The 72,089-nt window shown below is 34.8% G+C and overlaps 1 protein-coding gene and 1 pseudogene across 2 annotated transcripts; both read right to left on the reverse strand.

The window, feature by feature from the left end:
• Window positions 1–3,190: 3,190 nt before the first annotated feature.
• Window positions 3,191–5,464, reverse strand: LOC145581105 (pectinesterase pseudogene; annotated as a pseudogene).
• Window positions 5,465–12,507: 7,043 nt separating this feature from the next.
• Window positions 12,508–38,130, reverse strand: LOC145582176 (putative acyl-CoA dehydrogenase IBR3). 2 transcript variants are annotated; one of them, XM_081639180.1, is made up of 17 exons: window positions 37,919–38,130; window positions 34,406–34,540; window positions 34,140–34,280; window positions 33,887–34,018; window positions 32,564–32,749; window positions 32,244–32,321; window positions 30,883–31,002; window positions 29,666–29,764; window positions 29,460–29,577; window positions 27,407–27,657; window positions 25,437–25,622; window positions 24,387–24,529; window positions 18,046–18,130; window positions 17,735–17,944; window positions 17,445–17,597; window positions 17,254–17,358; window positions 12,508–13,024 (listed from the first exon to the last, which is right to left on the reverse strand). In XM_081639180.1, exons 1-17 carry the CDS (start codon window positions 38,072–38,074, stop codon window positions 12,833–12,835), a joined length of 2,490 nt encoding a protein of 829 aa, XP_081495306.1. In that variant the 5' UTR covers window positions 38,075–38,130; the 3' UTR covers window positions 12,508–12,832. The 2 variants fall into 2 exon arrangements, with proteins under 2 accessions (XP_081495306.1, XP_081495305.1); XM_081639179.1 differs by having other exon boundaries at window positions 27,407–27,672; window positions 37,919–38,129.
• Window positions 38,131–72,089: the final 33,959 nt, after the last annotated feature.

Here is a 72,089-nt window from a genome sequence, read left to right on the forward strand (position 1 = left end):
AATAGTGATTAGAATAGAATTACTATTTAGAATTATTCTTAATATAATCATTATTCAATAATAAGTAATAATTATTAAGTGGAAAAAGAGTAAATGGTGGATCCAATATTAGATTAAATGTAAATGCGATAGTAGATTTACTCGCAAATCTGATTTTTTTTTTTTTTTAAACACAACAAAGAGGAAATATATAGATCAAACAATAATCCGTACATTATAAATATTACAAGAAAATTTGATGAAGGTAATCACTAACCACCAAAAGAAGACTAGCAGACTGAATTTCAAACTAAAAACGAAGGGATAATTATACAAATTAAACAAGGAAAGCAACCCCAAGACACATATAGGATAGGAGGCCTTAAGCATCAAGTCACAGGAAGACCCAAGTCCCTTTCATAAAGAATCTCTGATCAATGTAGACATGATGAAAATATATTTGATCTTCAATCTCAATTTTTTTAGGTTTGAAGTTTTAGTGTTGTGTGTTAGAGTATTTAATTTGTTTTTTTTCCCTTTTGTGGTTGTTGTCGTAATGAGATTAAGAATATGTTTCAAAAAAAAAAAAAGATTAGGAATATAGGGATGTCAGTAAATATCAATTCCGACCATCGACTTTATTTCATCCACTAAAAATCACTCACCACTTTACTAAATTTTGATTTTAACTGGGTTGGGTATTGAACAAAGTTTTGCTGCAAATACTACTTTTAATTCTTAACCGTATAGAGTAGTCATAAACCTCATGGAAAAACTAAATGAAATAAGCATAATATTTTATCTGTATTTTTTCTATTTTGTTTTATATTTTACTAGTTGAGCTCGGCTCGGTTAAAATTTGATCCAAGCTCGGCTCGTTGAAGCTCGACCAGAAATCGAGTTCGGCTCGAGACTTATATTAAGCTCATCTTGTGAATTGGCTCGATTAATATTTTTAATATATAAATAATATATTATGTTGTATACATAAATATATTTGTTCAAATAATTACATAATAATAAGTTAATGGTCTTATTTTTAAAATATTAAGGGTAATGTTATAGTAGTCCTTAGCGCTATGTTTAAGACATTATTATAATTCCTAATATGGAAATAATTTGTGAATTCATGACAAAATTACTCGCAAATTAATATAATAAATGCTTGATTTTATCATATTTACCACTTTTGGCTCTTTATTCATAGCCCTTAAGGATATGTTTATTATTTTCCAAATATTAATTACAAAAACTAGCATATTAAAAAAAATATTGAAGACAGATAAACCAAGGATAATTAAAGGTGAAGTTGTTCGTGAGCAGTTCGATAAGGACTCGGTCAACGCTTGGTCAAAACTCAACTCGGTCACAACACGGCTCGTCAAAGTTCGAGCTCAGCTTGGGTTCAAATAAATGTAAATGAACACGAGCCGAGTTAAGCAAAGTTTGGGCTCGACTCACTTGAAAAGCACCCTTACCCTTGACTACCTTATTTCTGTCTCCTCACCATTTCTTCACCACCCCCATCCTCTATCTCCTCTCCGTCCAAAACCCACATTCTCCCCTTCTAAGCTGTCGTTAGCCACCACGACCAACCTTCGACAACTACCACTAAATCTATCTATCTCTCTTCCATCTTGTACAACCTCATATCCTACCAGCTAACTCGACTTAACTGCATACCTTCTTTCTCTCCTCTTTCTATCTCCCTTCTTATAGGGTTGTGGGTTTGGGTTTGTGGTTTTGGGTTTGGTGGTGGGTGTGGTTGTGCAATTTATTATGGGTTTGGTGGTTGTTGTAGACGATGTTGGACAATAAAGAGCAAATGCTGATGCTGAAGTGTAAATTTTGGATGATGATGATGTTGATGTTTCTTATGAAGTATGATGTTTGTGTTGAATTTTTCTTTTCAAAAGTGCTCATGTATTTATAAGGTGGAGCTTTGATATGTAAATGATGGAGCTAGAGTTTAAATTTGGTTGAAATTTCAAATTTTCTAAATTTGGGAGGGAAATTATACCCTAAAAACATTTGGTAGAAAATTTGGCTACTTTATTAACTAACTATTTGGTCCCCACTTTCTCTCTCATCCACTTAATCACATGCCCCTTACTATACTTACTAATCTTTCAAGAATTTTTTTTTGGAGTGTATGCAAGACCCTTTGTCGCACTTAACTTCACGAACACTATGCATGTTTGGATAGAAAGAAATAAAGGGAAAGAAAGAGATAAGAAAAGGAGGGATAGATGCATCATCCTTTGTTTGGATATCTGATATAAGGAAGGAAAGGGAGGGAATTGAAAGGATCCATTTTCCTTTCCCTTTTAATAAACCAAGCAAATCCCTCCATTGTTGGAGATATTTGGATGCAAAATGGAAGGTGACCTTCTCCCTCACTTCCCCTCCCTCTTTTTCCTTCTCATCCTTTTCTCTTCACTATTGTTATCCAAACATAGTGGAAGGTAGAATACACTTTTAGACTATATTTGGATATCAAAATTAAAGGGAAAGGGAGGGGAAGGAAAAAGATGGAAGGGAAGGTGAGGTGAGGTGAGGGAGAAGATGAACTTTCATTATCCTTCCAAATCTCTCCAACAATGGAGAGATTTGGTTTATTAAAAGGGGTTCGGAAGGAAAATGAATCCTTCTAATGCCTTTCCTTTTTCTCCTTGCATTAGATATCCAAACAAAGGATGATCCATCCTTCATTTTCTCTTCTCTTCCTTTCCCTCTATTTATCTCTATTCAAACATAGTGTTAATTAACTAAATTTCACCATCTTTTTTCTATATTCACTTTTAGTCAATCAAACTCCATTAGCTTTTTTTATTTTTTATTAACCTTCTTAAAAACTTGTGTCGTATGTTAAAGAAAAATGAAAGTTTTATTTGCATAAAATGAAGAATAGAGTAACAACAAAATAATACACCATACTAATGTCTCCCTAATGTCAGGAGTACAATTGCTTTTTTCAATATATTTTAGAGAATATCTAACAAGCTCTATTTGTTTCAAAGTGCACTTTTTTTTTTTACCGCGTTAGAAAAATATCAAAACAGGGGAAATACATACATTCGGAAGAAGAAGAAGAAAAAAAAAACAAGAAAAAAAAAACTCTGAAATAATCATGTAATTAACACCAGCTACTCGAAGTATAACTTTGCACAGAAATTGTCACTCCTAAAAAAAAATTAAAAAAATAAAACCCTTAAATATTAAGCATGGTGGAGTAGTGTGGCACTCCAGTGGTATTAAGCCAAGAGCTAGCATTTACATAAAATTTGCTAATAGTGAAATCTTCAACTTGGGCTGAACTTAACTGCTTGACACCATTCCATTTCACTCTCTTTTCTTTAGCAGCGCCAGGCCCTCTATTTTCGAATTCGACGTAAAACAAAGTATCTAGCCCAAAATCACCAGACCATGGAGTCCAACCTTCGTAATGAATTGCTTCGTCGATGAAAGATTGCATGATAATAGTTCGAGAATAATTCTTCCATGGTCGACCCAAGAATGCCCTATTTTTATCCTTAACCGGGTAATAATCAGGGTCCGCGGTAATAGTGCGATTTTGAAGAATAAATGCACCCGGCCCATCGGATTGTAGTCGGCCTTGGGCTGTTACAATACATTGTTGATTTTCTAATGGTTTTCTAATAGCCATTTTGCAATTTTGAAAAATAGCCATTGCATCTCCAAAGATGAAGTTTATTGTTCCAGTAATGGTGCAATGGCGGTAAAATTGACGTGATCTTACCGCGTAAAGAGTGTCTTGGTATCCATCAAAACGACAGTTGTAGAAGGTAGAGAAATCGGATACTACGCGTATTGCCACTGCTTGATGCTTTGTTGGTCCAGCTGAGTTCTCAAAGCCTATGTCCTTGGCCATGAAACCATCTCCTATGATATCTGCATTAATTATTTAATTTTTTTTTCCAACATTAACATCAAGATCATCTTATACGAAGTACTAGTATAAGGAATTTAAACCAAATTGTTAAAATAATAGAAAAGATAAGAAAAAGATTATTTTATATTACATTTTCGTTTTTTTGTCTTTTTTTCTTAGAATATGCCCAATTGCCCATAAACACACGTTAGACAAACCTTATTAACCATTATTACTAATAGGATTTACTTGAACATGTTACTACTAATAGGATGAACAATACATTATATAATAGTTAAAGAGACTAATTTTATTTTTTTTAGTTTTTGTTGAAACAGACTAATTTAAAACAAATAAAACACACAATTATATTTTTTAGAAACTAGAAACGTTTGTGGTTTTACAAAGAACATTGTGTATTTGTGTACACCTGGTAAAAAAAAAAAAAAAAAAAAAAAAAAAAAGAAGATTGTGTACAATAATAAAATTATAAAACATTTTGAAGGTAAATGTATTTATTGTAACAAAATATAATAAATTCTTACCAACAGTTGAAGTTTTGAACGTTTGATAACCATCAACAAAGTTCTTATTTCCGGTGATCTTGGTTTTGCTAGGTCCATCACCAATAAATATAACATTAGTCTTACTCTTATCAACAATAACATGCTCCTTATATACTCCTTCCTTAATATAGATCACAAAAGCCTCCACATTATTATTAGGAACTCGATTTATCGCTTCCGTAATAGTCTTATATTGTCCACTCCCATCCATAGCCACGGTCACATTAGGATGAATTTTCGTCGTTGGAAGTTTCATGATATGGCGTCTTTGATCATTAATCCAAGCAGGGAGTTTTTGCGATTCAGATGCAACCTTAGCTTTCGAGTCTTCCATTAATCGACGATGATGAAATGCACGCTTAACATCAAAGGAACTTTTCAATGAGCTTAGCTTAGAAACAATGCTCAAAGTATCACTAATAAGCTCCTTTGAAGTCTTTAATAAATTCTTCATCATTTGTCCTACATTGCTAGTCGAATTTTCAAATGCATTAAAACAAGTTTCTTGGTACGTTAAAGCCCCACTAATCCATACCTTAAGATTCTCCATTAATTGGTCTAATTCTTTCAATTCAATACCATTTACAGAATTCATTGATCTCTCTAAATCATTCACGGAGTTTTCGACTAACTCTTTGCAAATTTCAAGCCCTTGGATTGCTCTTGGATCATATTTTGGTACATGTAAATTGGAGAACTTGTTAATGGTATCCAAAAGTTCTTTGTTTGTTGCATTGAAAGCTAACTTCAATAGATTCATAGGGTCACTTGTGTTGCTAGCAGCCGAATTAAGGGTTCCAATACATGTTTTTTTGTAATATGTTGGATTACAAAGAGATTGGATGGCTTTATTTGATGTGGCTAGCTCTTCATTATTGTTAGAAGGTTCGGTATCGGTATCGGGCTCATGGTGGTGGTGGTAGGTTTGCATACCAACCACCAATGCCGCTACCGTTCCGATCAACAACAAGAAAAAGGCAAAATATTGAGCAACCTTTTCCTTTTTTGCATTCTTATTTGGTATCATTTTTAAGACTTGTGTGGTTAGGGTTAGTTTTGAAATATTTAAGAATGGTTTTGGAGTGAGAGAATTAAAGTAGTAAAATACAAAGTAGTCAAGTTTAAGAGTTATATATACTTAAAATAAAAGATAAAGATAAAATGGGTGGTTTAAAATTGAACAACAAAGGTGATAATTGTAATTGAATTCAATAAGGTTACACTAACGTAAGAATAGTTGTTCATGATATATGTATCCATTCATTGTTTCAAGTATTACACTAATTTTGTTGATGTGGTGTGATGTTTATCTAAAATTATTCTTTATTTACATCTAAGTTTTGGTGTTACTCCAAAGTTAGCAAACAAATTAATTTCAACTATATGAGAAGACATAAAGACATTTTTTATGTATAGTCAAACTTGATACACTTACATTGACTTTAATTATCATCTCCAAACTGTTGTTTTTAGTTTTCTTCTTCAATTTAGGACCTAAATTTAGAAGTAAAGTTTAAGTTTAATGAAAAATCTCCGAATTCTTCTTCTTCTTTTTTTTTTTAAATAATAGTAGAAATTATGTTGAAAACCCAAACTATATCCTATCCATTTAGAGCATCTCCAATGGTTTAATTGTAAGGACTTACTTGCAATATAAATTAAGTTCTTTGATACATGCTTAATATTGGAGAACAAAAAATTGAGCAACATGCAGCTACTGTAGCCCAAACAAGCTATATGCTTGATTGAAAGAAAAAAAAAAAAACAAATAAACTCCACTCATATTGTAACATGTGTATAATTATTATTATTTTTTTTTTTTTTTGCATACTAAAAGATGTTGTAGCTTACTGTTAGAATACTTTGTTGCTAAAAAGTGTTGTAACTTAAAAAATGATGTGGAAAGCAATGTAGCTTGCTATTGGAGAAGCTTATCATTAATGTTAAATTCGTAGCAAATGTCCCAAAAAAATTAATGTTTACTCAGTATATTTCTTGTTTAATTAATTTGCTAAATCTATTTTTTTTTTATTACTATCTAAATATAGTAGGTTAATTTTGTGATTAAAAGTCACCGGAAAAAAAAATGATATATGAGAATCATGATTAAAAAGACATTCTCTAATAAGATGACTACCTTACCAGATTAAAAAATAAAAAAAAATAAATAAAAAATAAAAAAAGTTGTCACATTCACTAAATTCCTAAGGGAATACTCCGCTAGATTAATAGAATAGAAGGTATCATATTTACTACTTCCCAACGAAATCTTCGCTTAATTAATAGAATAGAAGGTATCATATTCACTAAAAGCATACTTCCTCCGTTCTTTTTTACTTGACCCGTTTTGACTTTTACACTATTCATAACCCCTCTTTTGATCATCTTTTGTGAATAATATGTAAGGAAAAATATATTCATGTTGGATATTTTTAAATTCGTCTTAATAAATACTATCATAATATGTAAGTTTTATAATTTTTACTTGTGGAAAATTAAAGTTATTGATCGTTAAATTTTTGCATTGACAAGCGTGATAAAAGAAACGGGTCAAGTAAAAAATAACAGATGAAGTATTTGGTAAGAGTCTTTCTTGGTTTGGAAATGAATTCAATTAAACCATTACTGTTATTTGGTTATAAGGCGTGGGTCACAATTACCATCACCTAAGGGTAATAGTTTCTGCCCATTTGTTATCTCTGTAAAACCTAAGGTAACAGTTACCCTTACTGTCCACAAACATAATGAAAGGAGATAGGTTTAAGTGATTCATTTCCTCCGTTCAAAAAAAAAGTGATTCATTTTCAAGGTTAAACCAAACAAATAAAAAGGAAACAATTAAATGATTCATTTTCTCTCTTATTTGTTTCTTTTCCACTCAATTTTCAATATTAATACCAAGCACCCCCACAAATAGGGCTGTGCATCGGTCTAGGACCGGACCGACCCGGACCGGACCGATCTAGACCGAAACCCGAACTTTAGAAAAACTAAGACCGAAGACCGGGCCTATTACATTCGGTCCGAGACCGGACCAATCCGATCGGTCCGGTCTAAACCCCGGACCGGACCGATTTTCTGATGATGATAAAGAGTTTATATCCTGCACCTTGTTTTTCAGGGATTTAGCTCTTTCACTCTTTGTACATTGTAAAATATATATTTATACTATTGTATTGACTTTTTAATGTAATTTTGATTACATAATTTTTATCCTAATTTTTAAAATTAATCTATGTTAATTAATATACGTTTTATATGCTACTTATATGCATGTAGCATGTTCATGCTACTGACGTCCGTGGCCTCTTTTGCTACATGATAAGCAAAATTATGTAAAAGAAAAGAAACAATAATAAGAAAAAAAAATCTAATCAAGTCACTTAGTCACATACTCACATAGTACAAATTTATAACTCAAAACCACATGTCCAAAAGTAGTATGATTAAATTTACAACTCTTATTAAAGCAAAAGTCATCAATGGCAATGATATTATATTGCCCAATTGCTCTGATTCTGAAGGTCTTGATACTCTTGAAGTCTTGATGAAAAGTGAAAGTCATCAATCTACAAAAGAAATAAAATACATATATTAAATAAAAATGGCAACATTACAATAATAAAAAAAAATGAAGAGTATTTATATTGGGTTATTAGTATTACCTTTTCCATTCATCAAACAAAAACAACTTCGGATACACCATCATTTAAAGAAGAGTTCTCCAAATCTATATATAAATATATACAAAAAAAAAAACAAAAAACAAAAAAAAAAAAACTCAATCCGATTGTTAAAGAAGAGAATGAAAAATAAATGTGTAAGAAAAATACCTTTCTCAAGTTGCTCCATTTCTTCCAATTTTTCCTCTTCAAGACCTTTTTCTTTATCTTTCCTAGGACGGAGCCAATCTTGTGAAGATATAAGAGCTTGCACCATCTTTTTAAATGACATACAATTATTTAAAAAAACAATAAAATTATTGATGAACATAAACAAAAAATGATAACAAAGAAAAATAAAAGTGAAGACATTACCTTAGGAGTCAAGGAGCTTCTAAATGGATCAAGATGACGACCCCCGGTACTAAATGCCGACTCGGATGCAACGGTGGATATTGGCATTGCTAGTACATCACGAGCTAAGTATGCCAATATAGGATATCTATGAGCATTCATCTTCCACCAAGTTAGTATGTCCATCTCCAACTCATGTTCACCTATTTGATCATTCAAGTATCTATCAAATTCCGAACTTGAATATCTTCCATTTGTTGCTAAACTCCTCACTTGATTTTCAATATCTTTCTTTAAGTCGCAAATAGTGGAATGTGAAGGAGTACAAAATGAGTCATCATTATGCGGTGTAAAAGGAGTATACATCTTCCTATAGTCCTCAAACAATGAAGTCGCTCTACGATACACAATTTGACTTAACTCTTCATCTTTAGGTGATGCATACATACGAGCAAAAGCAAGTTTCAAGCCTACAAATTTCATCTTGGGATCAAGTATGGTGCCCATGTAGATCAATACATTCATTTTTTCAATATCTCCCCAATATTTGTCAAACTTTTGTTGCATTGATATAGCCATAAGTCTAAAATCTCCATCATCACTATTCATCCACCTTTTCAATTGATCAAGAGCACGAGCAATGTGAAAGAAAGTGTTGTTACTTGTTACATACAATGAACCAGAAACGACATCAGTCAAAACCTTAAACTCTCTTAGGAAAACAACTAACCCTTCAACCACCTTCCAATCACTCTCAAGGGGGGCTCCGGAATTTCTCATTTCATCTTCTCCTGTACTACCATGTCCACTACTCTGGTTATCATCATATCCATCTTGGGTTTCAAGAATAGTATCTTGATCTAATTGAGGATTAGTTGGAATATCCATTCTCCAAAAAATATCTCGAAACTTCAATGCTTTTTCTAGCATATCAAAAGTGGAGTTCCACCTAGTTGGAACATCTAGAGACAATGACGAATGGTTTGGAGCATACCTTGCAGCTATGTCTTTAAAAAGTTTTAATCTAGATGGAGAACTCTTTACAAACCTCACAGCATATCTAACCTTATTGATGGACTTTTTATTATTTTTCAACCCATCCCACACAATAAGGTTGATAATGTGTGCAACACACCTCATATGCATATAATCACCATTACCAATACAAGACAATTTACTTTGCATCATTTTTCTTAATTCAGAACATGCAACATCATTAGAACTTGCATTATCAACCGTAACAGTGAATAACTTTTCATCCAAACCCCAAGAAGTCAAACATTATTCCACCCCTTTAGCAATGGCTTTACCCTTGTGGTTATAAATAGGACAAAAGTTCAAAATATTTTTATGCAACTTTCACTCAGTGTCAATGAAATGAGCAGTAAGACACATGTAATTGATTCTTTGAATACTTGTCCATGTATCAGTAGTGATAGAAACTCGTTGACATTTCATTCTTAGTAGTTCTTTTAATTGTGTCCTTTCTTTTGTATAGAGCTGTAAACAATCACGTGCAATAGTAGTACGTGATGGTACATGGAACCTAGGACAAACTACTGACATAAAATGCCTAAAACCAGGTTTCTCTACATGACGAAAGGGTAATTCATCCACAATAATCATGTAAGCAAGAGCATCTCTAGCATCATCAACATTTAAAACCCAAGCTTTCATTTTATCTTGTCCAACATCAACATCATGGTCAAAAGCTATCTCTGTTTGTTTCCCTTTAGATTTGTTATTAGGATTAGCCGGACAACTAAGCCAATGATTCCTCACATTTTTTGAACCATTGAATTTAGAATCACAAGCAAAGGTTTTATTCTCACAATACATACACTCAGCTTTATGCTTACCATTTTCCTTGTACTCCCAAAAATGCTCCCAATAATCTGCTCTCCTTCCTTGTGCCTTTGACACATAATTTCTTCCCTCCGTCTTTTTCCTAGGTGGTAGTATTGTTGTGACTATTTGCTCCTCCGTATCAGAATTATGATGAACATCATCCTCGTTGAAAGTTGCATCTACATTATCTTGTGAATCTTCAAACTCAGAAAGCGACCTCGTATTTGTTGATCTAGAGCTTGACATCTACAAACAAAATGTAATACACCTAGTAAGCTAGCAGCATACATATAATATAGTAGGTTTTTTTTTTTTAATGTTATTATAATATTTATAATCTACCTTTAAATATTTGTGAATACAGAATACATGAAATCTAGGATGTCAAACTTATAAAGTTATAATGTATAGTATGTTATTAAATATGAAAGATTAGTATATACATATTTGATATTGATATATAGTAGTTTTGTTACTTTTTATGCCACGTTTTTCCCTATTAGATTTAGTTAGACAATTGGCAATATAAGTATATGACTATGAACAATCCAATATTTAATTTTTGAAAACTAGAAATATCTAACATAGTAATAAGTATCAATACTATCTAATGCTCAATTATAGGGTTTGTAGCCTTTGTAGGGAGGCAACTGCCACTTAAGTGCATATTCCATGCAAAATAAATACGAATACATAGTTGCAAACTCGCAAATTACACCAATATAAAATTTTCACTCCTTGTCAGTTGAAAATATACAATCATATTCATATCATTCATATGAATAATAAATTAAATATGAAAAAGGATTTGAAATATAAAGTACAAATAATTGAATAAATTGATAAAATTATTAATAATTTACCTTTGCCAGCAGCAAAAGTCTCCCCTAAATTGATGAATGATGATAATTGATAATGTATGTAAACTAAGAAAAGCACTGATTGCGTGTGAATTTGTGAAATTTGCTAGAGAAGAAGGGATTGTTGGAGAATCTACGTAGGTCAAACTCGAAGGCAAAAGGGCGGTTATGTGACGTTCAATTTCAAGGGTTTTTCTTATCAAATAATGAAGCCCATAATTATTTCCAACTTCTAAGGCTCTAAGCATTAAATTTCGGATTCGGTCCGGTCTGGGGTTTTTCCAGGATTAGACCGGACCGGACCAAAACCCGAAAAAATAAATTTTGAAACCCGAAGACCAGACCGAATACCTTCGGGTCGGTCTTGATCGGTCCGGGTCGGTCTGGTCCAAAATTTCGGTCCAGCCCGATTTTTGCACAGCCCTACCGACAAATCCTAAGGGAATCCTTCGCTTGATTAAATCTGTATTCTATTGAGCTGAAATGAAATGAACTAAATTAGAATATTAAGTTGGGTTAAATTGAATTGACCTGAACTAAAAATAAGTGAAAAGGAACAAGACCTAATAGCCTCTGCACGGGAGTAAAAGGACTTCATTTACGTTCTTGGTTTGGCTAGAGCAAGGGACAAGAAACGAAAGGGCTTTGAAGAGAGGAAAGAAAGCCAAAAGAGAGATATAGAAGGTAATTAATTTAAAATAAATAGTATTGCTTTACAAAGGAAAATTACCCCCTCTAAAGCACCTTCGGGGGAAGGAACAAAGGTAATGGCTGCCTCCTAATCTCTTTCCCTATCTTCTTAGTTCGGGAATGGAGCATGGCAAAGCTCAATTGGGGGAAAGGGGGGATTGATATAAAATTAGGAAATGAAACAGAATGGAAGCAAATTAGACAGCAAAAGGGTGATATTAAGTTTTACCATTATTAGTTGTTTGGAATGACTAAGGAAACAAATGAGAAAGAAAAGGATTTTGTTATCTTTGAATCAAGAAAGGTAACAAATGAAGGGTAATGGTTACACATAGGAAAGGGAGCTTCCACTCGTAACAAACAATAGGTACGGAAACAATTCATGATTCGATTAATACCAAACTGCTGTATGTGTGTATGCTGTTGCTGCTCCAAGCTGCTGCACCAATATGGTTCTACACATGCTCAAGTAATAGTGGATTGTTGTGCACAAAGGTGCGGCAAGAAGAGATGTTTTTCAGATTTAATTTTGTGTATTTGTGGTGCTACTACATAATAATATCATAGTCTCTATTTAAAGGGACAAAAGGCTGATTTGTAAGGGCAAGCAAAATTGAATGAAAAGAAGTAAAGAACTCTGAATTGCTGGAAATTCCTCAGCACAAATTCATATTGTTCTGATTTTAATATATAGCAAAGCTTATGTTTGTTTTCACAAAGTATAATGAAATCCATCTCAGTTTACAATACAAGCCTCGAACACACGTAATTTGCTTTTCCTTATTAGATTTGTTAAACAACGATTAAAAATTTACAACATTTATAAAATGTTCTGTATTAAATTTCCGTGCAGTTAAAAATGTGATCTTTTACATAGTTTCACAACATTTATTTTGAGCAATAGTTATATTTGAGGGACTTATCCCTCTTTTCTGCGGCTGGCTTGCAAGTAAACTTTTGTTTTTGCATATTTTAGAAGCTTTACATCTTGGATCTTCGCAGCTCCAATTTGGCAATAGTACCCAAGTGAACCTCATCTGGACCATCAGCAATTCTCAGGGTCCTTGCCGTTGCCCACAGATGTGCCAAAACACTGTCATTGGACAATCCCAGGGCACCATGCACCTGCATGGCCATGTCAAGCACCTGCAGCGCCATGGTTGGAGCAGCTACCTGAGGTGTATCGTAAAAATGACAACATAACTTTATTAGAGTTTATAGGCAAGGGTGAGCATAGAGTGAGTAGCAGCTCATTATCTGATTAACATATTGTTAAAAAAAAAAAAAAAATAAAAAAAAATAAAAAATAAAAAAAAAATAAATAAATAAATAAAAAATCTGATTATCAAACCCAAGCACAAACAAATAAGGTTTTATTACAATTTTGGGTACCAGAATTTTAAGTTCGGATATCGAATACCCAATACCCAATATGAAAATTTAGGCTTGAAAAACCCCGGATAGTACAATGTACTCCCTCCGTCCCATAATTACAGGCAAATATAAAAAATACGGTTTTTAAGGAGGATGAAAAAAGTAGAGGAATATTGTAGGATAAAGATAAAAAGTGAAGAATGTTGTATGGGGATAAAAAAAGTACATTAGAGAATATTGTATGGAAAAGTTAAAATGTAAGTAATTATATTTTAGGTGTGTATGTATTTTGTATGAAAAAAGAGAAAAAGTAAGTATTGATTTTTTAGGTATGTGTAATTTGTATGAAAAAGCTAAAAAGTAAGTAATGATTGGGTATACTATACAGACTCTCTACTACACTACTAATAACATTTACTGTTTTAACCTTGTGATATTCTTTCCTCCTTTTATTATTACTCCCAACCTTTCAATAGTATCTACTATTCACATATTCAAGTTAGATTGAATTTTGTAATTTATAGTTGATGAAAAATATAATCACATGGGATCTTTTTAGATTCGTTTTAATGTTTACTTTATTAAAATGGAAAAATTGAAAAGAATAATCCCACCTTGCGCCCGCTCAAAATAATCCCACATTTTTGAATTCTAGAAATAATCTTACCTTGTAACCCCATCTTCCAAAATGAACCTTTTTACCTTCAACCTATAAAACAAGTTAGATTTTTTTTTTTTAAATTTTTTTTCCTCTAATCCCTCTTCTCTCACCTCACCCCTTCCATAGCTGCATCCATGTCAACCACCTCCACACCACTACCTGACCTCCACCCACACCACCACCACCCAAACAACTTCACTGCACCAACAAAAAATCAATCTCGGTTCCTACCCTACAACCCACAACCGTGCAGCCACCAGCCCTCACCTCGCAACCAACCGCCCTCCTCCATCCCCGTCGGACCAGCAGCCCGCCACCGAGTCGAACCCTGCCACCCACCAGCCCACAAACCCTATGCCTCTCCGCCGTATAACACCCACTACCTCAACCAGACGCCAACAATCACCAAAACCGACGGCGCACCAGCGGCGTCGCGCCACCAATCAGCCAAACAGCAATCCTGATAGCCTCCAATTTGAACAAAAATAGCGCCAGAATTTGCAACTCAACCCACAAATCAGCTTAAATCGGGGATGGAGGTGGTTTTCGTGAGTTGGGTGAGGACCCAAACGCCGGCCGACTTCCATTTCCTTCCAGTTGAAGTGGGGCTTCGGTTCAGGGTTAGGTGGGGGTTTTAGGTTATGATGGTGATGATGGTGGTAAGGGGTGGCAGCAAGGGTTGTGATGGTGGTGGGCTGGTGGTGATAAAGGGGTGGCGGCAGGGGGTTGTGATGGTGGTGATGGTGGCAATGAAGGGGGTGGTCGGGGCTGGGAGTTTTTTTTTTTTTTTAATTGTTTTGTTTTGTTTTTTTAAATTATTTAAAATTAGGACCAATTAGAAGGTGACAAGTGTCAAGTCACCTTCTAAAACAAGTTACTAATTTCATAAACCGGTAAAAGGTTCATTTTTGGAAGATGGGGTTACAAGGTGGGATTATTTCAGGGATTCGAAAAAGTGGGATTATTCTGAACAGTGGGCGAAAGGTGGGATTATTCTTTTCAATTTTTCCTATTAAAATCTAGTAATTTTTATAATTTATAAAGATGTAAAATTAAAGATGGAAACGATTAAAGTTATGCATTGGCACATGTGAAAACAAGAAACATTGCAAGTAAAAAAAATAAAAAATTTAAAAAAAAAATAAAAAATAAAAAATAAACCAAAGTAGTCTTTAATGATCGAGGCTAAAAGGCAAAGAATTCCCAAATTTCCCTCCCCTTCATTACATTACTTCATTTAATTTATCCCCCATTATATACAAATCTACAGCTCTACAAATTTTAGAGAGGAATAATCCTAACTTTTGAACTCCGTTGTTGGCTATTGAAGATAGCTTGCTGACACCACACAATTTGTTTTAATTTTGTTTTTCATATAATAATTAAATCCTCCCATAGTCCTATTCGCAACATTTTATTAAGAAGTATTGTGTCTCATTAATTTTTGTGTTCTTTGTGTACCGGTGAAAGCCATGACCATCAAGGATATTTGCCTGAGAATGAGGTATTTGATCGTAAGGAATGGAGGAGGAAGATTTTTGATGATGACTACACGGATAATCACTTTTGGTTTATATAGCCGACTCCACTTATGGGATAGGCTTTGATTGATTGATTGAATAAATATGACAAACGAAGGTTAAAACTTGTTGCAGTGTTATGTTAGCTGCTGCTTGCTGTAGCTCTTTGATGATGCTTGGGTTTAACTTTTATTGATTTTTCTTTTAAGCTTTCTAGTGCTTTGATTAAAGACCCTTTTAATGGGAAGACCTACGATTTAACTTAGTTTTGAGAATCGGTTGAACAAAGGATTATACCCTGTTTATAGTTGCTCCCTTATAGTTTAGGAAAATTTATCAGAAAAAACCATTAAAACAACTTTTTTGTCAGAAAAAACCTTATAAAATTTTTTTGGTAACTTAGAACCAGATCGTAAAATTTTTATGTTGAAGACAGCCAAGACCACTAATTCACTCAATTAACCTCTAATTTTCCATTATTTCTTCTAATTGCTCATAATTCTCACTTAACTGTTTAATAATTAAATTAATTTATAAATTAAAAACAAAAACTTCCACCCCCACCACCAGCCAGCTACCCCTTCCCGTGGCAGCAGCCCCCCTCCCCCATCCGAGCCGCCGCCTAGAACCCTTCCACCATTGGCGACCGACATCCACCGCCGAGCCGACCTCACTCCTTTTCCCCTTTACCTCACTGTGACCACCCACCCGTCTCTGAACCCTAACACCGACAGCCCTACTAAAACCAGTAGCAGTTTTCCATAAAACAAAGTACCCAGGAACAAAAACAACACCCAAAAAAGCCAAAAACTAGGAAAATTAAAGAGAGAAAAGCTGTAAAAGTGATGATTCTCATCTCCAGTTCTTCCTCTTTAGATGCAACTACAAATTACATTTCATAATTTCAATACCTTCCATTTTTATTCTAATCTTTCTGATTATAATTGGTTTTGGAGTTTCCTTTTTATCCTCATTGAAATTAAAAATACTCCTTGAGCCGCTTTCTCTTTCCGCCATTGTTCCCACCTTTATTATTTGGAATTAGGTCTCCTTCCGCCGTAACACCTCGCTTCAGTTATTTTTGGGTTCGATTGTTTTAAATTTCTGGGTTTGTAATTTTGAATTGGGGGTGGGTGGTCACAGCGGGAGTAAGGGGGAAAGCAAAAGGGGCCGGCCGGTGGAGGAATAGCAGCTCGGAAGGGGAAGGGGGTCTGCTGCCACGGGAGAGGGAAAGGGAGGAGGTGGCTAGCTGGTGGTGGTTTTTATTATTATTTTTTATTTAATTTATAAATTAATTTAATTATTAAATAGTTAAGTGAGAGTTATAGGGTAATAAGAAGAAATAAGAGATTAATTAAGTAAATTAGAGGTCCTGGTTGTCTTCAACAAAAAAATTTACAATCAGGTTTTCAGTTGCCAAAAAAATTTTATAAGGTTTTTCCTCACAAAAAGTTGCTTTAAAGGGTTTTTTCTAACAAATTTTCCTATAGTTTATAATTTTATAGGTATGAACATATTGTCCTTGCTTATTGGAAAAACCATTACCCAAACTGAACCTACCGAATTTTCCGTGTAACCGGTTAACCAGTTAATCAAATTAACCATTTTAACAGATACGAATTAGGGTCAGAACTCAGAGGAATGGTGACCCAAAATTAGCGATTAACCAAAACCACAGTCAATTAACCAGCCCGATTTTGCACAACCCTACCTAATAATAGGAAGATATAAAAGGTGTGTCATGTATGCAAGATTTCTTATGATAATAGCCCCTTTTTCACCAAGGCTAGATGGACAACACAGGGAATGCAAACATAATAAAAACAAGAGTAACAACAGCAAAGTACCTTAGCCATCGCTATGGTCCCACGTGCCTTTTTGTTTCCAAGCCGATCAAGTTGGTCAGCAGCTTCCAGAACCAGAAGTCTAGTTTTCTCTAGCTCTACACGACACTGCATACATTTCAGCAGATTAATAAAGATTTAACAATTCCCCAAAAGGTTACATGAAAAATGCAATTTAGAAGAGCAAGTGTTACCTTGGCAATATCTGAAAGGAATGAGCCTTGCTGAGCAATTAGTTTACCAAACACTCTACGTTGAAGGGCTCTTTCAGCCATCATCTGCATACCACGCTCAGCAGCACCAATAAGCCTCATGCAATGATGAAGTCTTCCAGGTCCTAACCTTCCCTGCAAGAATATGAATGTTATAATCTCATGGAATAGAATGCTTCACCGTTCTACTGTGTTTTATAAAACATTTCTTTAAAAAAAAAAAAATTAACACATGCTAATTAAAAAAAAAAAAAAAAAAAAAACAATCAAACCTGTGCGATTTCAAATCCACGTCCTTCTCCAAGTAGAATGTTCTTGGCTGGCACACGCACATTTTGAAAGGATACTTCAGCATGACCATGAGGGGCATCATCGAAGCCGAACACCATCAGTGGTCTCTTGATATGTACTCCAGGTGTTTTAGTGTCAACAAGGATCATGGACTGTTGCTTGTGCTTTGTGGCATCAAAATTTGTTTTACCCTACATCCCATACCATCAAATTAATGAATGCACCGAGTTTTCAATATAACCAAAGGTTATCAAGGTTATCATTTCACCTACACCTCAGAAAAGGAACTAACCATAACAATGAGAAGTTTGCACCTTGGATCCATGGCCCCACTCGTCCACCACTTGGTTCCATTTATGACATAAGAATCACCATCTCTACACAAACATTTACATCATGTCATTATTATCGTTTTACCAAAAAAAAAAGAGGGATACATCATATCATTAATAAAGATAAATAACCAAAAATATTTAAAAGAAACATCTATCACATGATAGAGGAAGTAATAACGTGTTGAATATCAAGTCCCATTTCCTTCCTTTGCAAGGAGTACATGTGTATCAAGTGTTGGCAATATCCAAGCTGATCAAGTTGGTCACCATGTTCTCAGCCTAGTGAGCTTGTATTAAGAGTGATTGTTTATGATGTTGCTTGTAGAAAAACAAGCGAGATGAAAAAAGTACTTTGTTAATTGTTACTAAATATTGTGCTTAGGAAGAGTATCTTTCCTCAACTCCTCCTAGAAGATGGGGAGTTTGATATGCTAAGCTGTTGGGTAATTAAAATTTGATGAGGCATTCCAGCTAGTGTTCTAGCATCTGAACTACCAACTATTAATTGGTAATGAAAAGAATAAACCCTTCATTCGGAAGGCAAACATGTCTACAATGGTTAAAGATTTTGAGTGGATAACAATTTAGAAAGTGATTTAACACCATAGAAATCCTAATATAGGCATTATCAGTTTTAAAACGAGTTCCAGCAGTCTTGTAATTTTAAAATTATGAAAAGAAAAATAAAAGAAAAAAAAAACTCTTAAAAAAAGGCACAACACTACTGCTAAAGAGGCAAGATTAGCCACTGCGGGTAGCAGACATTGCCCAAATACAAGCACATATACCTTTACCAACCAAGAGGGCTACTGTAATACCCAAAGTCCAACATGAGCCCACTAGTAGATATTGTCCTCTCTAGGATAGGATTTGCTTTGGTGCAGGACATAATTCCTACCCAAAAGGCCTCTTTGTAATCAATACACAGCCTCAAACTCCCATCCTTTTTCACGGTGCTCCGCAAGGTGAGATATTAGGTCTAATAAACCTCTTGCCTAGCAACTCTTGCAATTGGATCTTTAACTCCCCCCTTTCAGGAAGTGCCATCCTATAGGGTGCTTTTGAAAATTGGTGCAGTTCCCGAAACTAGGTCTATGGTGAACTCAACCTCCCTCTTAGGTGGCATCCCCGAGATTTTTTATGGGAAGACATCTCGCTCACAACAGGAACATCCTCAATTCTTTTTCTTTCCACCATACTCTTGGACACAACAAGAGTATAGTAGGTACCCCATAGGCACTAGCTTCCTGATCTTCATTGCAGAAATAAGCCCATACCCCTTAAGTTTTCCAAAACGTCTATAAGACAATGTTTTTCCCAAAGGATCCCTTAAGTGCACTTTTAAACCTCACAATCTATCTGGGCCTTGTACGAACTTAGTCAATCCATATAACATCTAAGTCCCCCAAGTCAAACTCAATAAGGTTAGATGGGTAAATACTTAATCTATCTTTAAAGGCAAGTCACTATAGAGTTTATTACATGGAATAATTTTACTATTAAGTAAGCAAACAAAAATCTCAACAGGACTTGATTCACATAAGTTCAGGTTACAACAGATGAAAGAAATAAAGAATAGGTTGCTCCCGAATTAGACAAGGAATAAAGAAGGTACTAGTGACTACATCGCAGGATCTCTCAACCTCCCTCAGCCCATCATGGCGCCGGGAGTATTGTTTCTTATCTTATTAGCATTGTTGTTGTAGCTAGTGTTGTTGTTGCTTCCATTATTGTTGCAAAGTCTCCTATTCAAGTTATTCTGTTTATTGTTCCGGTTCCCCTAATTGTAGAAAGTGTTAGACCTTTGCTAACTATTCCCATCGTTTTCTTCCGTTCTTTTCTTTGCAAAACAGTCATATTCCCTTTGCCCCTTCTTGTGGCAATACCTACAAGACACCAAGTTTCCTTCGCAGTCTCTCCCTGGATGGTTCTTTTTAAACATCCTATTCGAGAATTACCTCGGTTCCTCCCATTTTTGGGGTTCTTAAAGTTGCCTTGATTGTTCCCAAAATTACAAAAGTCCTCTCTATTCCCCAACATTACTATTCTCTGTGGAATCCCTACCTAGAACTCAGCGCATATAAGTGGACAACCCTAGCTAAGTCCTTTTACAACTGCTTAGTTAACCCCTGCTTAAATCCTATGAGCTTTTAGTTCCTTAGCTGGACCACGTCAGGTGCAAACCTAGCTAGGGTCATGAACTTGTTGTAATACTCGGAAATTGACATGCTACCCATATGCAGGAATTCCTGAGCTTTTAGCTTTCTCAAGAATGGTGGGTAATACTTCTTTTTCAATGCAATCTTAAAGGCTTTCCATCCAAAGTTAGGTTAAGCTCCATCCTAAATGAGATGCCTTCAAGACACCACGATGTCCTTCTTGTCCTTGTAAACATCAATGTCAAAGTCTGGTGTATCTCATCCTCGGAATTTTCAATAGTTAATAGCATAGTAGAGTGGGTTTGGATTTCTAATAACCCTTTTTCCTACATTTAGGTCTACAAGTTCTCCCAGCATCCATTCAAGATAATCATCTTCGTCATCCGAGGGTACAAGTAGAGTCATCTCATGGAAGATCTTCTTGTACGTTTTAATCTTATGCTTTTTGTTTTTAGCGGTCTTAAACTCATACAAATCTTGATAGCCTTTCTCAAATTGGTCTAACTTTGGAATTAAAATCCTTACTCTAGGAGCCATGGAAAGGATTTTAACTCCAAAGTTGGACTAATCTAAGGAGGCTATCAAGATTTGCATGAGTTTAAAACAGCTAAAAAACAAAAGGTATAAGATTAAAACCTACAAGTGGATCTTCCATGAGATGACTCTACTCTACCCTCGGACGACGAAGATGATTATCTTCAACAGAAAATGGGAGAACTTGTAGACCCAAATGGAGGAAAAAGGGTTACTAGAAATCCAAACCCCCTCTACAAGGCTATAACTATTAAAGATTCTGAGACAGACCCAAACTTTGACATAGAAGTTTTCAATGACAAGAAGGATAACGTGGTGCCTTTAAGGCACCTCATTTAGGATGGAGCTTTATTAGAAACGATCTTATGTTATTAGTAATGACTTATCTTGGAATATTAACTAAGTAGCTCGAGCTACAATGTTTATGTTAGTATTTTCCACTTGAGGTACGATGAAGAAGTTTTAAATTAATGGTATCATCATCTTTATGGTTATTGTTTTGTTACCTAATTTATGCCAATTTGATCTATGATCACCAACTATTATTCTTCCAAGGTATCGACCCCTTTACTGACTAATCAAGTGAAAGTTCCACGGGATGGGAACTATTTTATTTTACATTGATTTGCTTTGAATGTCTTATTGAAACATGTTGATTTACTTAGCTAATTGTTCGAGTTATGAGTAGAACAAAAGGGTACACTAAACTAAGTGCCCTCTTGTACCAATTTATTATTTATGAGTGGATGAATTTCGTGACTATATGTCTAGCTTTACCCTTAAGTTTGTTCCTGAGTGAATTTTTATTACTTTTCGGGGGTCGGGGTACCATGGCTCGTAACGAGGCTGTTTTGGCTGTAGCTGAACACCTGCACCAAAACCGTGGATAACAACCCGATCCTCATGTAGAAATGTTTAAGAAACTAGCTTAAGTGAAGCCACCTGTTTCTGGGGGGGGGGGGAGCTGACCCTTCCTTTTTAGAGAATTGGGAATGCATTTTGAAAAGATATTTGTAGCCTTAAACTGCCCTAAGAACATGAGTTGATGAGGCTGCAATGTACTTTAAAGATGAGGCTGATAGGTGGTGGAGGGACAATGCCGAGAAAATTAAAGCCTAACCAAACTTTGGATAGGAAGCCTTTAAAACTACACTGAAGAAGGTTTACCCAGGAAGTAAAAAGCTCAAACCTGCATATGGGCAGCATGTCAATTTCTGAGTATTACAACAAGTTCATGACCCTAGCTAGGTTCGCACCTAAAGTGGTCCCGAGTGAGGAACTGAAAGCTAGGGGTTAACTAAGCAGTTGCAAAAGGACTTGACAAGGAGTATGAGAGGGCTGCCCACTTATAGGGGCTGAGTTCTAGGGATTGTGCTGAGAATAGTAATGATGGGGAAAAGAGAAAGGACCATGGTAATTTTGGGAACAATCAAGGCAACTTCAAGAAGCCTAAAAATGGGAACGTTGCTGATGTGAGGAACCTACTGGTAGTTCGTGCGGTCAAGTGGGAGGAAGGAAATATTCCCGTAAAAGGTGTAAAAAGAACCATCCTAGGAGAGACTATGAAGGAAAATTGGAGATTTGTAGGTATTTCCACGAGAAGGGGCATAGAGAGTATGAGTGTTTTGCATAGAAAAGATAGGAAGAAAACGGTGGGAACGGTCAGCAAAGGTCTAACGCTTTCTACAATCAGGAAAAGGAAAAGGAAAAAATGGACAGAATAACTCGAATAGGAGACCTAGCAACAACAATAGAAGCAACACCAACAACAAGACCATCAATACTAGCTATAACAATAATGCTAATCTAGGACACCTATCTGTAATGGGCAGAGAAATCCTCTGATGTAGTCATTGATACCTTCTCTATTCACTCTCACTCTGTAAAACCTTGTTTGATTCTGGAGCAAGATATTCTTTTATTTCTACATCTGTTGTAACCCAGTTGAACTTATTTGAATCGAGTCCAGTTGAGAGATTTATGTTTGCTTACCTACGCGTAAAATTATTCCATGTAATAAACTCTATAGAGACTTGCCTTTAAAGATAGGAAAAACTAGTTTCCCATGTAACCTTATTAAGCTTCACTTAGGGGACTTAGATGTTATACTTGGGATGGATTGGCTATGTTTGTACCAGGACAAGATAGATTGTGCAATTTAGAAAGTGCACTTAAGGGATCCTTTGGGAAAAATCGTGTCTTATAGACGTTTTGGGAAATCTAAGGGATATGGGCTTATTTCTGCAATGAAGATCATGAAGCTAGTGACTAAGGGGTACCCATTATACTTTTGTTGTGTCCAAGACCTAGCATGGTGGAGAGCAAAAGAATTTAGGATGTTCCTTTTGTGAACAAGCAAAAGAAATCTCGAGGATTCCACCTACGTAGGAGGTTGGGTTCACCATAGACCTAATTCCGAAACCGCGCCAATTTCAAAAGCACCATATAGGATGGCCCCTGCTGAAATGGGGGAGTTGAAGAACTCAATGCACGAATTGCTAGACAAGGGGTTTATTAGACCTAGTGTCTCACCTTGGAGAGCACCTGTTTTATTTGTGAAAAAAAAAGATGGGAGTTTGAGGTTGTGTATTGATTACAGAGAGGCCTTTGGGTAGGACTTTTGTCATGCACCAAAGCCAATCCTTGCAAGCTAGGGCCTAAAGAAGACAATATCTACAAGTAGGCTCATGTTGACCTAGGGTGTTATAGATGGTATCAAAGCCGGGGCCCATTTCAGTATCCTATTATGCCTTGGGACGCAAACTCCTAAAAGGAAGGGAGAAGGTGTCTATGGCGCTCCCACATCGAAAGTCAAAGAGAACTAAGCCTTCTCTACATGGGGGATCCCATGACCCTAAACCATGTTAACGTGGAGTGTTACAGTTACCTAGCTTGGGATCCCATGACCCTAAACCAACTCTTAACTTTAAACATATAATTGAGGTTGTTGATGAGGGTGTACAAAGCGACCAATAGCATAGGGCCTATCATCTAAGAGGGCCTGAAAATTAGATATTCATGGTGATTTTTAGTTTCATTTTCCTATTCCTTTTTTTTAAAAATTATTCTGATTTTTCTTTTGATGGAACACGTATTCATTCTCTCATGCTTTAGGTAATTTTTATTTTGTAAAATACATATCAAAATTATTTTTTAATACAATGTATTTTTTATAGTTTTAAGCAACATTACAAAACAACCTATTTAGTAAATGGCTAGTTAAAAATTAGCTATAAAAGGCCATTACATAACATGATGGCCTCCTTTAATTGGAGGAAGGTAGGAGAGTGGGGGGATGGGGGGGGGGGTGGGGGGAATTCAATAAAAGAGGATTTGAAGCTTAATTTAGAATTATTGAAGCATTAAATAGCTGAGAAAATAATAAACTACGAAACACCATGGGAAAGTACCAAGCCATCAACCTCTCAAAGGTATAGTGTAAACTGTAATTGTTGACTTATTGTCATCATTTTACCTCAGCTTTTGTAAATAAGTTTCAGCAAAAAATTAACCTATATACTACTATTATACAAGATTTCCTGAAGCACGCATAGATGAAACTAACCACATAAGAAATTACAAGACAAACAGGGCTATTTACCAACCTTTTTATGGAACACTCAATGTTTGTCGCATCAGAGGATGCTACTTGTGGTTCTGTCATTGCAAACCCAGAACGTATTTGGCCTTCAAGCAAAGGAATAAGCCATTCTTTTAGTTGATCTTCAGTCCCATATCGTAGTAAAACCTACACATAGAATGTGTTGTACCAAGATCAGCCTTCTGTAGAGCAAAGATCAAGCATTTAGATGTAAAACATTTTCAGTCAAAATATTGGGAACTAAGAATAAAGACAAGCTTGTCTTCGGCACGGGCAAGGTCCCCCCCCCCCCCCCCCCCAACCGAGGGGGCTGAGCTATATGAGCTCGAAGCTTCTTTCGTAACTTCTGGAACTTCTTCATAGTGGCTCCCTTCCATGCCTCATTATGAAATTGGAGTTAGCAATCCATTTTGTCGGTACCAACAGAAGATAAATTACTATAATAAACATCCTCATATTGAACAAAGCAATCATCATGACTCCTTATATACACTCCAACAGAAAATAAATTTTATCATCTGCCAGTCTAGTTGGCTGGCTTAAACAGAGCAGATGAGCCATCTGTGTCATTAAGTTTGACAGGACCAACAAAACAATAGGTTCATATACTGGCATCCGAACTCTGCATCAAGTAACTTCGGAATTTTAATATTACCTTATATACAAACTACGTCAGGGTACTCAGGCAGTCCAATTTTTGGTGAATCATGATACCCTGGGTTCAACCTAGCCAATCTAACAAAACTCTATTGATTGACACTAACCCTAGACCCTTCTCTTTTCCCTCGAGAAATAGCTCAATACTTTATTCCTCGAGCTCCATCATGTACTAGTTTCATTCCAACCCCACTTTTGTTAAATGTGATCTGCTCTTAAGGCATTAAATTAAGTGACAAATCACGTGAATAAATGTAATTTAAAAACAATTAAATCTTCACTCGTTGAAAAGGAAAGAAGTCAAGAACATAATTTTATACATTCATACATGCTCTGTGAGTTTTTTACAGCATAAAGGGGTCACAGTAAAGCTCACTGCATTTCATGTTGACATTACCTCCATATTTCCAGTATCAGGAGCCCCACAATTGAAAATCTGAGGAGCCCAAACAGAACGGCCCATAATCTCACACAGATGTCCATATTCAAGGTTGGAGAGTCCTGGTCCAAGTAACTGACCACCAGGGGATTTTTGGCGTTTTCCATTGGCAAATATTTTCTTAGCACGCATAGCACTATCTAACTGCATGGAATTAAGATAAATGTAAATATATATATATATATATATATTTTAAAAAAATAATATTAAAAAAAAAAAAAGGTAGAAAAATGATATCCTCATGCCCTTTCAAGTACCAATAGATGCAAAATATGCTAAAAGATTAGTTTAGACATCAAGACATTACTTAACATAATCACAAGTTAGAGGGAGCCATCTGCTTTAAAAATCTGAGGGCTCCAATATCATCCAAGAAATTACTTGTTATTCAATGTAAAAAGTAGGGGATAAGATCACATCAAGAAATCAAATGTTGGATAATTAATGTATTACCTAGGCTGCACAGTATCGTCTTAGGAATTGATTATTTTGGATATTTAAACTTTTTTTGGAGCCATTTTTTTTATTTTTTGCAAGGGACTGAGGGAGTGTGCATCTAAATTGAAGTTGCTTGTAACACTTTATCATGGTATTGCAAGGTAACCACTTAAAAGAGAGCCCTGGTAACAAAAAAAAGAATTTTAAATAGAAGCAGGGGGTAGCCTTTTCATTAACCAGTCAGCATTGAATTAAGCTGCCATTCCAAACCTGTTTATGGCTACTGAAGCAAAAGAAGAAAATGCTGTGTATCAACTGGATCTACACTTGAATAAAAAGACACGATTTCTCTTATAAGTGGTTACCTTGCAACACCACAAGTAGTGTAATGTGTTGGATGTTGAGAAAAATTCTGAATCATTAAAAATGCATAATTTCTCTGCAAGGACATCAAGTGACCAAGGGTGGTTAAAAAAAAAAAAAGAATTTGACAGCTGCCTATCTGTGCCTTAGAAAGATGTGGGCAGGGAAAACTAGTAATTTGTGCTAACAAAGCTTACATAAGATGAGCTTATCTGTCAATTGAACCCTTGAAGCAGATTATACACCGAAGATTGGTGAGCAAATGAGTACACGTGATCTTTAACGTGTTTTTATGGCTGGCAGACTCCGGAATTGGGAAGGTTCCCAATAAAATGATTCTGGTTATTTTCTAATTTAGAGAGCTTAAAGCAGCGAACCTAAAAGATGAACTCGGCGAAGTGTTGTAGCTGCTGTAGTGAAGCTGTGGTTAGCGCAAGTTAAGCACTTGGCACAAAACACATGCCTCATTAATTCAAAAACAACACGAGGAAAATGGGTTTTTTTATATCCTAATCCATGTCTTGTCGACAGATGATGGCTCATTAAATTAGCAGTAGGGCACAGTGCCCCTTGATTAGTTTTCGTTTTCGAGGTTTATATAGATCTACTAAATGAGGATGCCAACTATGTGGAGTCTTATCATGTCTACATCATTTTCCCTTTGTGGCTCTTTCTTTTAGTGTACAAAAGGATGAGCTCAGGCGCAAGGCAACCTAGGCCATGTAACTTTTTTGGTCTAGGCGAGGTGACGTTAATCACCTTGGTGCACCATGAGCCTTTTTAAACATTTCTCTTTCCTTAATAGCTTTTTGGTTTTATGATAAATCTAGCTTTCTCTTGATGATTTAACCTAAGTTAGAACTTGTAACTTCCTCCAATAACCCTTATTAGAAAATGAACCTTAGGAAATACTAATGCAGGTTATGCTGGTCCTCCTATGATCCTATGGAATTATGTGATGTATCTAGTTGGGATTTCACACAGCTTGGATCTACTCTGCATAATTTTAATTAAAAAGTTTTATGAAAAAAAGAGAAGTTCCTAGATTGCATAATAAAATGCTCATCCTTGGAATAGGTAGAACCAACGCAGGAAAGTGAAAACATGTCAGAAGCAAGATTACATACAGGTATCCATAAATTCCATAACCCTTCTCTCTTTGCCAGCTCCTTTAATTTCTCTTCTGCAGGATGAACAGTCCAGCGAGAAGGAGACAAAGCAAGTTTATAGAACTCGTCCTCCATGGGGTATATATGATCCTCCATAAATCTGATCAATTTGCTCCTGAGTTCTATAACCCTTCCACTTATAGAAAACTTGCCTCCTTCCTCTAAAGTATTTGGAATTTCACGTTGATTTCCATAATTTTGAACATGATCTGATGAAAATGGGCCTGAAGATTTTAAGTAAATGTTAATTTAAAAATAATGTAATGTCATATGCATAGATTGCATACACCCTTACTCAAAACTTCTCAAGACATACATTAGTGCCAGAACTCAAAAAAGGGTGAGCTGTTTTATAACACAGACAAGTTGTTCTTGATTTTTTCATGGACCCTACTTAAGCTTTTTCTTAAGAACTGGAACAAAAATGATTCAAGATATTACATTTTGAACAGAGGCATTAATTTCACAACTAAGATAGCAGCCAGCTGTCCAGGTATTAAATTTCATCCAAACAAGTTAGAAGATCTGTTATTTTATTTTTTACTTTACCAATAAAATATAATTCCTTAAAGTAAAAAAAAAAAATAACAATAAAAAACAAAATAAACATGTATCTGAAACAGCTAGGACATTTTTGGGTACATGAGGCATGTTAAACATAAAATCAGAAGATTAAAGCCAAAATATCCTAGACAGAAACACCTTAATAAACTAAATTACTGTTTAATACTCTGCGGTTCCTAAAAGTTCAACGGTCTTAGTGTAGACTCTTGTTTCTAGGAATGGAAATTGTGAGTAGGTGCAAGAAAAAAGTGACTGAAGTAAGAGACAGTATAAAAGGAATAAATAAAGTAGGAGGTGTAGGATAGTAAAAGGAGTTTTCATAAATAGGAATAGAGTAGAAGTGAGTTGAACTTTCGGCTAAAAATAGAAAGTGAGTTACACTTTTAGGAACGGAGAGATCAATTGAAATAGATACTAGCATTTAAGATAAAAGAGATAAGAGTAAGAAAAAAAAAATGTTTTATGAATAAGTAATTCATGAAAATCATGCAAAGAGGGGAGGAAATAATTTGAGGAGCAACCAACAAGGAATTCAACAAAGCAGATACTCATGTGGCCAAAGAACCAAATCCAAGGAGTCACTACATATACGCCAGAAGCATGAGGAATCCTCCACGGGCCTAGTGACCTAGGTTCAATTCACAATCCCAATCACCCATCTATTATTTTAGTTAGTGAATACAACAACAACAACAACAACAACAACAACACAACAACAAAGCCTTAGTCCCAAAATGATTGGGATTGGCTAACATGAATCGTTATAAGGAATCACACAATATTTGGTAAATAACAAGATAAATTCGCTTCACAGAAAACTCATGAATTTTTTCATACTAGGGCCCTGTTTAATTCACCTTATTTTTGCTGAACTGAAGTTATTTTTGCTAAAATGAAATTACTTTTACTAAACTGAAGTTATTTTTGCTAAACTGAAATTATTTTTATTGGAAGTCGGGGTGCTATATTGATTAATAAATATTGTGTGTGTGTGTGTGTGTGTGTGTGTGTATATATATTGATTGGAAGTCAGGGTGCTTTATGGATACAAGTCCAGTATGGGCCAATACAAATTGAGATGACTTGTATCACCACCATAAAAACATGATGTATCAATTGCAAATCTACAACTCTTTATGTGACAGCATGCTTTCACTATGTGTGACCCACATAGCTCTCATTATCGCAACCATGCCTTTTAACCCAGTATCAATTATACAGGCCCCAAGAGAGCTTCTGAAGCAAAAATATCTGATGCATTAAAGGAATGATAAATCACTTCACCAGCCTCTATCTTAGATGTCTCCCTACTGTCACGAGGGCTTGACTACTATTGTGCAGACCAAATCTCACTTCGAGACATTCAGGTATCATGAGCTTGCAGATAGGTACCAGTAGTACATGAAAAAAAAAAATGCAGCTCAGGTCAGTAATTACAAGGACATACCAGATGGGGGACGCTCCGGAAGTACAGAAGGTTTAGCTATAAAGGACCATGCATAATCTATTAGAGCATTAGCTTTGGCTCCTGTATGGATCGCCCGCTCTCCTCCCGAAGCATTACCCTTCACATTGGTGGAGAAAGATCACTAAGCAGCACAAAAGCACAGTAATTTTAAGAAATTTTGAGAATTTGACACACAGAATCTTTACCATGATCCATCTACTGTAGATACCGGCATAGATAGCTGCTGCACGAAACAGAGAGAAAGCAATGTAGAATTTCCAATGAGCAGCAGGCCAAGGCTTTCCCTACATTTCAGAGATTACAGTCATTTGAAGTTCACCAGAAATTAAATGATCTGAGAAAACAGAAAAGTTTCAAAATTAGATTGAACAGGGGTATATCCTTGGCGATATAACCTAGCTCTTTTTTATCTTTTTATCTCCAAAAATGTTTTTTCATTGATAGTTTCAAAAGCCATTTTTTTGTAGCACAACCTCTTTGATTTCTTGCTTTATCCCAACAATTAGTGCTATTACAAGAAGGTTTGCATCACCATTTACAGCAACTTCATGAGAATTGTTAAATTCAATGTGTGATCAATTCAATAAATGAAAGCTTTGTTCTTTTCACCTTGAAAATGAAAGTATTATGCCCAATAGTTCAGTTACTGCCCAATAAGTTCAGTTGATGACAGTTAGGTTCAGTTCTGTTTAGTCCTGGACATTTCAGGTGCATTTGGAATAGGACCAATGAGTTCAACCAAGTTCTAAAAGTTTAGGTATATATAAATAAGGGAACTTGAGTAGTAAAGAATTAAGCATTAGCGCCTTTCTTCCCCAATATGTGTACTGCTTCCAAAGAGTTAAATGGTAATATGACTAAGATCCATGGCATAATATAGGACCAGTGTCGGAATAATTACCCAACTGAAATATTTTCTACAAATCACTTTGTTTATCAAATCTACAGTCAAGATGACAATTAAAATCACTTCATCTATTCTCAGACTATAGTCAAGATGACAGCATAAATCATTAAGCTTACAGAGCATTTCCATTTAAAATACTATGCCAATATAACAGGAAGCAGACTGCAGAAATGCAAGTTGCTTGAGAATAAGTAAGTTTATATATGCTAGAGCACACATATTTGTGATAGCTTTTAATTTGAACACAATAAGTTAACATAAAAGTGTAAATTTTTTGTAACTAGCATTATTTTTTTTGGGAGGACTCACTGAACCATTTTTAAATAGCATAATTGGTAGAAGAATTTTCAAATAGCTTCTGGACTATGCATTTACAAGGCTCACTGAACCATTTCTACTGCAGAACTCAACCAACAACACACTCAAAGTAAACAACAAATGGAATAAAGCATCCCAAATGATGGTTTAATTTAAGCATCAAACTGCAAATCTTACAGCTGCAGAGCAGTATTCTGCTAAGTATTCAGCCATTGAAGGAATCCCCTCTGGTATTCCAGTTTCTTCCAATCCTTTGTCCTGACCTATCTTATCGATAGAATAATCCACAACGTAATGCTGCAAATTAATTGTCACTAATCTATTAGAAACGATCCCAAAACATTTAATAACAAACTAAACAGAGTATACGAATACAACAAAAATTTAAGGAAATTTTGGCTGCCCGTAGCCTGCTAGTTTGCTCCCTTTTGGGACCAGTTTGTAAAAAGATTTTGAGCTATAAAATTTTTACACTAATTTACCAAAAAATTAAAAAAAAAAAAAAAAAAAAAAAAAAAAAAAAAAAAAAAAAAAATTTAACTACCACTAGAAGTCAAAATCTTTTGACTTTGCTACCACTTAATGTTTTCTGTCAGGGTTCCGTTAGTGGTAACGTTTATAATATTTTTTCCTTCATGTGTGCCGAAAGTTGTTCCTTTAAGGTTTTGGGGGTCGTTTTGGTCCTCAAGGACCCAAATTGAGCTCGGAATAACAAAGAATAACAACATATATGCCTCAATTTGCGTGTCAAGAAACATCTCGATTTGCGTACCGATGTACTTTAAATGAAAGAATTGTTCGATTAAGGTTTTCGGAGTAACTTTAGCCCATATATTTCGAAATTGAGTTCAGAATTGCGAAAAAAAACAACGTAAATACCTTGTTTTACGTGTTCATAATGGTCTTAAACAATTTTCTTAACACGCAAAATTAGGCATTTAGGTTATTTTTTTGCAATTCTGAACTCAATTTGGACCCTTAAGGACCAAAATGACCCACCAAAACCTTAAAGTAACAACTTTCGACTGCCAAAAAAAATAATGATACGTAAATTGATACAATTATTAACACGCAAAACAAGGTATCAACGTTATTTTTTTTGTCAATTTCGAGTTTAATTTGGATCTATAAGGGCAAAACGACCCCTAAAACCTTAACCGAACAATACTTTCATTTAAAATATATTAGTATGCAAAATGAGGTATTAACGTTATTTTTTTGTCAATTTCGAGTTCAATTTGGTCCCTTGAGAACCAAAACAACCCCCAAAAATTTAAAAGAACAATTTCGGCACACAAATTAAGTGAAAAAAAAAATTAAAAAGTAGAGAGTGGGCCCCACTACCGGTTTTCTTGACAAAAACTGTTAGTGGGTAGTAAAATCAAAAGATTTTGTGTTCCAGTAATAGTTAAATAAAAAAAATTATTTAAGGTAGTTATTTTCAAAACAATGAATTTTAAAGGTAGTAAATGACAAAATTTCCAAAATTTAACCTAGAAAATGGCTAGTAAGCTCGATTAAAACATAATGATTATTACCAAGCAATTGTAAGCAACATCACACATTTGGTTTCCAAGAGTAGACAATTCCCAGTCCAGGATTCCAATCACTCGATCCTGAAGCATTCAAAAGATTAGTGTTTAGTCAAGACACAAGTATGAGGGACTATACACTAGTACACTACGATGACAACAACAAAAAATAAAATCATGCTTTGAAACTATTCTCCGTAATTTCGAATTATGATGATAAATTATCGACACCACCGGTTGTTCCACCAAAAAATAAAAAATGAATAAATAAATAAAAGTTATTAACTGTATTAATACAGAGCACTATGAAATTTTCAGCACCGAACCTCATTAGGATGGAAGATAAGATTATCAATCCGAAAGTCACCATGGACTAGACCAGAAGCAGATCCAGATGAATCTTCCAAAGGTATATTATTGTGCAACCAGCTGATAAGCTCTAGCATTTTAGGATTTTTCTCGGGTTTACCTCCTGCAGTTGATGCCATGTATTGCTTTCCCCATCTTTCTATCTGATTAATACCATTTCCATAAGAAAGAATTAGAAGAAAGTTTCGAATTTTTTCTATGACATATAAAGACTTGAAATGGGAAGGAAGCTATTGAATCTGAAAATAAAGATAGTTTTATATAAGAAGTCAGAAGGTAAAAAGTTTGGTAATGTACTCTAAGCATGCAGGCTATTAACAAACAAAAGCTAATATCCTGAAATGTAAAAAGAGTAAAAACACCATGACAAGCCTGTGAGCACAAGCTACTTCAATAGCTATACGTGTATACCATCCTTTTATTCACCTCTTAATTTTTAAGTTACAGTGTTTGAAATGTACAAGGTTATGTATCAGATATCCATACGGGCTAGGGAAGCTGGGACTTTTAAGAATTAGTGAAGTGGGAAGCTAAAAAGCTTGGCTTATATTATAATTATTTTTGTGCTTTTCGGTGAGGACACCTTGTCCCTTGGTAAATTTTTGCTTCTTGTTTCAATAGATTTTTTCTCTAATTAAAAATAAAAAGTATCAGCAATCTTACAATTAATTGCAGATAGTAAAAGCAATCTTAAACAGAATATATTGTTACTCCATCCACTAATAACTGTCAAGTCTAGGCAATAGGGGGGAAAAAAAAGAGAAAAATTTGCTTATTCTAAATCTCTAAATTTTGTTTTTGTTATTACTTTTAATATAACATGATGAAGAACTTTGACATATGCTATGCTTTAGTTCAATTGTTATTAAAAACTAGAAGAGTTTAATCGGAATACTAAAGGAGCCAATGCTGACAACTATCAAAAGGTGGAGGAAGTAGTAACAATTCAAGAATATGAAGGATGCCAAACTAATGACATAGAACCAATTAACCAAAAGGTAGGGACCTTCAATCATATGCATGATTTTCTCTTTAGACACACAAAGGCAACTGCAGTCTACATCAATACTCCCTCTTCATTTAAGCATAAAAATAAAGCATGGCCACAATCTACCATACATGCACAGCTGTTCTCATTGAAAAGAGTCCTTATGAATGAGATTTTATAACTTCATAGTGCAAGAAACTACTCCAACAAAACTCAGAAACATAGATTATTCTTAAGATACTCAGTTTAGTAAACAAAATAATGTGCCAAAACAAAATAAAGATTCACTTGCCTGCCTTTTGCAATAGTTTTCACGAAGCCCGTAATTTCCTAAACCAATGGTGTCAACATCTATTTGATGCAAAGAAGCTAATGCTCGAGCTGACTCTCGATTTATTGCATTCTTTCTATGCGGTTCCAAACCCTACTAAAAGCAATTTTATTATTAATGGCCAACTAAGATTAGACACGAACATGATCGTCAGTATAGAGTGCATACAACATGGATATGCCACATCATAGGAATAAAAGAATAAACCACATACCGGAAGGGTTGGATCTAAAAATATGCGACCCTCCAAATACTCCATTACATAAAAAGAAGTTCCAATCACACTTGTATCAGTGCACAAGCAGAAGACCTTAGGAACTGGTACTTTGGTATGAGTACCCAATGCACGTAATACCTGTGAAAATAAAAATTTCAGAGGACAGAATAGTTTTAATCAATCAAAATAGATTGTGATTCACATGCATTTGCCACCACATTTATGCATCACCAGCAAAGAGCAATATAAGACTAAAGAATAACCTTAAATTCTCTCTCAACCGCATGAGCAGACGGGAGCAGTTTCCCAGGGGGCCTTTTTCTCAAGACATACCGGTTCAAGATACCATTGATGTCAACTTCCAACAAGAATGTAGGATTTGATTGACCGTGCCCAAACTATGAAGCAAAGCAATCGCACAAATAAAATCAGCAGCATGATAGGTAATTAGACGGCAATAATAGAGTAAAATAAACACGCTACGCATCAATAAAAACATAAATTTATTAGTTTATTGATGAAAGAGTATATATATATATTGTATTTACATCCTTTTCAAAATAAATTACAACAAATTTCAGAATCATAAGCCATTTCTTATTCATATATATTCATTCAAGGGACTTTTATAATTCCCCCCTTATATGATACAACGCTAAATTCATGAATAAATACATATAAAATGTGTATATATAAATAAATAAATAAAAAACCCCTGCACGACATCAATTTCTTTGAAAAACATATTTTTTTTTTATCCCAAATTACTCTTCTTGTAGATTATTGCCACTTGTATCATCAATAATTCGTACATTTTTTTTATACAAGCATATCCAATAATCTAGAGCCTATTAGACTTCGACTAATCAGAATTCGAACCAAGCAAGCCTCGATTGGGGAAAATCTATCCCAATTGCGTTCCCTTAAACCTAAAATCTTGGTAAAGCTAAAAAAAGCTCCCTCACGAGCTGATTTAATTACATGTTGATAAATCATATATCTTATTATGTACTACAAAAAGTTATATTTTGAAAGTACATTGAACATTTGATCTCAAATCCTTCTATAAGGGGCAAACTTCCATCTTTACTAATCTTCTCCATGGCAATGTGTTGAATAATATGCCCTTGAAAATTATTGTTTCACTGGAATTGTGCCAAAACTTTGTTAACAATGTTAATTGAACTTAATTAAATTGCTTATCCTTTACTTTCTTTTCTTTTCATAATTTTCCTCCGTAGTCCGCACCCCTCTCTCTCTCTCTCTCTTAGGAAACAATGGAGCCTTGTCATTTCCCACCTTCTCCATTGTTACCACCATCTTCATCCCCCTTCCTTCGGGCTTCGGCCTCGTCTTCCTCCACATAACCAAATCTCCCTCCTCTTTACGACTTCATCTCTTTTACTTCACAACATCACCCACCCTTTTTTTTATCTCCTCAATTCTCCCCCTTTTTATATTCTTCAGCCTTTCATGGTATATTCCTTGGTTCTTCCGATTTCTTAAGATTGTTTATAATTTGACTAGGAATTAGTAAGCTATTCATTTGCTTGTTGATGGAACTGATGAGGGTGATTGTATTTTCTTAGTTTAATTTAGGGTTTGATTTTGCTAGGATGCCGCATTATCAGATTCTTTGTGTTTCTTGGTCGAAGATGATTTGATATATAGAAAGTGTGAAACTTAGGATATGAATATATAATGTAAAATATGAGTTGCTGGCTTACTGCCACCTTAAGACAATGGCATAGTATTTCATGGTTGCTTGAATAGTTATCTAGCTCTTAAAGTTTAAAAATTGATACATGATCATGACTAATGTAGGGCAGTAAGAGCTAGAACGAATTTAGCTTGATGGAACTCAAATTCAATTTTGCCATTGTTTATTATGTTTAGACTGTCAGCATGTGACAATGTTATCCTACCTATCTTGTCATATATTTGATCCAACCTAGATATGTTTGCAAGAGAGATAATTGTTTCTTCACCACAGCTGCATCTCTCTTTGTGAGATGAACGAGTCTCTTGCTGTTTGTCCATTCTCAAGTCCAGAATTTATGAAGTCTTGTCATGGATCGATTCGTTAACATACCGCCATCACTTATTATTAACAAAATGACAGCTAGCCCTTAGCAACTTTTCTATTTTTCTTGAAGAAGAGAAAACAATAGAAAAGTTGCTTGAATTATGTATCAAAAGGGGGTTCATGGAAGGTAGAGTGAAAGATTCGCTAGGTGTGAAAAGTTGTTTGAATTGTGATTGGTACTCATCTTACAAAGGTTGTTGTGGGCTATTCAAGAGATCCAAAAATTCATCTTTTGTTTGTTTTCTTGTTATTCAGAGCTTCGGATTAGGAACAAGTGATGAGGTGTAGAAGGATGAGAAGAGAGAGAGAAGATAACCAATTCACTAATGAAAGGAGCAATAGCAAAATAAAGTGATGTTGCAATTTGTTTGCAACTTTACTAAAAAAAAACGATGTGATTAGTAAATAACGAAGGAAGTAATATATAGTGCTTCTAGATTGTGCATTTTTTTTATTATGTCATGTGGATTGATTTAATGTTAAATGTATTTCATTAATCATGGGTTGTGCATTTCCTTTCATAATGAGCTACAAATATCTTCTTTCATATACATAGCTATAGTATTTGTTTCTTTAGTATGGCTGTAGACACTAACATTAGTGAATCTGAGATAGAAGAGTATGGAGACAACTTTTGAAGAGCTAAAGAAGGGAACTTTCTGAAAGTCTATGAAGTAGAATATACTTGTGTCACATTGTCTAAGGAAAAGAAAGTTAGATCTGTGTCATATGGTCTAAGGAAAAGAAAGTGAGACTATATCTACAAGGAATTGCTTCATCGTGCTTCTTAGATTGGACATGCTAAAAAAGGGGCAATGGTAATGGCAAATCATCTTAGCTTAGCTAGATTCTTAAAGATGAGATGCAAAATCAAGCTCATCGAAACAGGTGGTAATGCTCTTATTGTTGCCTGTGACCATGACGACAAATTTGTTTGGCCTACATTCCTATTTTCAGCAAAGATGGCTGATTTGCAGAAAAAATGGTTGAAAGACGTGTTATGGGTTAAGAGCTAGAAGGTTCAACTCCAAAAGAGTCCATCCATCGTCGAACTTCGAAGGTCATTTTGGTACCGTTCGAAGCACTACATATTACTTCCTTCGTTATGGAATCCAACAAAGATTGGCTGGGTTTGAACAATGCATTGGCAATTGAGAAAGATTATGGATTTGGTTGGCATCGAACATACCATTCATTGGCTGACAAAGGATACTGAAAAGTTTTGTCTGTGCTACTTATCTACTTTGTGAACACTTAATTTATATCTTTAGCAAATAACAATAAAAATTTCCTTTCTAATGGTATCATTAAACAGACATATTATCAGCATGATCTAGATAGTATTTTTCAAATACCATAACTAATTACAAAAATTCGCTTCTGACAAAGGGATTAGAAAAACTAGAACAAGAATTTTATGCCAAAATTTTATAACTTCGACACCCAGAACGCAAATTGAAAGAATAGTTTGTGACAAAAGGGATTACTTTAATCATAAATCAATAAACTAAAGACAAATTAATGGAAAAAAAAATAATAATAATTCCCAGTTCAAATTATTGCATGCAATATGATAAAGCAAGAATTTACCTATATCATTTAATCAAAAATAATAGCGAGCCTAGAAAATACTACGTACTATCAGATCATATAAAAAAAAATTGAAATTTTACAGAAAAGAGAGAAATACCTGACGAACAGAGAAGTGAGACGGCGTAGCAGAGGAAGGGAAGCCATGGACGTGAGCACGGCAATAATTGAGAAGTGAAACGGCGTTAAATTGAGGATCAGAGGATAATTTGTCTGTTGTTAGCTCCGATGTTAGCTCCGATGTTAGCTTCGCCATTGAAAGTTATGCCGAGGTTTACCTAATTTTACCGCTTTTGGTTTTTGTATTTATCTCTAAACATATTTGTATTTTTTTATATCACATGATTGCCGCCTCGGCCCACCTTTGTGTACGATGACCGACGAGGTAAGATCTCCCCAACTCCCTTTGTAAGTACTAGAGGTGTCAAAACCAAATCGACTCAAAAAAACTATCCGTTCAAACTATAATTAACCCGATTTGATTCGAGAAATTCAAGATTCAAATCCGATCTGTAACCGAACTAAATTCAACCCGAATCCGAACTTGACTCAATCTGAACTTAATCCGGCACCGATTTGATCTGAACTTAACCCGAATCTGATTTGACCCCACCTAAACTCAAACTGAATTGATTTGACCCGACCCAAGCTCAACCCGATCCGAAATTGACCCGATAAATAACCGATCTAATTCGATCTGTTTTGACCCGAACTTATATTAACCCGACCCGATTTTAACTCGGTTTGAATTTTACCCAATCCGATAACCCAACAATAATTAATTATTGACCTTTTTATTCAAGTTCTTATACTACTATATTTACTAATTATTAATAATTTAACCTTTTTTACTACTAAGAAATAATCCAAAGTAACAAATTTACTTCATGTACATACCAATTATATAAAATTATTTTCTAAACTTTATCTGAACCGAACATGGACCAATTCGAGTTGACCCGACCCATATCCGACCCGAACTCAATAGACGATGACCCATTTTAATCCAATCTGAATTTATTAGAACCAAACATGAACCAATGGAGTTGACCCGACCCATATCCTACCCGAATTCAATAGACGATGATCCGTTTTGAACCAATCTGAATTTATCCGAACCGAACATGAACCAATTGGAGTTGACCCGACCCATATCCGAACCAAACTCAATAGATGATGACCCGCTTAGAACCCAATCTGAATTTAACCCGTTTTTGAACCCAATCTGAATTTATCCAAACCGAACATGAATCAATTGGAGTTAACCCGACCCCATATCCGACCGGAACTCAATAGACGATGATCCAAATTTGATCCAACACGAACTTGACCCGACCCAATCCGAGCTAAAAGAATAATTTTGACCCGATCATATCCAACCCAAACAGACTCGACCCGAATAGACCTGACCCAAACTCCATCTGGTTATCCAAATTGACACCTCTATTTGTAACTAGTGAATAGCCCTGGCGTTGCCTCGGGTTGCATTTGTTTTTAGTTATGCAACTATTAATTTTTTAAAAGAAATTTAATAGTTTATATGTGTTTTCAATACTTTTGTAGTATAACATAAATTTGAGTGCAAGATTATAACATAAGTGACAATTACTTAGATGGTTAAACAATGACTTTTCTTCTAAGAGGTTGAGTGTTCAAACCTCTTCACCCATATAATTTTTTAAATTTAATTGAGGCATCATATAGTGTTATTGTTAATTGCATGGGTGATGTAGCGTATTGAGGAGGTCATTTAAACGCAGGGTTGTGAGACGTTTATGCGTGTCTCGCAGGGGCAATAAGGTAATTTTGTATTGATTTTGAATTTGGGCATAGTTTTGTCCCGTTTCGAGGTAAATGAATCCCGTTATTGTACTTTTATGTGTCGTTTTCTCTCCTCTTCTGAAGTTTATTTCTCTCTCCTCCGCAAAACACTCTCTTTCCCTCTCTCTCCTCTCGTTCTCTCTTCTCCGCGAAACACTCTGTTTCCCTCTCTCTCCTCTCTGTCCCTGGTAGTGCTTTTCGAGTAAGGTCGGCGATGGACTGACATTGTTGGCGAGTCCGAAAGTTTGCCGGAATTGTTGCGGTGGCCTGTGTTATTGTAACCGGAAGGCCGTCGACTGTTGTTTGGTGGTGTTGTCGTCGCCGGGGAACGGGAATTTGTAAGGTGTGGATATACCTTTACCTTAAAACTTCTAAAACTGAATTGACTGTATTAGGGTTTATAGTCGAAATTGAACACTATTGTATTGATTTTTTTTTGCTGATATGTTTTGGTTATTATTTGAATTGAAAATGTTATTTTGATGTGATTGGGGTAGTTTTGATGTGATTTCACTATTATTTGAATTTCGTTATTGATTGTTAGGGTTTGTAGTTATAATGCCTAATTTAATTGAATGTCAGAGTTAATCTGTTGATTTAGTTGAATTGGTAAGTTTATTTTTATATACTTATTGAAATGAATTTGGTTGTGGGCTGTTAATGTAGTCAAACTGAATCGGGATACTCTATTGATTTAGTTGAATTGAATTGCATACTTATTGAATTGAATTTGGTAGGGCTGATACATATTTGGGCTGCATACTTATTTATCTGGTATGGGGTGGTTATAATGATGTTTTATGGGCTGGTTATGTGCCTAGAGGATTGAGAGTGTACATTGTTGAAGAGGCCTGTTATATGATGTTATTTTTGAACATATGTGCCTTTTAATTTTTGTATTAGGATTGAGAGGAAGTTGATTGTTAGTGCTTTGTTGTAGTATGACCAATGTATTTGTGTTTGTTGGCAAAGTACTGTGTGATGTGGATTTTGATTATGTTTCGGATGGGTTTAAGTGGCAGTGTTACGGTAGAGATGAAGAAGAAGTCTATAGTTCGTTCGATGAACCGGACAAAGTGGGGGGTGAGTTTTTTTAAATTAGTTCATTTGCATCATATGGTTATTTTTGCAGGGTTCGGTGTGTGTATTGAATGGTAAACTTCACTCTTAATTATTGTATTGAGCAGGGTCCATTGAAACGGGAGGTACGTAAACCTGTGGGTTCGTCATCGAACCCGAAGACATTGGGTTGTTCCAAAGAGACGGGTAAATTAAAGGGAATATTGGAAGATGAAGCTGATGAGGTTGGTGAATCTCAACATTCCAGCAATGAGGGTTCAGATTCAAGTTCCGGATTGGTCAAGGTACTGATAAAGGAATACATGAAGAGAAAGAGTAAGAAGAGAAAAGGGAAGTATGTTGAAGAAGGGATGAGTAAAAAGGTAATTATGTGTAGAGTTCTGTTTGGTGGTTAAATGTATGTAAAATATGTTAATAATGTGAATTAATGGCAGTAAGTGTGGTTAACAAATGTTTAGCTTTTAGCAGGAATTTGAAACCGAAGGACATAGAGTTATGGCTGATGGTGCTGTCCTACGGACACATTTTGAGAAAATTGGGAAGGTATAGAGGAGTTGCTTATGTAGAAATGAGTGTTAAATTTTTTTTGGTTGACAATTGTTAATGAGAATAGGTTTGATTTGATGTGATTTGTGTTTTTCAGCAGCCCAATGTCGTTTGTCGAGTGGAGAAGTTTTGTGATGTGGTGAAGATGTTTGATGACACGAGGCGTCAGTTGGTTGAAAGTATGGGTTTTGGCGGTTTGTTGCATTTGGATATGAAGGTGATCCCGAGGCAGTTATGTTATTGGCTGATGACCAAGGTGTTTGCTGATGGTACTATGTTGTTTGGGGATGGATCTATTCTTGCTTTGGGGGATAAACAAGTTAGGTCTGTCCTTGGTATTCCAATGGGGAATAAGGAGGTTCCTTTAGTTCTCGGGGATTCTGAAGAGGATACCCAGAAGATAGTGCGGGTGTTTCAACAATATGGAGTTGGGTTGAAGGGAGAGACTGTTTCCCTTAATTTAGCAGCTGCAACACTATGTCCTCAGCTGGAAGATGGTTCTCTCGTGAAGTTGGAGTCCGAAGTGGATAAGGAGTTTATGACCGCATTTTTAATTGTGGCTCTTGGCATGGTTGTGTGCTCCACTACAAACAGTTCAAATCTTTCTACGTCGTTGGTTCCAACTTTGGCGGTGGCTTGTGAAGCTAGAGAGTATGACTGGTGCACGTTTACCCTTGATTGGGTTCGTGACACTGCTGATAGGTTCCAGCAAAAGTTTCAGAAGGATGGATTTCGTGGCGGTTGTGGTGGGAGTATTGTGTTTCTTTTGGTAAGCCTTATTTTTATGTTTGTTAATTAGGGTGTGTAAGTAATAGACATTGATGGGAGTGGTTTATTATGTAGATTTTTTATTTAGATCACCTGCACCGTGTACCAACACGGTGGGGCGTATACCCAAGGCTGATGGCGTGGAATACAGAAAATGTTCGTGTTGTTGTAGATGAAGACAGGAAGTCAGATGAAGAGTTTGGGCAGTTGACGGTGAGTGTAAAAATGAGAAATATTTTACTTTGCTAAGACAGATGTACATTAAAATTTACTTCCTTTTAACAGATGCTTGACGTTGCCTACGGGGAGGACCATCCTCTAGTGCCAAGAGATGGTGATGTAGAGCTAGTGGATAGGAATTTGAAGGTGGTGGATAGTAATGTTGTTTTTCCTGAGTCAGCTGTTCGTAGTATGGCGGATCAGGTAACTAGGCTTTGCTATCTGCATGCTATACCTGTATTTGGTAAAAGGAGAGGGTACAAGTTATTTGCTATCTGGTATGTTGTGTCTGTTGCAGGTCCTTGCCATGTTAACCCCTAGGCTAGTGAGCCTAGTGGAGGGGATAGTGGGAACTGCTCTAGGTAGCGGTTGTAAAGCTGGTGGTCAGAAGATTGCGGAAGAAGTGAACACCCTTAGCATTGGTAAAGGGAGCCAGCCCCATCTCAGTGGCAGTAGTAACAAGGGTTTAAAGTCCAAAGCACCAATGGAGAGGTGCAGGACGACTGAAGGGAAGGACTCATCATCTGGAAGTTATTCGACTGATGGAGAACCACAAGAAGCTTATATCCGGGAAACAGCTTTTGATAAGCGGTTGGAGACATTTGTGGAAGGTTGGAAGGATTTGAAGGATGAAAACCAGTAAGTTATCTTGTTAGTTTTTGTTTTGGTAGTCATAGGTTTTTGGAATGGGTAATTGCAAGCATGTAATTTGATTGTTTTGTGATCTGTTATTGGGCAGTGACGGGCCGTCGATTATCAAATGTGATGAAATGAATGCTAGTCGGAGGGACTGTTACGGTGTGATAGGTCCTAGAGCCCGGGTTGGTCATCAATATGTGCGGATGGCGTCGGTGATGTACACTAAGTATTGGGGGGAAGTGGAGTTTCAGAATAGGAGAAAAAGGATATATTATATTGTGTTTGATGTACTTGGTGATGGTATTTGATATATTATATTTTTATGATGTCTTTCTATTATGTCTTTCTATTATGGTATTAGATGATGATAAAGGCTAACGAACGGGATTACGAGAACCTGGCAAGGAAGTATTGCAAGATGTTGTTGTCAACTCCAAATGAGGATATTCGACTTGTATGTCAGCAGTTGTGGTGCATTTTGTTTAAACTTTATTGGATGCTTATCTTGTATGACATTTATGTAATGAATTTTACATTATGAAGCAAGTTTACTTCCCTGTGCTTGATGGGTGTGCTGAGAAGTCAGACGAGCACTGTTGGTGCTTGTGTATTGATATGGTGAAGAGGCAGGTGTGGATTATCGACTCTCTGTACACTGACCCGTATGAAAAGCATGCCGTGCTTGTGACAGAACTGGTCAGTTAGTTAGGCAACCACTTTTACCTTTAATCAGCTTTATATTTTTTACAGAATTATGTTATTTTTTTGAAATAAATTACTTGCAATGCTATTTAGGTGAAGGGTGTTGATGTTATATTTCAATTAAAGGATCCTATGTGGGAGGTTGGGAGTGTTCAGCAATGGAGTAGGCATGTGGTCCCCATGGTGAAGCAAACTGATACGTAAGAACCTTATGTTGTATTACTATGGTTGAAAGAAGCTAACTTTAACCTGAAGTTATTATGACTTTTGTATCCTGTTGTTCTTATTTATTCATGTACAGGTTCTCGTGTGGAGTGCTAATGCTAGGGTGCATCAAACATTGTGCAAGAAGTTCCTTTGAAAGCGGGTACCCTCTGGTAAGTTTGATACCATCTATGTTGCTGCATTTGGTTCGTAAATGGGTGGTGTTAACCATGGTTAGTAATTATTCTACATTGTAGGAGAAAAACCTGAAGAAGGGGCTGTTTTTGGAGGATGCCACCAATTCTTTTAATGAAATGATTTGTGAGTTTGATGATATGTTGCCCAAGGAACGAGTGTGGCCGAAAAGAACAACAACAACTTCTCAAAATACATTTTAGGTGTTTATGTTAGTTTAGTCAGAAAACTTCGTGGTGATGATATTCGGTGATGGTTTTGTGAATATTTTGTTAATACTGTGTTGGCATTTTTTGGGTTTGCCATTGCTGTCGGAGTGAGCAATGAAGATGGGCATGGTCCCTTGGTTAGATTAGTTGGCTTCAGATGTAGGAGTTCCTCTGTTGTGGGGAAAATACTGTCTCAGATGGTATTGAAGACTTGAAATGCTTTTTTCTAACTTTATTAGGTATGAAGACATGAATTTGTTACTTAGCATAAACATCTTCTGACATAAAACATCTTCCATACATAGAAAATGCATAGATAATGCATACATAACATCTTAATTATAGCATAGATAATGCATGATTTAAGTTTTTTTTAAAGAGACAGTACAACATAGATAATGCATCTTTAACAGCATAGACCCATTGTGGAGACTCATCAGAACTCGTAACTGGACTCTGATGTCCAACCCAACCCCGCAGCGGAGTCGGACTGTGTCCTGGTTTCATACAAATGTAGTGCATGGTTGAGGCGTTCGACATATTGTTGTGGGTAGTCATTGTAGGTGAATGGCTGAGCAGTAGCAAGAGAGAACTCATCATAGCCATTTTCAGCTAACATTTTGCGCCTGAAAGAAATACGCAAATTGGTATCAAAGGAAAAGGTCGGATCCTCTTGTGTGAAATGAACCCAGTCAAATGTCACTTTGACTCCCTGTTCATTAGGTGTTGTGAACCTCCTACTGAGAAGGATAACTCCCCAGTCATTGCCCTTCCCTATTTGATAATCCACATCCGACCACCATTCCTCAAGTTCTTGGAACAACTCCAAAAAACGTCAGAGGTATTTGTGGTACTCTGGGTATGATTCACACTCAGCTAAGGATCGCCGAAGTGTCCTCAAATTAAAACACACGGCTATCTTTGCCACATCCAACAAATACCACATGAAACAAAAAGCCTCTTTACGGAAGTAGCGGGCCCTACCAAGCTTGAACAAAGTGAGAAAAGGAAACTCCGGGTGAAAATCAATCCCTTTGATCGATTCCTCTAAGCCACCCCTTGCAATGGTGGTTAGTTGATGGGATAACATCAATTGTTGACTGTACTTAGGCATGTACATATCCCTAATCAAGGCCTTTGGATCGTGTACCCCCGTTTTCTTAATCCTCGCGATTCTTCGTAGTAACTTTTTACGACGTTTTTCGACCCGAGAATTAACTGCATATCCACCATTCTTGTATTAGTACCATTAAAATATGAATTTATCAACATGACACTCATGAAAAGGATATATATGCATGTCAACTGTCATGTACATATTTAGATGACTGTAAGTACAACTGAGACACTGTTGAGGCTGACTGATTAATGGATGACCCCAAAGTAGACATGTTTGAGCCCAACTGAGACATGTATGACCCCAATTGAGACATGTGTGATCCCTTTGGTATCTTATGAGTCCAACTGAGACATGTTTGGCCCATTTCAGACATCTATGAGCCCAACTAATACATCTATGAGCCCAAACGACACATGTTTGACCCCCTAATGAGACATGTTATGACACCATGTGAGACATGTGACCCATTGTGACAAGTCTGCCCGTCTGTAGACTTGTTTGAACCCATTTCAGACATGTTTGAGCCCATTTCAGACATGTTTGAGCCCATTTCAGACATTTTCGATTCCATTTTAGAGTTGTAAACGTATGCATGCACATAGGAAAACAAGTACTTGTTTTAATTGACAAGTAAATAAAGAACATGACTAAGAACATGAATTTGAGGACTGAAACATAAATGTGAAGAACATATATAAACAACATGAATAAGAACATGAATTTGAATAGTGGGTGTAAAGAATACCTTTGTTGCCCATGCTGTGAATCTAAATCTTTAGTTTTGCTGTTGTGGTTTGTATGTAAGCACTTGTTTGTTATGTAGTGGGTATTAGTGTATATATACAGAAATGTTTACCAATTGAATAAATTCAACTACCTTTGGCATACAATTAGTACATTTGCATTGAGCCCAACGAGATGACTGTTGTATTCAATTACATGATTTAATGCAGGAGTTCACCTTGTCAGTGTCACAACTGTAGCAAAGTGTACTTGCATCATTATTTGTTAGGGTAGTCTAACACAGTGGTACCTAACTGAACCCTAGTGATCATAACAGTTCTAGGTAATGTAACAAAAGCCGGATATAGTGGTACCTTGAGTCGCCTGAATTGGACCACTAGGTTTGGGTTTTGGGTTTAGCAACCACCCAATCCCCCATTTGATATACGGAATGGGCATCTCCTGCCTTGCAAGGACGTGTTAGTGTTTTTCACTACTAGCCATTCGCGGTACCATGACTCTGACTTGGTGTCGTAATGGTTTGAAATGAACATCTTATTCGACAGTTGTTGTTCCCATTTATCCCCCAATGATGCCTTCACTTCCCGGCCTGAGGTAAAGGTCTTTTGAAATCCGGTTGTACTTTCGAACACATCATACACCTCGTTAACAACAACGAACGCAATGTTGTATGTACGTGCTATATGCTTCATCTTTTTAGCTACCGACACTAGAACTTGACTCCTCTCCATAAACCCTTTAGCGGTGTTGTCATGTGCATGCCTGAACAAGTACGCAATTGAGTCTAGTACAACGACCCTTGTGTGTCGGCATCCTTCATGTGAAATCATGACTATTTGCTCAACTTGGTTCAAAACTAAAAATATTTCGTCAGGGTTGTCTATTTTTTTAACTACGACCGAAGACAATGGATTTTCACCAACAATTGAACCACATATGGTTTTGCTCAACTCACTTAACCTGTTTGAAGGAAATACAGGGCAAGCTTGAATGTAAATTGATGACCCGTACAAACCATCGGGAGGGTCTAGCATGCAAGTTAGCAGCAGTTGGAGACAGATTTGAGTTTTCCCAACTCCACTTTCCCCGTAAATTTCTGTTAACTCACCCGTTTGGATCCAACCATCTAAAATGAAATCAATTATGTCGCATTTTATTTTGATTTTTGGTTTCATTTTGGAGAATACTACAGGTTTGTCTAAGGCATTTTGTATATATAATAAAGTTCAGATAAGTTCAGAAATTGGATAACCAATTACATTAGTTTTGTTGGGATTACATTATCACAAGGTACACCACACATGTGAAGTTTTTGCTTTTTCCTAGATTTGAAAAGATTTTCTGCCCAAGTACCACAATGGTCACAATTAAATGGCCAAAACATGAAAATATAAGTTTTTCTCTCTTCATTATATTTTGTCATAAGTACAGGAGAATTGTGAAAATGACTTTTGCCTTGAGCCAAATGTACTGCAGGAACTTGTCAGAGCGATCTTTTCTGTTTGCAGTTGGACAGAACATGACCACATCAGCTATAACATTATTTTAATGACCTTTAAGGTACTTAGAGTACTTTTTGCATTGATATTGCTCTAAACACTTAAATACTAAAAAATAGGTAATATCAAACCTATTTGAAGCTAGTCTGCTGTAGTCCTGAATTGTCACATCAACAACTACTTTGTATGTCAGGTTGTTGGACAGTTTCCTTGACCAGTGAACAAAACTGCGAGTCTAACCTTCTACTTCACTTGTGATTTTATTTTTGGATTCATTTCCTGCCCATTACCTCCTTTCGCCTAAACATTTTCCATAACAATCTCCAACCCATTACGCGCAGCCATGTCCACAAGACTCAATAGCATGCGGAACATCTGGGGTCGGCTAATGCAGCCACACCCAGCAGATCCGGTCATGTATTTCACCCCTTTCTTAACCACCCTAGAGCCCGAGTTCAACTTCAATGACATCAGTTTCTACGCTGGGGACGATTACTTCCTTAGCATGGATCCGATACCAATTAGTGTAATCCGCGACCAACTTATAAATTCTCTTGAAGATGACACCACCACATTCATACCCGAAAGCATTATGGAAGTGGCTGATTTCGATGTTAGGTCTGCTTACTATCCTACTCTGTCGGATCTAGAAGGATACCTTCATAAGGGTGTCCCGGTGTTCGCAAGATGGCTGTGTGAACTTTCTGTGGATGTGGTTGGAGCTCCATTGATACCCAAGGATTTGATCCCAGTGTTCGACCGTAAGCCACTGGTAATGACGGATCACCTTCCAATCTACACCATTCCCGTAACTGAAAAGCATATCTTCGTTGGGTCTAAGATTGCAGCAATTCATGTAATGGAAGTGAACATGGACATTAAACTGGTGAGTTTAAATGTTTTCAGTTGTAGAACTTCACTTAGGAAGAGTCGCTACCACCGTATCTCTGTTGTTGGCCATATCGAGGACGTTCCGGGCGCTCCCAATTTCCCAAAAGGTGCAACATTTATTGTATGGAATGCAAGGAATGTGAACCGTTCATCTTTCAAGGAAACGTTTAACAAGCTCTACAATTCATTTTCCCCGGAGGTTGTGGTTGTGACCGAGGCTAGAGCAGACGCATCCTTGCTTGGGTACGTGACTGATGTCCTGCAGGGGGTGTTCTCCGTAGATGGATTCGGGTTGGTGAATGGGTACTTCGGGGTGTTGCTTATTTGGCAAAAGGCCGATGTCTACCCTTGGGTGACTCACAGGGGTGACCTTGCCTATGGGCATCAAATGGGGGTTGATTTGCAGGTATTATTTGTTAAATTATTTTAGTTTATTCTTTTGAATTATTTCAGTTTATTTTTTAAATTAATTCCGTTTATGTTTTATGTTATTATTAAGAACACAATTTTGTAATCTCCACAGCCAGGAGCTAAATTCTTCCAGAGTCCCGAACATGAACACCCGGCTTCAACCTGGTTCGAAGATGGTGGGGGATATGATGATGGAGCAATCAACTCAGACAATGACCACCTCTCCCTGTAGTATGAGTTGGGCTGCGGGTTAAGTTCATTATGTATTATCAATAATGAACTCGTATTTTGGTGTGTTTGGTTAAGGGTCGTACTGTTTTGTTGGTTACAATGGCTGTTTTTAGTATCCTGTATCCTTGTTATGTTAGTAAGAGCCACTACTTGTGGCTCTGTTATCTTGTTAATGTCAGGATGTTTTAATGTTATATCTGTTTAATTATATGATGTTTGAATGTTTTCTTTGTCTTTCTGGAGTAAAAACCAAATATAAAATACGACTACTTTTATGTAATTAAAAAATTGGACAGCGAATTGAAATAACTCAATTATTATTTATAGCTACAATGGACAAAATCCAACACATACATCGAATTCATTTGCATTAGGCAATGACATTACATCCATTTTTATGAACTACAAATACGAACTACCAGTGCCACAAGAAATGCCAGAATTGCAAATTTTGTCATTATTGAAATTTGCTTTTTGATCACCTCAACCCTATGCCAGAGCTCCACCACAACATTGTTGTTCGTGCCTCGAATGAAATCCTCCTCCCTCGCCCATTGCCAAAATGAACAACACCTGCACTTGTAGTAAGGTCGCCTCGGAGAGCGAAATACGAAATTCGGATAATGATTGCCCCCCGCAATTGCATCTCTTCGCAGCCACCCAGACGATGTCGCTTGCTCCGGTCATGAAATTGGTACCATGGCGAATCGAAGAGGTTGTGTTCAATGACATTTTGAAGTTTATGTTCTACCTAAGCAAACTGATGTCGCATATATATAGGGAAGGGGAAAAGGTATGATCGAAAAGTTTAGGCGATAAAACAAAACAACTTTGCCGCTCCTTACAAATTTCATTTGGGCACATGGCTTATATAAATAAACAAAAATGTTCCATATCTCTGAAACATAAGTATTACCAACTCCAGGATAAACACGTATATAGTGGAACCTTTTCAACGCTTAGTTGTATACTAAAGTCACTAAAAGGTACATCTACGTAATCTAGTGGTACCAGTTCACGTATTGCAAACACGAATGACCAAAATTATACAGTCGTCACTATGGAGTCGTGTTTCATAACACTGTAATAAATATATGTACCACTGATACGTCAAAGGCACAAAGTCAGATTAAAATGGATCTACAAATATATCCAGTTGTACTTAAAGATTTGTGAATGGTTCTAACCTTTTTGTAGTACTTGTATTTAATTAAACAGATATAGTGGTATCTAATCGACCTACAACTGCTTATAATTCATCGTCAATGGTATATAATGGAACCCTGAATGAAAGCCTAGTGTTTCCCATTTACAACATCAACCACATAATGACCATGTAACAAGGTTGTTGCACATTGATCCACTTGAAACCCCCCCCCCCTAAATTGAAATTAGTTTTGTATTTACGTAGTAAGAACACCTAATGACATGGTATTCATGTAATATGAACACCGAAACCGTATTATTCTGCAACGCATACACATACAAATGGGGTAATTGTATTGCGGGTAATGCCACTACTAATAAGATAATTACTATAACGTTATGTTTCTAGAAGATTCTAAAAGAAGACATGCAGTTATCAGATTTGTTGGTACGTTTAGGAGAGACCAAACCATGTTAATATGCATTACATTGCCACACAACAACTGGTTTCCCGTTTAACATCTTATTGTAAGTCATCAATTGTTACATAATACTTAGGTGTTTCAATTCACATTCATGCAATTCCCATTTTGCCTTCTAGTTAATTAACAAATAAAACATGTTTTATGTAATTATTAAACACATATTGCATGTTTATCACCCCATGTACACTAATTAATTAACAGATAATACATGTTTTAAGTAATTTTTTCCTGTTACACAACTGAAGGTACCCTACAAAGAGTAAGAGGTACCCTAATGTATATCAGATGGACAAATATTTATCCTAAACGAAACCTTTCCATATCATTGGATAAACCAGGAAATGAGTTGGTAGTTCCAGACAGATTCTTGCTTCCGACAGTAAAACAGGCTAGTTAGGGGTACCCTAACAAATCTAAAAGGTACCTTTTTAGATGCATGTTAAACCCCAAAATAATATTCCCCGAATATTAGTACCTATGGCTTACGATCTACTAAGACAGGTGTTTGTTCTATTTATACCATTAAACATACCGTTAATTGACATTGCATGTCCATCAAAAATTTATACAGTCGTACCATTAAGAGTTAAAAACATACTATTGAAATCACATAAGGTACCATTCCACGCCAATTTATTTTTCGCCAAATTCATAAAGTCTATGCCATAGGAATTACATGAATTTGACTTATATAACACATACGTATACACACCTCAAAGCTATACGCACATAAAATAAAGCACCTCCAGCGTAATATACCTTCAATGTGTCCCCAACTGCAATACCATTATCAGTGACAAACGTTTCCCAACCTAGGTGAAGAAACACAGGCCTACTAGAGGTAACTTCAACACCAGATAGGGTTACATCCCAAACACGACCGTTATTACCACGCATGACTCTAACTGAATCTGTTGCCCGACGAAGCCATGGTCTCGAATTTGGAGGAAGAGGCTACAAACCAAAGATGAATTGAATATTTAACACAACTATGAAATGGTACAACTTACAACTCAGATAATTGTGACTATTGAGTTTACAAACAAACTTACAAGCTTGTCGTTAAAACCATTTCTGAATGCTATTGACGCACAAGGAAGACCTTCGTACTCCATCCTCTTTGAAGCTCCCTATTCCTTAACAACGATAAATTAAAAGTATAGTTACAGGAGATTTTTGTGATGGAGTATGAAGTAAGAGACATATATCTATACACACCTTAAATAGTGGTTGAATTGTGGCTACAATCCATAGAACCATTGAACTAATAAAACCAGTACACCAATTGGGAAAATAGTCATCTCACAATTTATGTCTAAATTTGACTTGTAATGTAAAATGATGACCTTTAATCAACTTTTTTGGAGCATTTATCCTAGGAACAAGGTATACCATTTAAGTTGCATTTGTGTCAGTCATTTTAGCCTAGAAACATGGTATACCATTTAAGTTGGATATGTGTTACTCGTTTAAGCATATGAACAACTCCACCAGCCGTTGGAACTGCTTGGAATTCCATTGCTTCTTTAAGAGGTACCCTAGGTAGATTTAGGGGTACCCTAGGTAGATTTAGGGGTACCCTAGGTAGATTTGGAGGTACCCTAGGTAGATTTAGAGGTACCCCTTAAGTGGATTCACTGTAACATAACATCATTTCAGCACCTACCTGCCCCTAATGGCCCTTCCAGTCGAATGTTACCTTAATGTCAAACAATGGTATCTCACAGATATCTGTTGTCATCCAGCTCATGTGTGGCTTCAGATATCTGTAAACGCTAATAGTGGCTATACGTTTTTCAGTTGGAGATTGACAGTTTTAAGTGGAACCTTTATGTTGGTCAGTTGGACCTTCAAAGTTTAAAGTCGAACCTTTACGTTTTTCATTTGCACCTTTCACAGTTATTAGTGGAACTTACCGTTTATGTTTTCACAGTTGGACCTTGATAGTTGTAAGTGTAACTAGAAACAAAAAAAACATACTTACAAAATCAACAGATTTATGTTTCCAAAAGATTTTGCCTTCATTTACAAAAAATGCCATATAACTGGTACTCATATAACTTCTTACACCGCATCATATACCTTCTTATACCCCATCATATACCTTCGTATACCCCCCATCATAAGTTAGAGTTAATAAGTTTGAGTTTTTTTACAAAAAAAATGACCTGAAGCCCATTTACAACAACTTAAGCCCAATTAAATAACAGGTAACTCACTTCAGGTAAATGTTAGCAACTAACATTACCCACATCCCAGAATTACTACACAAAAAGGGTGGGGCGCATTGGATTGTTAAGCTACTACTTGGTGCTGCTAGACCCAGCACGGGTGGGAGTTTGGCTCATAGTACCAGGCTTTGTGCCATTTCCAGGCCTCACAGAGTACGGGAGCTGAGAAACAGCCGTATTAGGCGACATGTAACCACCCCCCATTTGCATCGGCACTCCATGCATTTGATAGTACTGGTACGCCATAAAATGAGGGGGGTAAAAAGGCCTCGGAGTAGGAGAACTGCCAGCCCCAACAGACGGAGGACGCTGCACTCCAGACAATGTGGTGAAGTACCCCAAAGAACCATCTCCATCAGTCATTTGAATGCCTCCTACACAATGAGGACTGTAACCCATCATAGGAAATGGATGTTGCACCTGATCAAAGACATTCAATGAAGCAATCACTTCAATGTAGGACTGAAAGGTGATTCACAGAAACAACAAAAATTTTAAACAACGAAGGTCTTCTCCAGAAATTGGGATGCTTTCCAAGCTTTGTAGAAAACTTATGCAATATATGCCAAATACACCACCTATGCGTAGAGCCTTTCATAGTGTTCTTCAAAGCTTTCCTCATTGCAGGGTCCTGATCTGTAAGTATTGCTTTCAGTGTTTTGTTATGCATACACCTCAACCAATTGCTATAAACCCACTCAAAGGTTTCAGAAGTCTCTCTTCTAACAAGCGCACACCCAAATAAAATTGTTTGACCATGATGGTTTACTCCAACAAAGTTGCAAAATGGTAACTTGTATTCATTGGTCAAGTAGGTGGAGTAAAAAAAAACACATCGCCAAACTCCTCATACGCCATGCGACACCTTGCATCTACCCAGAGTACATCCTTCAGCCTCCCCTCCTCGTCCACTCGATATGTGTAAAAAAAATTTGAGTTGTCTTCAACCATACTCTCAAAATAGGTAAACATAGCTTTAGCATCACCTTCCTCAAAGATTCTTTTCTTCTCCTTAGCAACTTCTTCATGAAGATCTTGTGGGGCAAAATGCATGTTCTCCACACCATTACGCTCTCTCGCCATTTTGTTATATATTTTCGCCACGGGAACCCCAGCTCTCCGTTCATTAAACAACTGCCTCACAACATGTGGATTCTCCACCAGAAACTTCTTCCTCAAGCGACTGATATTCTTCGCCTTCCCTGGAGTCGGAGTGTGTCCTCCATGCTTCAGTTCAGCCCTCTGAATAACCCATTCCCCACGTTCGTTAACATTAGCATACACATTCACAGGACACTCTACTTTCTTACTCCTCCTCTTCACACCCACAGAAACACTGTCCTCAACTATCTGAGCATCAGTCACTAATACCTCCGCCTTCTTCCGCTTCCTATCAGGCAAATCAAAGCACTCACAAGTCCACAAACAATTCCTTCGCATTTTTGCATTAGGTCCTTTGCCTACTTTACAAGCACTTGTACGAACTACCCCAAACCCATTTTGCTTCCCGTATTCCCTAAAATATTCATCCAGTTCCTGCCATGTCTGGAAAACCATCCCTATTGCAGGAGGTGGAAGACCAACATCAACTTCAACATACTCTTCTATCTCGACTGAAATTGCAACACTACTAAACCCTTTCTTTGGAGTCTTATAAGACTTTTCACCAACCACAACCTTCATCAAGACACACAAAAATCATATATAGATATGGCAGAGAACTGTCACACAATATAAACATAAACAAATTCCAAAACCACCGGCTATTCAATCTCCTTTAACAATCACACTACAATTAATTACCCTAACCAATACAAACATTCTAAACACAGATTTAACAACACATATTTAACTCACATAAACCTTATCAATTACGATTAATATTAATTCACAATGTTTCAACAACAACTTATATTCACACATCAATTTCATACCAATCGAACCCAATTATCAATTTTTCAATCTCCAATTTCAACCACAATTACTATCTAATTTGCATATCAAAACGTACTATAAAGGAATTCACAATATTTGCACCACAACTATAATTTCAATCTCAATTACAGCCTCCATAAATGAAACCCTAATTTTTCCCCTAAAATTTTACCAATTTATCTACTCAATTAAAATTAGCGAATAACTAACCCCTTTCAACAGCTCCTTCAAAGCAGCACCGTCGCCCAGATCTTCGAACTGTCCTCTACCATCGTCGTTGGCAACATCGAGCGCCAATTCTTCCTCGCCGGTGTTACTAACGATGACATCGCCGTCGATAGTAACACCACCCATTCCAGTCGACGAAATTTAACACTATTAATTTGCGTGCTGTTTTCAGCGAACCCTCAGGCTTCTTTTACATACTCCCATGGTGTTTGCTTTCAGGGAAGAAAACAGTAGAAAGGCTCAGTTTTTCGCTATTACGAAAATTCTTCTACTTTTGTTTTTTTTAATCAGCTGTCACTTTCGTTCTTTGGGACCACACCGTTGTAAATTTTACTATTACGTTATCTTTTCCCTCCAATTTCCACCACCGTTTTGCTTTTTTTCGAGTTTATTGCGAAAATGCCATTGAGAGACACTCTCCACGCATCTCACAACCCTCGGTTTGTACTTCCTGCGTATTGAGAAATTGAGTTGGTGACATGGCGTATTGAGGAATTGTATATATGACGTGGCACAATGAGGAATGTACGTGATACATAACAATGGAGGAAGTACTAATCAAGATCTGTTATGTATGAGAAAATATATAACGAAGGGTAATTCAGACTTTTCGCAAATCATAAATATCTAAAGTAGTTCTGTAAATCGAATTAGTACCATTGTAGTTCTTAGTGGTAGTATTTAAATCCTAGTAGTATAAACTTGTTATTCAGTAATATTAAGTTATTTGGTAGTAGTAGATAGTTGATTTCATCTTAAAAAATAGAAAAAATTTCAAATAAGCTACTAAGTTTGCCAATCTTCAGTATTATTATTAATAGTCTCAGTGGTAGAAAACTACGGTTCAACAATACAAAAATAGTATCCAGTGAAGGATCAATAAACCGATTTTCTTAAGCAAATTTTACTAGTTGTCTTATAAATAACTATTTTAGAATTTCACAAATTCAATTTTAGTAGCTGCGTCGATTTAGTATCAGAGCCATACGGTTAAAGCTAAACTAAGTTGTTAATTTAATTAATAATTAAGTAAAACTAGAGAATACTAGGCCTTCTATTGAGTGTAAGAAACCTGATTTTAAGCATTATTATCATAAACCTGAAAATACTAGTAATTTTGGCCTAGTCCTTAATTATATAGTAGATCAAATTGGTGAATTAAGATCGGAAGTTGATAACATACATGCTCGTTGTATTAATATCGAAAATAAGATATCAGTAACCACAACCGATATTAATAAAAAAGTAAGCGATCTAAAAGAACAGGTTAAACAAGTTCAACTTGCTTTAACAAACGAAGTTAAACATCAATTAGGTAAGGAAGTATCACCTAATAAAGAGAAAATTGTCCCGTATAAATATAAGTATCCTTTTCAAAATTTAGATAAAAATAAAAACTTTATTGTATCACTCCCTAAAAGACCTACTAGTAACCAAGAAAAGAATAAAGAAACTAAAGATGAGCCCTCATCTTCAGGAGAAAACGCTTAACGAATTACAAGCCTTATTTGATAAGGAAGAAGACCCTAATAAGCTTAACGAAATCATGAACTTAATTTCTGAAAAAGGGATTGCTTCTGATAATAAAATAGAGGAAAATAATTATGTTACTTAAAGGAAGATTATATCAACAAATGGGATTAATGAAGTTAAATGATCTAGACTTTCTACCCATAGAAGTTGTCCAACAAAAGATTGAAAACAAACTAGGTAAAAGAGTAATGGATAATAATGATGTTAGAGAAGAAATCATTAATGTAAACAATGTTATCCAAAGACCTAGGTATCAAGGAGAAGGAAGTTGCACATGACCAAGATACATACCAAGGAAGACTACCCGATTTAGTGTCAAGGTTATGCCTAATCATGTACCTAAACAAGAAGAAGTAACTCTTGAACCTATAAGTCAAACTGGTTATAAACTTAAATTAGATGGTGTAAGACAGGGGCGAAGGGACCGGGGGGCTGGTGGAGGCCCGGCCTCCCCGGCCCAAATCTGCGACTTATAATTTTTATAGACTGGCCCCCATAAAAATATTATATATAACATTAAAATAGAATAGATTAGATATTCCAATTTCTGTCACATTGGTTAAAACTTGAAGCTCTTACCCAAGAGACCCGGGATCAAGTCCTTCCTTAACATGTATTTTTTTTTTTTTTTTTTTTTTTTTTTTTTTTTTTGACAAATCCTTAACATGTATTCTTACAATTTACAACCGCATGATTATTAATGTGGGTCGTTCTTGGCCTGATGGTATGGCCCAAATAAACCTAAAAACAACTATTTTTTTTTAAATAAAAGTGGGAGTTCAAGTTCAACAAAGTACGAAGTTCTTTCCTTCAAAAAAAAAAGTACAGAGTTCTTCGTCCAGGTTTTTTTTTAAAAAAAAAAAAAATTTGTAATTTCATTAAATTAATAGATTCTTTAATGTGATTTATATGATTATTATGATTTGTAGTTTTACTTGTCTATTTTATTAAATAATCTTCTATAGTTAAAAAAATTTAGTTCCGAAAAGTAACTTGAATGATGATAATGAGCAAAACACAAATGTTGATGATAATGAGCAAAACACAAATTTTGATTATAATGAGCAAAACACAAATTTTGATGGGGCAAAAAAATCTGCTACTTCAATTCGTAAAATAAGATTAAACTAATTTTGTTCACCTTATTTTCACTTTTGTAAGGTCTAACAAATTTAGATAAGTTAAGTTCATAAAAAAATAAGTTTTGTTAAGGATCACCCAATTCACGTATAAATTATAACTGAAATAGGTTTTGATAAGGATCACCCAATTCACGTATAAATTATAACTAAAATAGGTTTTGATAAGGGTCACTAACTACCGAAGTATAATTACAACTAAAATACATTTTGAAAAGTTCAAATAGGTTCAGATAGGTTCAAATAAGTTCAAATAGGTAAAAATTTGGTGAATAGAATACAAGCTTAGTACATTTAAATTTTTTGAACCGAAGTGTCGTTAACAAGTCCGGCACCCAGGACTTAAAAATCCTGGCTTTGCCCCTGGTGTAAGAGATAGACAAGATGTTTTAGATCAGTGGAAAAAGAGTATGAGTAGTGTACTTAATCTAAACACTGAATGGACTTCTGAAAATTTCTTAAATTATATCGAACATAGTTTCTATGGCTGTGTAAAAGACTGATACGATGGGATAGATGAAGAAGTCAAAATGACATAAAGAGCAGTGAATCACCTACTAGAATGTTCAGACAGTTATGTCAATACATTGAGTTAGAATTCGTTGGTCCTAGAGCTGATCCTAATGAAAAACAGATGGAGTATCAAAGAAAGTTAAGTAATTTATCCATATGTAATATGAAATATGTTGATAATTACATAATGGAATTTGAAACATATTATTATAAAAATGGTGAAAACGAAACAAATCTTGGAATGTTCTACGATAAATTACTAAGTCCCCTTAATGAAGAAATTAGTGAAAAATATCAAGAATGGAGAGAGATATTCTTAGCTAGGGATGCCCTAGGTAATAGAATTGCTTTTCTAAGATAATGGATTGAAAAGAAATATAGAAAGGTTGCAGGAACTCAACAAATGAAGAGACAATTTCTCACTTATTGGGATTTCCCAAATAACTATGGATGTGAAAGAAAAAACTATAATAAGAAAAGGAATTATAAGAAAAATAAATTTTGACATATCGAGAGGAGAAACCTATAAGAAAAATTATTATAAACATAAATATAGAAAACCAAGTAGGTTTTTTAGAAAGGCAACATATTGTCCTGAGAAAAAGAAAACATGCAAGTGTTGGTCTTGTGGAGAATTAGGACATTATGCTAATGAATGTAAGAAAGCTAATCATAAATTAATGGAAGCCTTAGGTAGTTGGGACTACATAGAAATACCAGAAGACGAGGCTTTAGAATTGACTTTAAGTAATAATAAAGGAATAGTAGAAATAATAGAAGAGGAAAATGAGTATAATAAAGAACCTGAAGATAGTGATGAGTTTGAAGATGAAAATTATGAAGAAATAAATAATATGATGGAAGGAGAAGAGTTAGAAAATTCAGAATCAGATGACAATGATGAGGATAAAAGCAAAATGACTATAGGTTAACAAAAAAGAGCTGAGTATTCATTTGAAGACAATGACCTAGATCAGGTAAACAAAGAAAGCTGGAATTTCCCCCAGATTACTAAGGATAAAATATTTAAAACTTCTTTCTTTAAAACTAGAACTAAATATGTATGTGAAGAAATGGAAGGGAGTATAGAAATTGAATATTGTGATCAAAAGGCAGCCGAAATTAATATCATAAACTGGAAAAGTATTAAAAAACGTAAAGAAAAAGGAAATTATAGTTATATATGTATTGGTGCAGTACAAGTATACATAACTCCTTTACAAAATTTTGGCAAGGATGTCAAATGCTTGAGTTTTATTTGTGATATTAGACATAAAGAATTTTATGATCAAATAATTAATGGTATCACATGTAACTTAAGTCAAGGAACGGTAAGCTATATATGTGAACCTAGATATTATGTGAGCTTAGAAGATTCATTTGCGTCAAAGTTTTTAGCTATCAAGCTATTAACAGAAGGAGTGAAAATGCATAAAGGAACACGACCCATACAATTAAGATGGAAGGTGGTTTATAAGTTGGTAAATACTATAGACTCATCTTTTAAGAAACAAATAGTTGATTCCCAGAAATATGTGCAAGGAGGAGGTCCTAAGAAGAAAATTACACCTATAAAAGTAAATCCTAACGAAATTGAAATTGAAAAAACTTGGGAGGAATTCTTTATGAACCCTACAGTTAGCAATAGATCAAGTAAGATGTTAATTGATGAATTAGGATTACTTCATATTGGGATGACTACCAAGCCTAAAATACAGAGAAATATGAGTCTTAGAACATCAAGTCTAAGTAGACAAAATTCAACAATAAGAAGAATGAAAAAACAAGGTGATGAAAAGCCAGAAGAGGATGAATAAGAAATATTAGTTCTACTAAAGAAACTAAATGAAAAATATGAAAGTAAAAAAGCCTTAAAACAACCGGCAAGGCATAGCATTGATATGGGGTCATATTCTAATTTAGAGTTAACTGAAGATCCAAATAATCCTATTGATAAAAGGAAGGTAATTGGATATAAGACTAGAACGGTGAGTGAACCAGTATATGAAGATGAAGTTAATACGCAAATGGAAGTTTGTAATGAAATATCCAGTACTAATCCTAATAGCATTTATATTCCAATTGATATATGCATTAAGGATTATAATAAATATAAGTTATGTGCATATATTGATAGTGGTTGTTCTACATGTTTTGGAAAAAGGTCATTATTTCCAGAATTCTTGTGGAAAAAGGCTAAAAATCCTACGCAAGTTAGAATTGCTAATAATAGCGTCATGATGCATACGGAAATAATCAAAGAATTACCAATAGAAATTGGAGGAGTTCAATGTCACTACTAAAATACGGCCAAATTGCGACTGTCTTTGACGGTCGCTGATTATAGTAAAAACGGTCGCAATTAATAATTGCAACCGTCAACGGTCGTAAGGTGGTGGTCATTATTCATGTGGTCGCAGAAAATCATTATTACGACCGTTTGACGGTCGTAGATTTTTTGCGACCGTTTTTATTATTTTCAACGACTGTTTAGAAAACGGTCGCAAAAATTGAAAATTGCGACTGGTTAAATCAGCGGTCGCAATTTTTGGAATTAGCGACCGCCATAAGCCGTCGTTAAAATTTGTAAAAAAAGAAAAATCGCACTACTGTACTTCACATCTAGCCTCACCAACCACCGATACCACCTTTACCCACCACCACTGCCAACCCAAACCACCTTTACCCACCACTTCTGCCCACCCTAACCACGTAAACCCACCGCCGTTCACCCGAAACCACCTAATCCACCACCACCGCCAACCTAAACCACCTTTACCCATAACTTCCCACCCAAACCCTCTTTACCCACCACCACTGGCCACCCTAAAACACCACCAGCCACCGCCCAGCCTTAACCACCTTTACCCACCACCACCACCACCCATTTTCAACCCAAAAATTGTATAAATTTATCAAAAAAAATTAAACCCACAAAATTAAACCCAAAAAAAAAAAATTACCCACAAAATTTCGAACAAAATTACACAAATCAAACCGGAAATTGAACAAAAATTAAATCAAAATTCGAACAAAATATAACCCACAAAAACTAATTAAAATTTGAACAAAAATCAAACAAAATCAAACCCACAAAAACTAACAAAAATCGAACAAAATCAAACCCACAAAACTTAACAAAAAAATAAAAAATAAACCCAGCAAAGTTGAAACCCACAACGAACAAAAATCACAAAAAATTTCGAACCAATATTCGAAAAACAAATCAACAAAATTCAAAAAAAACTTCGAACCAAAATTCAAACAGAAATTCGAACAAAACTAAAAGGAAACAACAAAAATCGAAACTAAAACAAATTTTTTTTTAAAAAAAATCAGAAAATCAACATACCTTTCCTAATATTTCTTCCTCATGGGGTCTATATGGTCAAATTCGACCATGAAAACTCCAGATCTGAAGTTTTCATGGTCGAATTTGACCATGAAAAGCAAAATTTTTGAAAAGGATGGTGGCGGCGCGGCTCGTTCATTCGTTGCTTGCTTGTGACGATGGGGCTTGATGTGATGGCTTAATGAAGAAAGGAGATGAAGAGAAAGAAAGAGGAGATGAGAAAGAAAGAAAGAGGAGAAGAGAAAGAGGAGATGAAGAGAAAGGAGGGCGTGAGAAGGGAGAAGGAAGGAGGGCGTGAGAAGGGAGAAGGAAGGAGAAGATGAGAAAATGAGGAGAGAGAAAATAATGAGAAGAAACGGCTGCTCCAACAAAAATAGGGTTAGGGTGGGTTGCGCAACACTTTTATACTCCATTTTATTAAAAAAAAATCATTACTTTATCACGACCGCTCTTACCGGTCACAAATGGTCGCAAATTGCGACCGTTTCTATAATGGTCGTAATGGTCGCAATTTGCGACCGGTTGTGGCGGTCGCAAATGGTCGAAATTGCGACCGTTTCTATAACGGTCGTAAATGTCGCAATTTGCAACCGTTTTTGACGGTCGCAATAAAATTGTTTTAATTTAGAATTATTTTTAACATGTATATTATTTTTAAGACATTTTTAAATACTTTTGCGACCGTTTTATAGCCTAAAAACGGTCGCAAATCTGCGACCGCCTTAAAAACGGTCGCAAATATTATATTTTGCGACCGTTTAAATGACGGTCGTAAAAAAACGGTTGTAATTTGACCGAATTTTAGTAGTGTGTGTTATTCCTATTTTATGGGCAACTGATCAACCTAGTCATGATATAATTATAGGAAATAATTTTCAGAGACTATACTCTCCATGCACTCAAACCATTAATCAAATAATCTTTACTATTAATGGTCGTTCTGTTCCTATACAGAAAATAACAAAGGCTTATACTCATCAGACTATGGAATTTACGCGCAGCCAGCGTGGTGATAGGGTTACTCCTACACAACAAGAGGTTGCACTTAGAATTTTTGAGTGTGATTCATCATTAATAGATCAGATAAATAAGAAGCATGAAAAATTATGTGAAAAATTATATTCAACAAATCCATTAGAACATTGGGAAAAGGATAAGACATTTGCTAAGATAACTCTAACAAGTCCTAATAAAATTATTAGAGTAAGACAAATGGTCTATACCTACCAAGATATATAGGAATTTGATGAACAAATAAAAGAATTGTTGAATAAAAAGCTAATTAGGAATAGCAAGAGTTCTCATAATAGTCCAGCATTCATGGTAAGGAATCATGCAGAAGAGAAAAGAGGTAAAGCTAGAATGGTCATTAATTATAAACAGCTAAATGACAATACTGTTTTTTATGGTTATTACATTCCTAATAAAACTGTGTTATTTAATAGAATACAAGGAGCCACATGGTTTTCTAAAATGGATTATAAGAGTGGCTACTGGCAAATTAAAATGGAAGAAGATAGCATTCCATTAACTGCAGATCCAATCTGTATCCAGCAGAGACGAGTAAAAGATCCTACGGAGGCAAGAGCTTATGGATTTTTCTATATTGCTCAGTATTAACCAGTTCATAGCGATAAAGGAAGAACCATCAGGCATAATACATGTGGGAAATACTACTATAGTAGCACCAGAATGGTTAAGAAATTATTTAGAAAAAGGAGTATTACATGGTGAATCAGTGTATGATTATCTCGAACAAGTTGATGCTGGGAGATATTTATCCTTAGAGGGAAAAGAGCACTTATTGGAGATCTTTGTCACATGGTATGAATCCTATGTTGCTAAATGTGTGATGGATCTAGGTATAGAAGAAGACAACCAATGTGTCCATTATGAAGACAGTAATGACAACCAAGGTGGTCTACAAGATATGATGGAGTCTTGAACCCACACCAGAAATAATGTATTCTACTTTTACATTGTAACACGTTTTATTTGTTTTAAAGAATATTTAGAAAAGCAGTGAATGATATTCACTTGCGAAGTCATGGTTTTCTGTAAGCCATAGAAAGTGTCGGTGAGCTTTGTGAGCATTCCCAAAGAAGTGAAGGCAGAGTTGGAAGAGTTAGCTAGAGCATTTCTCTGAAAGCATTAGAGAGTCCTCTAGAGAAAAATACTCACCTTAAGAGACAGATTGGTTCTCCATCTCTCTTAAAGTACATAAAACTCTAGTTCAGCTTATGTCTGTTTAAGATTTTAGTTTGTTTGTTATAATATATGAGTGTTGTAATCTTTTCAAGTTAAATAAAAGTTTCTTTCAAGAAGGGAACATTATCCCCTTAAACCTCATATATTAAATGAGTTATCTTTCTGTTTAAGAAATTCCATCATAAACCCAGTAAGAATTGTTTGATTAGAGATTACGGTCTAAGGTAGGAAACGAATTAGATCTGTGTTGTGCTTGATCTAAGGAAGACAGGGTTGGGGTTAGCTACCTTGGTGAAGCCGGAAGCTCAGAACACCGGAGGTTCTAGTGTCGACTAAGTTCAGGTATTGGTCAAAACTCTCTAGTTAAATAATTACTATTGCGAAGCGTGGTGGTTTATTAAACTAAAAAGATAATTTATTTAGATATATAAGAAGTAGAGTTGTGATAATTAATACCGTTAAAAGTCATTAATCGAAAAACAAGTGATTATTACTCTTAATTATAAAACGTTATTATTAAGTATTTTCTTTAGTAGTACTATTAATATCTTCAGTGGTATAATATAAAGTGTCAGTAATATTATTGATAGTTACAGTAGTATTATAACGAGTCCCAGTAATATTGTATAAAGTTGTTTAAAAAAAAAGGGACCACTTTTTATGTATATGCATATACATAACTAACCTCCCTTTGGAAGCCCTGCATAACAACGGAACGGGTGTAGTTTGGAAGGAAAACTGATTTGTCGGCCCGGGCGATGCCCCCGGTCATTGTTTGTATATTAAAATATTGTAATAAAAAAGGTAAAAAATACGGATGGTTTTATCAAAAAATAAAAAAAAAAAATAATAAAATCATTTGTTAATTTTTGTAAATATAATTGAGCATCAAAAATTATTATTTAATATGCAAAACCTTAATGTTACATCGTATCAGTTTTTTTTTTACTTGTTAAAGGCATTTTTTAATTCTAAATATGTATCATAAAAAATTTCTTCAAGTAACCTATTTCATGGTTAAGGTAAATGTTATATCGTATCAGTTTGTTTTACTTTTTAAAGGGATTTTTTTTTATTACCAACTATAAATCATACAAAATTACTTTAAGTATCATATTTCGTGCCTAAAAGAAAAAAATTTTAATTTAAAATTTGGTTACATATTTTAAATACTTAACTATAGCCTATATATATGAATTAAGTTTGAATAACTGAAAGAAAGGAAATTAACTTTATAATCATATTGTTGTTAAAATATACACATATAAGTTGGCAATTAAAATTTTAGAATGTATGAACATGAATAACTCTTTTTAATACAACTCTATTATCATAAGATTTGTTGTTATAGTGATGGTTAAAATTTAATTTTGATGAATATGAGGTCATGAGTCCAAATAGTAATGCTAACAAATTATAATTTTTTTGTGTGGAAACATTGATAATTGATAATAGTAGGTGACATGGCAACATGTGGCGAGAATGACAACACATGGCAAGATAAAAATGTTTGCCATTGAGTTTTAATATATACTTCCTCTGTTTTTTTTAGTTGACATCTTTCTATTATCACACTTGCCAATACATGTTTTTAACGATTAATATCTCTAATTATCAACATTATAAATTATAAAAAGTAAATATTATTAAAATATACTCCCTCCGTTTTTAAATACTTATTTCATTTCTCCATGTGCAGAGTTTTTGGAGAATTTAAAGAAAGCAATAAAATATGGACGTAGTGGGGTAGGTGGAAGAATAAAAAATTATAAAAAGCAAAAGTAGTGGAGAAAAGTGAAAGAGAGAAAAAATAAAATTAATAAAATATGACTAATGGTGGGTCCACTATGTAAGAGAAATTGATTAAATATTGTAAAAAATTTCCAATAAGCAAATGGAGCAAGTATTTAAAAACGGCCGGAAAAGGAAAGTGGAGCAAGTATTTAAAACCGGAGGGAGTATATTGAAACGATTTAAACAAGATCCCACATGAATATGTTTTTTCGTATCTATAAATCACAAAAGCGAGTCAAAGTGTGTTGTGTGAATAGTGTAAAAGTCAAATAGTGTCAACTAAAAAAAATTGGGGAAGTATATTGATTGTAACGGAGTGGGATCCATTGTACAGTAAAAAGGGGAAATGGTGAAGGTCCACACCTTATGAAAGGTAAAAATGATTGTACTGCTTTTAGATTAAAAAAAAAAAAGAATCAATTTATTTTTCTCACTCCTCTTTCTCTTTGAATACGGTATATTCTTCTTTTTTTTTTCTTTTTTTTTTTAAGTTTTTTCTAAATTTTTTGTACTACCTCTAATTTTTTTTACTTGCAACTTTGAAATATTTTTATATCTCTCAAATAATACCCCAAAGTTGCAACTAAAAAAAACCGGAGGTAGCAATTGTTTTGTGAAAAAAAAAATTACTTTGTTTCTCACTCCCTTTTCTCTTTGGAAATTCTGTATAAATGAATTTCTTTCATTAGTGTTGTTTAACGTAATTTCATCCTTCCTAATTAGATTGTATCAGTACTCCTTGGATAGTATAGCTTTTAATATGCCATATATTTTTGGGATCATATTTTCGAATATATTGAACCATATTGGTGTTGTATGAAGGTAGATTTTTTAATATCGGAAATATCAAGTTCGCACATGTTAGACTGTATTTGCGCCGTATGGAGATAGATTTTGAAGTTACTACTTGGGTCACATATTATTTAAATTTATTTATTCTACTACTAGGGTGAATATTGTATCGTTGAAATTGTAGATTGTTCCATTTAATAAGAGCAATCTATCATCAATGGGATGCGAAGTAAGTAATAATATAAGGGAGCGTTATACTTAAGGTTTTCAGTAGAGTACATATTGTATCATTGTAATAATATTCTATACAATTGAAATTCATGATAATACCATTGTAATAAATCACTTAATTAGAAAAAAAAAATTATGCAAATAGTTGATAAGGAGTTATCTAATTTAATTATTTAATTAATTTAATTTTTAAATTGTTAATTTGGAGTTAATTATTCACTTGCCAACCGAAAAAGAACATATGAAAGGACAAATTTTAGGTCAGTTAATGTTTTAGAACTTGCAATAGCAATTGAGAACTTAACGATCGTTTAATATAATAAAAAATTACAAAATGTCTAAGTATTTTATTGTATTTTTTTAAAATATTAATTTAACTACAAGCAACTTAACAAGTATCACTTGGTTTTGTAAGAAGTAACAACTTGAGAGGTAAATGTTATAATGTGAATTCTACACTTTCATTTAGGCTATTCTATATTAGTAAGAGCTAACTTGCCTTGATTCATTCAATAGGAACTAGCAACTTGATAGGTAGATGTACAAATGTACCTAAAAATTATAGATATATATTTAACATTTTCATTTAGACAATTGTGTTTTGTGTTGTTGAGTTGTAAATATAAGAATTAAATAAGTAATGAAAAAGATATGTAATACTTATTTCAAACGAATAATAACATATTGTTGCAAATTGTACATTCTTTATACCGTCTTTCACATTGCTGTGATTTATAGCCTTTTTGGGGTATATCGATCTATTTTAGACGTGAAGAAATTTTTTGACTAATTGTAATCGAAAGATTGATCTCTTTTTCGATCTTGCATAAATCTTTGCCCATGAGACAATTCTAAAGTAATCCATCGAACAAAAAAGAAAATCCTCCCTCATAAAAGAGAAAGAGGGAGTTATGGTTAATAAATAATCATATAAAACCATGATTAAGTTTGCATTGAAGACTACAGTGATACAACTCAATGTCCTTAAAGTCCAACTAAATCCTCTAGAGATACCACTAAAAGAAAATGCGATTGAAAGTTACAAGGGTCTCTCTGGTCTGGTGTAGGGTTCATTTGAAGTACATTAGGGTACCACTATGGTGTATATCAATCCTTAAAACAATCATTGATTTAAGATTTATATAAATTTTATGCATGTTATTCTCGAAAAAACATTAATACAACAAAAATTTATAGTTTTAAATCTTTCTATGAGAAGCCAAAACTTGAGAGGCAAATGTACCTTAAAAATCATAAATGTACCATAAAATTATAAATTTGTTTTTAATACTTTCACTTAGACAATTACATTATAAAAGTAAGAAGTGAATATGTACGAACAAGCAAAATATGTACTCGTAATACTTACATCAAACGAACAAGATATGTTATTTAAATTTGAACTTATTCTTATGGAATCATTAAAATTGAAAACCAAAATTATATTGAATGCTTAATATTGAAATTAAAATTATTTAAAACCATGATTAAAGTATAAACAATCCAAGAATTCCACGACTAGTGTACCGTTGAATAATATTCAAATACTGTAAAATGGTGTTAGAATTCTATTAAATGCAATAAGGGTATCACTAAATGATTACGCTTGACAATTACAAGGGTTTCACTGTGTTAATGTAGAGTTCCATTGAAATACATTAGGGTACCACTGGATAGTATTATTACATTAAACTTGTGTGGTATTTGAAATTTACAAATCCTCTAACAATCATTCACATATAAGATAAAATTAACGGATATAAGATAATTTCGTGAGATCAATGTTAAATAATATATACTACCTCTATTTTTTATTATGTACAACAAAAGGGCATTATTTGTGAGAGATAAAATATTTTATTGTTGCATGTAATAAGAAATAGAGGTAGTACTTTGTATATATTATTTTTAATAACAATTAATATGCATAAAATCTATCTAAGTGATCTGCATTAGTAGAAGATTAGGATTTATATAAGTGGCTAAGGTTGTCTAACATGTGCCATAACTAGCCATGTCCAAAGAGCTTTTTAGATTTGGTCTTATGTCACAAATTTTATTGTTGACTACATTAAGGAGGAGAAAAAAATATATAAACAAAATTTTTTAAGAGTATATACAAATCCCACAAAAAAAAATTATAAATATAAGACGATCTGCAAACACAATTGGATTACAAGATTTTTTTTATTTATTTTTATTTATTTTTAATTTTTGGTCTGCAGATGGCTTAGTTTAATACGGAGTAGTTTTCTGAATAAAACAAACTCAAATATGTCTGAGTACCATCCAAATACTCTTAAAGACATTCTACAATTATAAAATTTATATATATACTATGTATAATAAAATAATCTTCTCGTTTGAAATTCGTTTATTTTCTGCATAATAGCTTTAACCTCTATGCAAACGTTTATTAGAACTATTTTTTTTTTACGAAAAGTGATCGAATTTAATCAAAACTTGCCATATCAAGCAAAACAACAAAATGAACACTAGGTAACTAACAAATTACCCCATTACCAATCCTACATTCCTACCCACATGTGAGAATAAAATTTGCAAACAAAGATTAGCAAGATACAGAATGTCAGTAAAAATAATGCCAAAATAAGAGCTAGCTCTCACTTAAACCAGTCGTTGTAAATTCAATAAAGAAAAATAAAAAGAAACTAAAAGAGAATATAATAACAAATTGGAAAAAAGGGGAAACTTAATTATTCAACTCTTTGCAAATTATGCATTATACCTTGAACTAATAAATTTCCCTAATTTAACCTGTACATATTAAAAACCTAAATCCCCATATAATTCACAATTTTAACAATAATTGTCCTTTTAATTGAATAATGCATAATTCATCAACTAAAATACACCAAATCTCAATTCTAATTAACCTTTTTACAAATACAAAATCCCAATTCGAATAAAATCATAATTCGAAAAAATCCCAATTCGAACCCTAATTCTTTCACAATTACAGCTTTGTTAAAATACTTAGTAAAAGTCATTTGCAATTAGAGAATATATGGAATTAACCACTCACGGCTTTCACCCCGTTCTTCTTCACCACGACTTTAACTAAGTATTTTAGGGTTTATTTTCTAGCATCATGATATGATTGTAAATTAATCAACTATTGTGGGATCCATTTTCAATAAAAATTTGTTGATTTATTTACATTTATGTCATTTGATAAATATATTTTGTTTATCAAGGAGATAAACTTGTATTTTCTCATTAAATAAAGTGTTGAATTGGAATTTTATTCAAAATTGGTTTTATTGAATCAAAGGTTGATTTTATTACGAGAAATTATTGAATTATTTTAAAAAGTTTTACAAGCATGTTATGTAATTCCACTATGTGCATTTGGTTTATAAGACTATAGACTTTGTATGACCTAGTTTTTTCTCAAGTACAGTCTTTCTACATAAAAATATTAACTTAGGATGTATGTTCACTTAGGAGAGGAAATTGAATTAAATTGGTTTTCAATACTTTGAAATCTTATTTGAGTTATTGGAACTTTGGGTATTTGAGTTATTGAAATATTGAGCAATGAGATTATTTAAAGAGTTATATGAAGGTTTTATATTAAAGGAACTATTACTGTCATATTTTATGAATTGCGTCTTCGAAAGAATGTTTGATTAAATAAAGTGAATTTACATGTCTTATACTTATATGTACTTAGCATATTTTTCTAATCTATGCTTTTTATTTTGTTTTGGTTTGCCCTATTTACCTTATTGGTAAGCAGTCATGAATATTAGGTGGAGTCAACATGTGCTTTAGTATCCCAGGAATGATTTCACCTAGACTATTAGGGTTTTTTATGTCTTGCTTGAATTTTGAGTATTCATAACGATGTTTCAATTTTTGAAGTATTAATAAAGTAAGAGTTGTTTTCCGCTGCAAGTTTCTAGTGAGTTGAGTTTGTAAATAGCCTTACGTTATCACGTAGCAATAATACGCCTAAGTCTATCTCTACGATATAATTATATAGTATTTTCATAAAAGGAGATTTGAGGGTGTATCAGAACACCACTTATTTGATGTTAGATTATTCCTTGAATTTTTGTAAAGCATTTGATTTGCTTGAAATTCTAATGTGGTGGTAAATTTAGAAATGAGTTGTCAAAGACTTGTGGTGTTCCTGATGATGAAGACTAGGATTGTGCTGCTTCTTTGATATCTTTTTTTTGAAAATATTATGATGCCACTCTTAGACTTTCTAGTTCTTTTTATGTTACTTCTTATATGTACTTGCAAGAGCTTGCGACAATCAATAGAATTATTAAGAGAAAGTGTGATTCCCATGATATCAATGAGAAAATGATGGCTTATGGGATGAAGGCAAAACATGAAAGGTATTAGGAAAATATAGATAATATCAATTTGATTTTGTACACTGTTGTTGTGCTTGATGCTAGGCATAAGTTGGATTATGTTAAGTGAGGAATTGAGGATCAATATGATTCGATAAAGCTAGGGAGATGAATGGTAGGATTAAGGGAGACTATGAATTCTTTATATGAGCATTATGCCACACAACAATATGAAAATGAGTCCAACATTTTAGAGTTAGATTATTTATCTTCACAATATTTGAAAAATTATGATGAACATGATATGACAAATTTTGAATTTCAGAGAGATGGTGCACAAAATATTGTTCAAATTTAAAGAAGAGTGATCCAGACAAGTATTTAGAAGATGAGAGAGAACCATACATCATTGGAAAGAGTTTTAATGTATTAGAGTGGTGGAAAAAAATGTGAGGAAAGCTATCCCATACTAGCTCTTATGGCTAAAGATGTATTAGTCAATCCCGTGTCCACAATAGCTTCCAAATCTTGCATTTAGAATCGGTGGTCACACATTTGATCCATTTTGTAGTTCTCTCTCACCAACAATGGTAGAAGATTTTATATGTGCACAAGATTGGTTGCATATGACAAATGAATCACTTGTGGGTGAAGAGAGTGTTGAAGATCTTGAAAAAAAATTGATATGACAAATGAATCACTTGTGGGTGAAGAGAGTGTTGAAGATCTTGAAAAAAAATTGAAGAAGGGAATATTTTTTTTTCTTTATATGATTTTAAGTATTATTTATTTTCTTTATTTTATCCTTGAGTTAAATGATAACTATTAACTGATTTTTTTTTTGGTAGAATTGTCCCTTTGGTTGAGTGGATTTTCATTGTTGATGACTACGTTTGAGGCGTTGCGCGATTACTACTATGTTTTTTGTATTGAGTTGTTTAAATATTGGAACTTTGTTAAGCTTTGTACTGCTACTATTTTTCTATCTACTGAACTTTGTAATATGATGCTATTTTTAATTTGAGAATATGTAATTCTAATATTTTGTATTTGTGACAATTGGATAGACTTTAT

This window comes from Chenopodium album, chromosome 15 (genome assembly GCF_948465745.1).
Source record: "Chenopodium album chromosome 15, dcCheAlbu1.1, whole genome shotgun sequence".
Taxonomy (NCBI): Eukaryota; Viridiplantae; Streptophyta; class Magnoliopsida; order Caryophyllales; family Amaranthaceae; genus Chenopodium; species Chenopodium album.

What these genes read in the sequence shown, in the direction of transcription:
- LOC145582176 (XM_081639179.1), bottom strand. Translation starts at nt 38,074, where the DNA reads ATGGCGAAGCTAACATCGGAGCTAACATCGGAGCTAACAACAGACAAA. An exon ending in CGGTTGAGAGAGAATTTAAG is followed by an intron (nt 34,281 to 34,405) that starts GTTATTCTTTAG and finishes TTATTTTCACAG; the next exon opens with GTATTACGTGCATTGGGTAC. An exon ending in GTGGATTTGAAATCGCACAG is followed by an intron (nt 17,598 to 17,734) that starts GTTTGATTGTTT and finishes ATATTCTTGCAG; the next exon opens with GGAAGGTTAGGACCTGGAAG.